This window comes from Echiichthys vipera (genome assembly GCF_963691815.1).
Source record: "Echiichthys vipera genome assembly, chromosome: 12".
Taxonomy (NCBI): domain Eukaryota; kingdom Metazoa; phylum Chordata; class Actinopteri; order Perciformes; family Trachinidae; genus Echiichthys; species Echiichthys vipera.
The window spans coordinates 19,005,148-19,077,236 of record NC_139837.1 but is presented as its reverse complement, the minus strand read 5'-3'; the positions used below and the strand labels follow the sequence as shown (position 1 = coordinate 19,077,236).

Sequence of the window (72,089 nt, the reverse complement as noted above, 5' to 3'; positions counted from 1 at the left end):
GTCCCTGAGACAAATTCTCAGTGTGATTGTTATTTGCACTGATGAGGTTTTAACAGACAGATAATTCACAAAAGATACAAGCTACAGGTAAATAATTGACTCATGTTTGCCTGCTGGAAGAATAGAGGAAGATTCACCATGTTTTTTTTTTCCAACATTCAAAATAATGTAGATGTAGAAAGCTTAAAATCACAAAAATGTTATCATTCATAAAATATAAATAAGAGTTACAAACATTATTGAGCTGAAGATAATATCTAACTTAGTAATCAAACGACAAATGTATTCTAGAGCCCAACCCCTCCAGAGAGGTACAGTTTTTTGTTTGAAAGAGATGCCATATTTTGACTGATACAATGCAAAAACTATGGACTTTGTGGACCTTTAGATCAGTACTCGGACTACAAAAAGGCAACCAATGGAAACCAGAACACCTGTAAAACCCCTTTGCCTACAGCATCTTGTTAATAGAGATTATTGGTTTCCCAACATTTTGGCTTGTATCCCCTTAAAATGAAGCAATGTCGATGTGTGATTCATCGTCACTGGTTTATCATGTCAGTCGACTAGATAAACTGTTTTTCGCCTGAAGGGAAACTATCCGCTATTTCACAAGAAATTTTGAATTTGAGTAGTCACAAAAAGTAAACAGCTTTATACTTGAGAAATATACAGTATATATTTGATTATCTGCTATCACAGTAATCCTCTTGTGATCCCTCAGACTTATCTTTGGGTGATCTAGACCCCAGGTTGGAAAACATTATTATATTAAAGTGGAAACTTTATCCAAAATGACTTGACCAAACCTTAACCTCCCCAAAATGAACCAAACCTCAGAAAATAAAGCCATCCCTTTTTGATGCGTATGATATTAAAATTTCTGCCATCATAGAAAATGTACAAACTGGAGTTAATTGCTAAATTAAATTGAGATCATTTGTATTTGCAGACTTTGGAGTGCTGTGTCCCAACATTTCCCAACTGCCTCCACCGTGAGACCCCCTGACCTCAGCAACTCAAGAGGAAGAGAGAAGAGAGAGTAGAGGAACATGGGATTTGGGGCGTAATCCTGTTTGTCCTCTGGGTCACATGCTCTATAGAGTTAAGATTGTCAGCTACAGTCTGGAAGTTTATTGGAGGGACAAACAGCAGTCTAATTGTAATTCCCTCTGGAGAGCAGTCAGTGTCTCCTGCTGAATGCTGGAGAGGAGACAGGTTGCTGCAAGATGATAATTGAAAAGAAAGTGGGTGGTCCTCTTTGGCCCCTGTGGCCCTGTGGGACAGTTATATTGAGACGCCTGCGTGTTTTGGAGGGGGCAGATTACAGAATGTTACATTTGAAGAAACGATTATGTCCTTCTGGGCTTAATTTGACGGATGTAGCTATTGAGTGGCTGTTTCTGTTGTCTTTTGCCATTCATGTTGATTTGTGTGTGCATGTGTGTTTGGCTATTTGCTGTTGGATCATTGCCCCACATTAATTAGTTCTGAGAGCATTTTTACAAACATGTTTAAAATGTCCTTGAAGTTTCTAGAGCATTTTTTTACTTGTACGGTGTCTCACTCCCTTTTGTGTTTGTGTGCTGTGTTTGCAGCATGTACGCCTGTTTATCTCAAATTAAAATGCATGATTGTGTGCAGGTACATTGATGATATTTGGGAAATTGAGTATAAAAAAAGAAATTTAATAGCAAAAAGAAAACAAAGTAATACATACTCAAAGGCACACACACACACACACACACACACACACACACTCAGATAACTATGCCCTAGCCAACACACACACACACACACACACTGATCTTATCCATTGCCTACCTTCACTGAATTGCTCTTCAGCCCTGGCCCTATTAACCAGTAATCTGCAGACTGGCAGCTGGCCATTACTGTGGCAACGGTGAGCTGGGCTTGCTAGTTCAAAAGTATTGTAAAGGACAGATATGAACTGTTTTGTCCTTTAAATGTATCTTTTAATATTTCTGAATACAAAAAAAAAAAGAAATCATACTCATTCAGTTCAACTCTTTACATATCTGGGGTGACAATGAAATGTCTTTTATGCTCGCTTGATTTTTTGATTTTCTTTTTTTGTTGTGTCCAGCAGATTGAGACCCATTCCAAGGATGGAGCATAATTATGTCATGCGTGGCCCTGTCGATATAACAGAGGAGAACTACAGATGAATTTTGAATGGCTTACAGATGCTTTTCCTTCATATCATGAAAATATCGGTTAATAAAGTTTACAGTCGGCCATTACAGGACTCATTGTCCTATTGTACTTCATCGTTTCGCAAAATAGAAGGACAGATTTATAAACTCTATGCAATGACAAACATTTTTCAAAAGAAATTTACAATGAAAAAAATATGCCAGATATTTTAAAGGAAATTCTGACATGACAGCAATACAATTACTTTGAATTCCTGATGCTAATAGTATGTCTACCATGGCCTCACCTCACATATTATATAATAGACAAAATGTGTGTGAAGGTTTCATTTTGGGCTGAAAATGTAGTGATTTCAAAGGAAGGAAGGAATATACAATTGGATTGCGTGTAATGTGTTTAATGGTGCGCACAAGTACACTCTTGGGCACGCACACACACACACACACACACACACGCATCTACACAGTAAAGCACCTCCGTCTAAACACAGTGGCATCTCAGTAGGGGCTCCAAAGCCGTAATAGATTTTAGAATTGCCTAAACTAATTTTCTTAAAGAAGAGTTTGTGGGACTTAATGAGGCATAACTAATGGAGGTCCCACAATCATCAGTGCCATGCTCGAAGCACCGTGGCAGGACAGAGCAGCCATTGATTCTTGCTTCAAACCTCTTGAGTTCCTAATCAGCTTCTTTGGTTGTGCGTTTCAGGCCTGACAAACCTATTGTTGGCCCGTGTCACTGGAGGTCAGTAGTTATTAGTGGCAACTGAAAACAGTTTCTTTAACTACCTATGGGCGAATTGAATAACATGCATAGGGGGACTTGGAGGGGGGATTACTGGCAGTGCAGCAAGTCTGGCCGGCGCAGGAGAGAATGTGACATGGTTTTCTAATAAGGGATGCCCCCCCAACACTCTACACTCTACACACACATACACACACACACACACACACACACTCCTAATCAGACCCCTCCCACACACACACTCACACATACACACGCACACACACACACACACACACACATACACACACACACACACTCCTAATCAGACCCCTCCCACACACACACTCACACATACACACGTACACACACACACACACACGCACACGCACACGCACACGCACACACACACACTCACACATACACACGCACACACACACACACACACACACACACACACACACACACACACACACACACACACACACACACACACACACACACACACACACACACACACACACACACACACACACACACACACACACACACACACTCTCAAACACTCTAGTCCAGACATTTGTGAATAGTCTTGGAAAGGTTGCTTTGGCCCGTACAATGCCTCATATTACTAAAATGGTATTCATAGTAAGCAATGGAATTAGCCAGTGCAAGTCGGGGCATACGACTGGATATAAAATGTGTGAGTGCATATGCATTAAGTTCATGTTATCGTCAAACCATGGGCAACAGTAAAAATGTGGTTTCATGTATTTAATTTCATGGAAATCTATTAGAGTGAGAATTGCTTTCAGAGTCCTATGACCTTCTTGAAATGTTTTTTCTTTTTTTACTCTGCAGGAAGATGATTATGTGCAGGCTATTTTTTCCATTTGAAAATGACAGGAATTAGGGAACTTTTTGCTTCCTGGGGCAAAGACTTTGCAGACTTGCAGTGACTCATTCTTTGGTAGCCAAACAAATCCAGCAGGCGCAGGTTTGTCTCTCCTCGGCAGGATGTGAGGGCAATACACTAATTAAAAAATTCGCTCTGTGTCTCACAGAACTTGCCAATTCAATGCATTCATTCGCGCAGTGAAATGAAAAGCAGACCTCGGCTCTCCTAATCATTTCACATGGAGCTAGATTTGGGGACTAATTCTGGGGAAGGAAGGAGAGAGGGGGTGGCTGAATTAGTGGGACTAAACTTTATATATTACTTATGACTTAATTTCTATTAATAATATCTATTTATATCGCATGTATGTATTTACATTGCAATACAAAATACCATAATTAATATTAACCCCCCCTGTTGTACCAGCAAAAGTAAGAAAACAGTGTATGATGAGGGTTATATGTTTGGCCTATGTTTCTGTGTAAACTATGCAGCCAATAATGTTAAGCCCTTGCCAATTAGCGCTCCCCAGGTTGCTAGGTCGCCATGGTCAATTGGGGAACACATCAATAGGACTTGAAAAGGTTTCTCTGTGATCAGACCTTCTGACATATTAAGTAGAATAATGGGGAGGAAGGGAGTGGGGTGGGGGGTGGGGGGTCTTAAGCAAGGCTTCCTTCTCCATTCACATTATGCTGTGCAACCTGCAATTACCTGAGAAGAATAGTCTAAAAATGATTTACATCAGGGAAATGAACTATTCCCTCCTTCGCGCTGTATGCTAACAGGGCATGACAATGAGGTAGGGACTCCTTCCAGCTCTTATGGAAATATGTGCTTTGTGTACAAGAGACATTTCTTATATAATGCATGACTGGCTTTATTTGCGGATGAGAATTGTGAGCTGCATGCACATGGACATCCGTTTGTATACATGTGCACATGTGTGTGGGTGTGGAGGTTCTGCAGCTGTAAACATTTGGAAGTAACACCACACAGTAGCGGCTGCAGCCTCACAAACTTTCCAGACAGAAATGGTGATGTCAGCACCAATTACAGTGCCCAGCCTGTCTCATATATCCTTACAAAGAGAGGTACCCCCCACCCCAATAAACTGAGAGAAGCAACAGGCACAATAGCCAGTGATTACCAAGCATAGCCTATTAGTGCGCCATATTGAAAAAAGAAAAGAATGGCTTCACCTCCACTTTCATTTCATGTAGTAGACCATCAAAATCATTCCTGCCCTCAATTTAGAGGAAAAAATCTATCAGGAACACCTTGCAGCATCAAAGTGTATATTGTGGAATGCATTCCTCTTTTTAATGCTCTTATCAAACTCCCTTCTGATGGAGTTGCCGCGCTCAATTCCAAATGTCAGGTGCATATTGGCTCTGATGCTTCCTTCAAGTGTAGGGATGATAGCGCATATACATACAGCTGCCAGGTATGTGAAGGGGTTGGAAATGGGGGCTCTCCAAGGTCTCCATTGAGACACACTGATAGCCATCATCATCACTGGGTGTCATCAGCAAGGGGATTGAGAAGTAATTTCCAAACGTGTTTAAATGACCACAGGAAATGAAATGTTAGATCCTATTATCAGCCACTGTAAAAAAAGGTTTTGGAGGACAGAGGCAAAGGGGAACCGACACTGATGCTAAGTGATGACCTTAAACACTTTGGAGTTTGTTTTCACAAATCATCTTCTAAAGAGATTGATCAGAATGAGGCTTGTGTGTGTGTGTGTGTGTGTGTGTGTGTGTGTGTGTGTGTGTGTGTGTGTGTGTGTGTGTGTGTGTGTGTGTGTGGTTGTGTGTGTGTGTGTGTGTGTGTGTGTGGTGAATGGAAAAAACTGTGGCTATGTGCTGGGTATTTTGAACATTTGTTTCCAGTTCCTTCCACATGAAGAATATAATATGGGTATCATTGTAATTTCAAATTCAAAATAAAACTAAACATATAAAGAACTTTAGAGGGCATTCTTGGAAAATATTTAGATAGTATTAAAATTGTAATGATGTCTGTGATACATTCTGTCAAACAATGAGCTTATAAAAATAAATAGGTTTTAGATTTGGACTTTGAATTGGACATTTGAAGTTTCAATTAATTTAGTTAAAAGTTGCTTATTCTCATTCATCAGTATTCCCAAAAAACCTGCTACATTATTCCAACCAGCTTAATGCTCAAACTCACTCTCAAAATAAAAAACAAGTAATTTGAATTGTATGTCTAAAATCATTTCAAATAGTTTAAAATTAAGAAGCATATTTTTTTCATTATTCAGATGCGATTTTTGTAAAGATTTTAGAAACCTTTATTTTGCCTGTATTTTTGGCCTGTACATAATAATAACAATAATAATAATAATAATAATAACAATAGCAATAATCTACCATATGATGATAGAGTTTAATTATCTTTAATGCAGCATCATAATAATACGAGGCATGTCCTCCATTCCTTTAGATAATGTATTCGTTCTTACAATAATTGGTAGCCACTGTGTATTTTATAGAAGTTCGCATTCACAGTAAAACTACCTAATTACATTGTGGCAAAACGAATGTCTGGGCCTATTAAACAAAGTTAGATCAATACGTTTGGGGGGATTGTTAAGAAACGAGTTATATTAATGCATACATTTATATCACTGCAGGAAGGTGTTAGTGATTTTTAATAGGGTGATTTCCCGGTCTGAGACTACTGCAGACATCCTCAATGAAAGACAGCCCTCCAAAATGTCACCTGAACAATACTCACTCCCTCATCGACCTTGCTTTCCTGCTCAATTTGGTCTCAATCACAACATAATGAAAATGCACTCCAAAACAGATCCCTTTAAAAAATTACTTCTCCAGGAATAGCTCTCACACTTCAAGTTATTTATTGTTAACGTTCACTTGGTTTTGAAACATATACAGCAGCCATCACGCATTTGTTCCTTTTTAACTTACAAAAGAATAAAGAAAACATAAAAGTGGACGCAATAACGATTATTATACAGTTAAACGCATTCTTGTGTGTTAGCCAAATATACAAGTCCCTACTTTATTTAATAAGTCTAAATGAATACATTAGTTTACAATATTAATATGATAAAATATCAGGTTATCACCGTAAATAAGGAGTGGTGGCTTAGTGTACTTCAAACCTGATCCCACCTTTCCCCCCAGTCCGAACTCAAGTGAAGCAGCATTCCTTTTTGTTTCAACAACATAGACTACGTTTCAAACATCATGAGGAAGGTCCAAAACATGGATTACAAAAGGTCCAGAAACGACATAATTGCTTTCAAGGGCAGCCATTTCTGTAATGTTCAAAAATAGACTCCCCTCTCAGAGATGTCAAGAAAATGTGCCCTGATCAGCTGGTGCGCCTCAGTGCGCTTAGTGTCCCCTCCAACACCAAAGGGCCCCCTTATATATATATATATATATGTATATATATATACATATATATATATATATATATATATATATATATATATATATATATATATATGTGTGTGTGTGTGTGTGTGTGTGTGTGTGTGTGTGTGTGTAAATATATTGTTTTGCTCTTGCATGGGCTCATCCGCAGGTTCACATAGAAAAAGTGGAAAGTGACAGTACTGTATGAAGTCCTACCACGTTCTGCCGTAGAGGAGGTTTGAGCTGACCATGTTACTGGTGTAATCTACAGCAGATGTGTCTATCTGGGCCATGTTAAGATGGCTGTGCAGTGAGGGGGGGCTGGGCGACATCTCCTCCAGCTCCAAAGCGTTCACCTGCTGCTGGCTTTGGTGCTGGGTGAGGCTGCTGTTCGGGGATGCGAGCACAACTCCGGCTCCGTTCTGTTGTTGGCTCTGTTGTTGGCTCTGTTGTACCTGTTGCTGGTTCGGCGTCGGCGTGTTGGAGCCGTTCTGGCACGGTTTACCGTCCTTCACCAGAACCGGCACGGCAACGCGCCTCGGGGACTGCGCCTGCTGTTGGCACAGGTTACCGTCCTGTTGCTGCTGCTGCAGCTGCTGCGTTGCCTTGTCCTTGGCCTGGCGCTTCATCTTGTACCGGTGGTTCTGAAACCAGATCTTCACCTGGGTCGGCGTCAGGTGGATCATGCTGGCCAGGTGCTCCCTCTCGGGCGCCGACAGGTATTTCTGCTGCTTAAACCTCCTCTCCAGCTCGTAGACCTGAGCCTGCGAAAACAGGACCCGCCGTTTCCTCCTGGGCGCAGCGTGGAGAACAGGCATGGATTTGGCCTCCGCCATTCCTGAGAGACTCCCCATGCCGGTCATGTTCATACCTGTGGAAGGTCCCATGAATCTAGAAACTTAAAAATATACATACATATACATTCGTTCAATAAACAAAAGAGGAGAACACTGTTTCGCCTGAAGTAGTCTTTATTGATTATTTGCTGTTAAATGCGATATTAACTGAAGCTGGAAAGCGTTAACTTAAAAAACAATAATAACAATCATAGTTATAATAATATTAATAATTATAATAATAATAATAATTATAATAGAGATCTAGCTTTTAAATATTTGCTCATGTCAAAGATAAAAAAGTCGAGTCAGACTTGAAAGAATGATCTCCTTTTCCGTTCAAAAGCCTGAAACAATCATTCTGAATAAAAGATGTCTTTAAATAATGTACAACATTTACATGCACTTCTTATCGTTAACCCCAAATATAAAGTAAACAATACTAAAAATGCGATACATATTTAGTATTGTGCGTTTCTCTCTCTCATTCCTGAAATACTCATTTAAATGTTTATATTTGCGATCAAATAAAATGAGAAAAGTGTATAAATGGAGGAAATTTAAACTTACTTGTGGAGTATCTTGGATCAGGGTTGGCGCTGTACCACCCTGTTGCTGCTGCACTATTCCGCATGCTTTCCTGATACGACGGGAGGTCTCCCATGTTGCCAATGCCTCCATTGCAGTATCCCCCCATTGCGCTGTGGGAGAACTGGGAGACGGTGTGCGGCATGTGGTATGTGGTGGCCACGGTGGCGTTATGGCCCATGGAGTGTTGTTGCATGCCGGTCTGAGACACCTGAGGCTGTCGGTAGGCTCCCAGTGGAGAGGATAGGTTCCCTGCGCCGTCCATAGTACTAAACTTCTTGTAGGTCTCCTCGATTGGACTCAAAATATCTGTCACTGAAAAAGGCGTAGTGTGCTTTGGGCTCAACGACATGATTCAGAAAGCAGGTAGGTTTTTGTGTTTGAGCAGATCAACCGTGTTGTTGTATCGGCTCTCTCCTTGGTGGATGTCTACGTAAGAGAGTGCTTGTAGAGCGCCTGAGATCCTATTGATCGCCTTGGAGAAGGAGGCGAGCCCAGGGCGCTCTTAGCCCGGGTTTATTGGAGCCAGGAGCCAGGTTTACGACAAACACAGGGGGCGGAGCAAAACTCCTAAAGCAGCAAACAATAGTCATTGACATTTTAGGGAAATAATTCATGAAAGTACACTTTGATTTATAGTTATAAGTTGTATATGTGAATAAAACGACGCCGCGTATTTATTATGATTCGTCCTTTTGTGATAATTATATACAGGTGAGAATAAGCCATTATCTTCTGCACATCAGCTGATCTGACCACATATGACTATTTTGCGTCAGTAGGGAATTCCACTCTTTCTAGAAACTTTGAGAGCACTTTGAACAGACATAAGGGCCACCGAGTATCATCAAAGAGGCACAATGAAGTTGTATGACCGGCTCATTTATGCTTCTTAAGCATCATTTTACCCCACCAGAAAGGGACACGTCCAAATAAGCTCAAAGTGACAAAATACTGAAAGAGAGCGACAAAAGGGATCCAACCCGTGAGTATATCACTAACATTCATGATTAGGCGTGAGGTATTATACAAAGGATTTATAGATTATATTTGGTCATACAGATGTAGATTTCCTCACACCAATCCCTCCTACTCATGGAAATAATTTAGGAGGAATCTTAGTTTTATATACCTCTTAGAAAAAGCAAAACAAAAATCTTATTCTTCATCCGACTTGATGCAATTTGGAGACAATATTGTATGCCTCAAACCCTCAAGTCTGGTCACCAGGCACTAATGACACTTTGCAGTCTTGACCTGACGTTGTAATCTCTGAGTAAACTGACTGGCGCCAGGGGAAGAATCAGGGGAAGGGAGACACAACGAGGGGGTCAAAAGAGAAAAGCGCTACTACAAATTGCAATAATGAACACCAGTTAATGCAGCGTCCCATTATAGCCCTAACCTGTGTCCTTTATGGATCTGTAACGCATTATTGAGCCTATGGCTCGTAACCATCCAATAATTGAGAGGGATAGCTGTTATGCTGCTCATAAACGCTTATAATCATAATACTTTATCACCTTACAGCAGGCAACAGCAGGAGCAGGTGTTTTTATTTTCCAGACGTGAAATGTGTTCACATCTTCCTTTCATTGGAGGAAGGAAACACTCGTCTCCATGAAGCCACTAATGTAATTTAGCATGGCATGGCAGCAAGTAGCTACCTACACTAATTGAGCAATTGAAGACGTGACATGGTCAGCCATCAATTATAGCGACATATCAAGAACAGCAATCTCCGGTTAACTTGATAGCCTAGTTATAATAAACCATTGTTCTTATGCATATTTCTGTATCCAAATGTCTTCTCCTGTTTGTCTCCCCCACAGATCCCTGGAGCGGATTTAAAGTGAAGTGGTTGGACTTTATTGTTGTTGAGGTAAACCAAACAATGCATGCATATTCCAGTCAGCTGGAGTTGTCAGAAAAAAGCTGAAGTAGAAACTAACTAAAATGCGTTTGACAAAAGGGGGTAGCAGGTGTAAACCAAATGCTATGAGCACAAAAAAAATTCTATCAGACTATCACTATAAGGAAAATAACACATTTCTTCAAGCAATATTTTATACCTGCAAATATTCCAATACGTGTCCAGACTTCTGTGCGCCTTTTCCACTCTTTTAGCAGCGGCAGCATGGTGTCTTTTCAGGGCGAAAAGAAAGGTAGGCCTCGGCCCAGACCTCTAACATTATGTAAATTAGGCAAAGCTCTCAACCTTGTGGATTACTGAGTCAGAGAGCAGGACCCTGGTCCCCAGGCTCTCCACATTAGGATCCCATAAAAATCTGGAGCTGGTTGGCGGCATACAACGCTTATGAGAGCTTATTGTCCACATTAATATAGTTTTAAATCTAAGTAAACTTTTTACATCCTGTGAATATTATGTGGCCAAGGCAGTGGGAAACGGGATAAACGGACGCACCAAGGAGCCGCGAAGAAGGCCCAGCAAAGGTTCGTCAATAAATCTGACACATTTATAGAGCAAATCATTTTAACTGCTGAACCTTTTTGCAGCTGTTTATGTGTTAAGTTAGAGTTTTTTGCCGTGTGTGTACAGGATACAAGCAGCGTGCGTGATCCATGCTGACAAATATCCATTTTCCTTTGAAGTAGCCTACACTGACCCTTTAGACCCAATGGGGATGAATAAAACCTTGCTGGTTGCATGGCGACGAAAAGTATATTTTATTCCCATAAATACGCACAGGACGGGTTGATGCTTTGCGTTGGAACTGTTTGGATTTCCCCCTGCAAATGCACGCGATTACAATCCTACTCTTTCACTCTCTACGTGAATGTCAAACTGTTTCCATAATTTATCTTAGAAAATATTTGATACGCTTTTAATTTGACTTTCTAACATAGAAATTCTGTAATAAAAGAATGACAGCTAAGTAACTGATTATTCTATAGGGAGTTGTGTGCCAAGTATTGCTTGCCACCGGTGACTAAATCCTCTGGTATTGTGTGCATTATTGATAAGACTTATTGGCGCAAAATCGCCCTGTTCAAATCGAGCGCATACTTTATATGGAAATGTTAACCAATTTTCTTCGGACCATTTAAGTTTTGTTAACTAGAACCTAATAACCAGACATTTATGTTTAAATCATATAGACAACCTTTTCCCGATAGCTTCACCCCCTCAGCTCAGCACAGCAGATGGACCAAAGCGCCTTACTGAAGTGCTTTTCTTCATCTCGTCGTTGCTGGTTCAATACCCCGAGAGATGTGGAGAGATGGCTGAAGGGGCAAGGTCCTGACCTGCAACCTCACCGACCGAACACAAAGTGCAGAAAACACTGGGAGTTATTTAGGCCTTAAATTTCTAACTTAACTTTTAACTTTTTCTCTCTATAATGCGATACAAACAAATACCAAAACGGTTCAGAGGTTTCCAGTGTTTTATACATTTTTCTCTTTGTGTAGTTTATATCATTTATGACAAGCGAGTATTGAAAAAAACACCTTGCGAAGATAAGATGATAAATGTCAGAAGACTACTATCGAAAGCCAACATCCTGGTAACATTTTTCGTGCGTAATTTACGCACAACCTTGGCACATTATTTTTCCTTTTTCCTGTTCCATAGATTCCTAGGTATTTGTTATCAATACACAAGTCACGAATTCAATAGAACAACAAGAAAATGTGCGTTTTGGGTATGGTTCATATAAGAAAGAGGTAGAGTTACAAAGTTATGTGCTTCGTAAAGGTGTGATCACGTACTAAACCGCATCCTTTAGGACTCTAAATTTGAGGAGATCCATAAATATATTAAATTAGAAATAATGAAAAACTATGCGAAGTCTTCCATTCTGAATTATTTCATTTCTGGCAACATGAAAGGCGAAATAATTCCCTCCTAATCATTATTATTATTTTAATCAAACAATAAGCATATTACTAGTGATATCAATATAAGTTGATGACAGATCTATTGACCGTGATTGGCGTTTTCTTTTCAAGGTATTGAACGATATTTTTTTCGGGGCATTATGAAGCACGAAATATAATAAGCCTATTTTCATTCGGTGAAGCAGAAACCCCATTTTGGACTTCAAAATACTGACACTGAATCTTTGCAACACCACATAGGATTTGTCTTCCTCTCTACAAACTTCGGATTCAAACCACATCTGTATCGTGGCCGGCCCAACTGGCGTGGACATTTGCGGAGAAAATTCCACACCTGCAAGTCAGTGTAGTACCATTTAGATCAAATACTTTCTCTCCTCTTAAATCTCCGAGCAGTGTGAGAGTAAAAAGCGGGCAGGTGCATATCTTTCAGCTGCACTACTTGAAACGGTGCGGTTCCTCAGCTAAGTAGGTTAAAGGTCCTCCCAAGTGGAGAAAGTATGTGACAGGCCTCTTGAAGACCGTATTCTTCTGCAGGAGTTTGCATTCATTCACAATTAATGTCGCTTGATGGACGAAATGATGCTAATAGGGCGCCAAAAACATAATATGGAACTTTTATGGGGATGCTGACCATAATCTGACTGCTGGGGAAAATTCAAATTTTAATAGGATTAGTTCCTAATAATTCAATGTGTAATGTTCAGCACTTAATTTGCTAGATTAAGATACAGCTAAGGTTATAATCAGACACTGGGAACTGCACTGGCTGTTGGTGGAAGCCTATAACTGGTCATGTTGCATGCTGCATCACATTGCTTTTTTCCCTGGAAACTACTGGAGGTTTACTGTAAAACAAACTTGTTTAATTGCTGGAAGCAAATTGTTAAATTGTGTTAAATTTCTATCTGTGGTGCCTAAAAAGAAACATGTTCCACTAACCCAAGGCCATGAAACCCCAAAGAAAAAGACACAGAGCACGAGGCAAAACCGTTAATGATGGAAACCAATTATTTTCTCCTTGTGTAAGAGATAATACCACACAAAATATAACTTGAATGATATTATATTACTTTAGAAATATTAATCCCCTCCTTGCTGTCAATTTTTCTTGCTTTAAAAATGTTTAGACCATACCGAACTGATCAGCTGTCCCTGCAATCACAAGACTAGTGCTCATCAAGAAAACTCCAATCATTCGGGCTATGAGGTACAGCCATTATGCTTATGATCTTTCATTTTGTTTATTGTAATTTCAATTTGAATGATAAGCAGAGACCTATAAAGAAAAACCCGCCTACAATTTTGCTCAACTTGTATCTCAGCAAGTTCTCCGTTTCTTTGATAAACATTGTTTTTTAAAGAAAGTTTACATCAAATAGATGAATAAATAACTTGCTTGAGATTTGGAGCCAGCAAATCCCACCTTTCTGGGTCTGAAACAGATTTAGCCTCCTGAGATGTTTGGCACTCAGGGTTCCGTGGGTTCCGCAGTCCTCTGCCTTGTTTTAAGTGGCAATAGTTTAGCATAGCTGCTCTCTTTTATAACAACAATTAAAAAGACACAGCATCAACAGATCAATGCAGATTACCAAGGTTCCAAGGGTACCTGGCTTGTCCACTTCTCTACTGCATTAATTGTGGCAGCAGTGAGGGCAGATAAACAAAGCTGTTAGAGAGTATGGTTGTGACTCAACCACGGCTCACTCTAGCTTTGTCACCCAGTTACTCATGAGGCAAAATGTCTCTGCCAATCTTTCTCTGCGTCTCGTTGCCCTTGGCAGCCAATTGTTGTGATAAGATGAGGCCTGTATGATGACTTGTCCTGACATTTATATACAAAAATTTGGTTCACTTTAGTGCACAAAGCACACTTGTGTTCAAGTGCTAGAATTATAGATTTAGGTATGAAATGATTTCCTTGTCATCAAAGTGCAGCCAGTGCAATGACGTTAGATTGGGTTTGATAGTTTGTGTGTCTTGCCACTAGTTTTTGTTTTTTTAAGCTAAATTTGCATCATAATAAAATCAGATTGAGTATACAGTTGTCTTTGATGGGTGTTGTGCAGGTTTATATCAATTCTAAAAACATACGTTGTAAAGCAGGTTACAAGGCAAACGGCCCTTTTTTATTTTCGCCAAGAATTTTAATGCGGCAGAAATAGTTTCACTGCATACTATGCAAGCTGTAGATGTTTCCTCACCATCGTGTGTGGTAAAATAAATCATAAAATTACTAATCAAATGCAGTTTTAAACCTGAAATGCATGCAAATAGCTGCAATCTGTATCAAGTGTTTCCTCATGCCCATTTATGGCCTGGATTCATTTATCCGGCTTGTTTTCACGTAACAGTCAAGAGATGCACCTTCTACTCAAAAGTTCCAAATCACTTTGAGTGCTGAATGTGGAGACAGAAACTTTTTTTGAAATGGCTCCACAACTCAATAATGGAAATCTGAAAAGAATCTGTAAATCAATGTAGTACTTTTTACCTGGCTGTTTATCCCCACTTTGGGATGCTTTTATTCAGTATGCCACCATTATTTAGATGAATCCACATAAACACATCACAAAACTACTTAAAATTCTGAATGTATTGATCCTGACAGATACAAGCACTTACTACATGCTGCAATTTAGAATATGAAGTCAAAGCCTGTTTTACTCCACTGTGTGAAAAGATCCACATTTATCTTGTTTTCTATCCAGAAAATGAACAATGCCTGAAATCAACAGCTAGGGGAATGCCAGCTCTGAGAGTAAAATATTAAAATAGGGATATAAAATAAAAATATTATTGATATTGCAAATTGATTTAACAGCATATTGAATAGTATCAATATAGTATACTGTATATATATATATTCTGATAATCAATATCATAATTATCTTTGCCACCTAATTTATATCTTGTAAAGTGTGAATTCATGTTTGCCCCTGTCAATAAACAAACAAAGAAAACTAACAAACAGCAGCAACAAAATATTCTAATTCATCTTTATTCCTTAGATCCTAGTTATTAACCTAAATTATATATATATATAGTACAACAAAGGAGTAATTGTGGGACATTTTTTGTTTAATGCCTTTCATAAAGTCATTCCCATGTTGACAGTCAGAACAGAATCAAAGGATTGTTGCTTCAGTTTTCACTTATCAGCCTGCATTTGCATTTCACTAAGAGACACAATGAAAAATATGTGAATTTACCCCAAAGTTGGAAAATACTGCTGTATGCCTTATATGAGTTGTTAATGCAGTTATCCTGTGTAAAATGTTCATACCTAAGTCAAAATATAAAGCTGTTATATGTGTTCCTCCAATACCAACATCCATATGTACCATGTATAAAATCATTCACATAATTTATGAAAAATATCCTGCTAACTGATTTCAGTAATTCAGTGGTTCATTTAGTGGCCATCAGAGGAACTACATCCGTAAAAAAAAAAAAAGAAGGTCAATGCCTTTATAATAACCACACTGCATGTAAATAGTGTTTTTTTTGATGGAGAACATGTATCAGAGTGAAATGCATAAGAATGAGCGTGCAAAGGGGTTTTAAACAAAAAGGAGAGCTGCAATTCAATTTAAGTTGTAAATGTAGCAGTAGTATTGATCTAGTGTAAACTATACCAAATGATGGTTGCTTGAATAACATTAAAATACAAATATAAACCAATATAAGATGACATTGTCTGAAATCCAATTCTATGTATTGCTATGAATCCAACTCAACTTCTTCTTAAATTTGTCACATGTGCATCTATTTATCTTTTTTTATAGCCATTATAAAACAAAACCATGTATATACAGACTATGGTTACAGACTATGCTTCTACCTTTGTTTTCTTTTCTTCTTGCTGAGTATTTAAACATAATAGCCTCACAGCACTGGTTGGAGAGGGGATTTAGCTCAAAGGCGCGTGTGTAAATGACACCTACCAGCTCATATAAATGGTGTGTTTTAATAGAATAGATCATAAACTTAAAAAGATCAAATTAAATATTAGACTTTGTTTTAAAAAGCCCAAGGTTAGTGTTGAATAAATTCTCCAAAGTGTTATTCATTTCAGTCAGTATCTTGACTCGGCATGACTGCACTGCCAACTTCCTGATCATCATGTATATGTAATTATTTCATTGTTTAAGACCGGCATTTTTTAAGTGTGAGGAGAATAAAATATTATAAAATATAACGATTATCACACAGTCTTCACTCTCCTCTGCATGCATATTCATTATTACACTGTAAAATGAGTGCACAATGCACAAATCCTTTTCGGTTTTGAAATAAATCATTTAGAATAACAGTCAAGCCCTGAAGGTGGAACCGCACAGCTATATTCAATATAAATATATATTCACATAGTTTGGTATTTACCATCAGATCTATGATGATATATTTGCATTCAAATGTGTATTATTATTTATTGTATGACACACACACTTTTACACATCCTACAATTCCCACAATTCCACTTCTTCTTAAGACTCAAGGAAGGGAGTGTGTAAATGTAAATGTTAGCTCCCATCGCTGTCGACCGATGGAGCTCAAAACATAATATTCCTATTTGTTCTGTTGTTACTGACTCATGTAAAGAAAAGCAAAAGCTAACACTAAAATCACACACAGGGTGACATGTTTTATTATTTTTCTTAAGTGTTAAAATCTCTTTGTCTCCTGCGAGTGTCTGACTTTCTGCTGCTGTACAGTAATAACAAGTCTGCCTGGGCTAATGGCTCTCTTGTTTGTTGGTTTTGTCTCGTCGTGTTTCAGTGGTTCTTTCTCCCTGGAAGGATGTCAGCTCTCTGTGCCTGGCCATCCCTGAGGACGCTTGATGTCATCTTGTCTACCTGATCATTACACTACCTGCTCTCCTCTACAATGCTGGCCTCTTGCTGCTCCACCACTTGAAATACTTGGCTGGTCTCTTCTCTGAAACCATCATGAAATTGTGTGCTAAAACGCTGCAGACTGTTCCTCCTCTCTCTTCCCTCCAGCCATGCGTGCAGAGGAGCCAGAAAAAGATTCCTCAACTCGGACGACTGCTGTTCAGTCAAAGGGAAAAACACACAAAACATTCTTCATTCACCTGCCATTGCTCACCTCTCTCCCAGCTTTCATTTGATTTATTGATGTTTGTAGTGTGGATTTTACAGCAGTATACAAGTACATTTGAAGGATGCATACCAAATCTTTTCTTTTAGTAGATTTCTTGATTTATATGACCAGTGCCACGTGTAACAATAGGAAAAGCACAGGTGTCAGCAATAAAATTAATGATGGCGGATTTTTGCTGCTTCAGTTTCAGGATCCTGGTATTGTGCATGCTGGCTCACTGTCAATACGTCTGCTATGAAATGTACAATGTAGAGTTCATAGGACAATGGCAGCACTAGAAAGCAGAGGTCATTGCTAAAATAGCCCAAGAACACTGATAATGCCAATTGGTCCATCCTAACCGAACAAAATATTCATCATTTTATTATTATTCATGAAAATACTGATGGATAAAAATATTCCTTAACTTAAACAAACACACTGTGAGTGACTGCGGTTGTCTCATTAACCATCTCGGCCATTTCTATGTAAATTATCCAGATAATAAAGGAATAAACAACAAAGGTAAAAATGATGTACTGCATATTAAAAAATTGGTTAATATAAGCTTCAGATAAACTTGATAAAATGAGGACTGTGGATTTTATCTCCCATCACTTCCATTGTAAGCGCATTTGGAGAAGATCTCCTGGCGGGCCTGTATAAAGGAGGAATGATTATAGCAAGCCAAACCTTTGTCAATGTCCACATGAGCACCTGAATATTGTTTTAAGACATACTTGAACAATTTTGAACCAGTCCTTTAATGTACACAATATTCCTTCTATATCCTATTTATCATATTATACACTTTTTCTATCAATTATTGTAACTCTTAATAAATCAAATATATTGTCATTTTAAAGGTCCCATACTGTAAAAGGTGAGATTACATGTCTTTTTTTTATTTTAAAGCAGGTCGAGGTGCTTTATAAATACTGTGAAAGTATCAAAATGCTCAATCCACAGAAAAATGCACAGAGCCCGTATTCAGAAACTATGTCTTTAAATGAGCCGTCAGGACTTCTGTACGGTTGTAATGTCACAACTGTACTATACACTGAAGATCAAAATCAGAGACAAATTATTAATTCTTGATTTATTCTGAAATATTGTTGTTTTTTATTGTTCAGAATTTGAATGAATATCCACTGTGACTATACCAGTGCTGTACTAGCATGTTTTAGTGAGCAGTATTAGATCACAGTAACCACTGTGTCAGAAGAGAAAATTTAAACAATGTTTTCTTAGGACTATAATGATTCAAAAATGAACAGGAAGTGTAGAGGCCCTTGGTTAGAAGAACTTCAGCACATCTGCATCCACAGGACATCACTAGTGTCTCACACTACTCTGGTTTGATCATCTTGGTCCATTCTTCTTTAGTCTCATCCACAGTTAACTAACTGTAGTGGGTTTCTTAGACATTACTTTGTTGCCAAGGGTTTTCCAGAGATTCTCTATGGGGTTTACATCTGGACTCTGCCACTTCCTGCTCCAAATATAACTGACTTCCCAAGTTTGGGGGATGTTTTCTGCAGCAGGAGTTGGGCCTCTTGTACAGCTACATGGCAGGGTGAATGTAAATGTTTATGTGAACCTCCTTCTTAAAAATGCAATACCTTCACTGCAATTGTCTTTTAATCAGCACGCAATTTTCATGCAAGAAAGGTTAAGCAGTTTCTCTGAGTCTCAGTTTACACAGTTCCTTGAAGCTAAGAATATTGAAGCAATGAAATGGCAAACCCAGAGTCATGATTAAAACCCAATAGAGAATCTCTGGAAAATCCTTGGTGACAAAGTAATGTCTAAAAAGCCCACTACAGTTACTGAACTGTGGAAGAGACTAAGGAAGAACGGACCAAGATCAAACCAGAGCAGTTTGAGAAACTAGTGATGTCCCGTGGGCGCAGATGTGCTGAAGTCATTCAAAGAAAGGGCCTCCAGCCTTCCTGTTCATTTTTAATCCTATAGCTCTTAGAAAACTCTGATTGAAGCACTGACCAATAGGGATCACCTCGTTAACTGGCATCCGATCTATATCTGATCTTTCAGTGTTGCTTTATGCAGTTGTGCTGGGACAACAGTCTGCTAACATACGCTGCTACAGTTGCAGAGAAGAAGCCACTGGCTGGACACTGGAAGATGCTGGCATAGCGTAAGATGTGAAGGCACAATGTAAGAGATTAAAGGATGCTGTGCGAAATGTCGGTTGTGTGGGAGTTCTGCAATGTGTCAGAGAAAGACATAGACCGCCACCAGCAGGACGGCGTCCTTGATAACCACAGCATTTGAGAAAGGGTGAAAATTCCCTATGGACAGCACCAAAACTAAAGAGATTACTACCAGATGATGGAGTTCTTTAGACGACCAGCCTTTCTCTGTTGTGGAGGGCTTGTTGTGTTTCGAAGTGTACATTCTGCCCCTGAAATCTACCACGTCATGGCCACACACAGTCATGAGCTAATGTTACTGGAGTGGATATACAGTATATTGAGTTTGGATGCTAGCCCTGTGAGTACGCTAAGCTGCACAGTGGACTGACAACATCTTTAACTCGATAAAAGCAGTGTTACACTGTTAGGATAGTATATTAATATTGCATTGCACTTAATGGATTTTATTTTTTATTTAGGTTTCACAAAACGTTTTTGTTCGGCTGTCTGGGATCAGCTTGTTAGATTCACAACTGTCACAACGTAAAGGCATTCATTCTGAATTACAACAACAACAACAACAACAACAACAACAACAACAACAACAGCAACAACAGCAAAACATCAGTATCGGCAAAAATGATCATTTTAAACATTGGTATTATTGGCCCATTTCACAGTCAGTGCAGTGCAGTGCCCTGCTAAACTATCAGAGCAGAATGGGCTTTTTCTGGAGGAAAAGATAGGTACTAAAACAGAGCGTTTCAGACAGGTATGGTCAAACAAACAGTATGAAAAAAATATATGTTTTTTAAGATTGAATCAGAAAATGAGCATGATATGTCCACTTTAAAATATATTTTTTAACATTTGAAGGCATTAATGCTAGGTTGTCTGAATATGGCTGCAGTGGCTCATATCCGTACCGTGGAGAGGTAACACACACACACACACACACACACACACACACACACACACACACACACACACACACACACACACACACACACACACACACACACACACACACACACACACACAAACACACACAGTAGTCAGTGCTGTTGGACATTAAGCAGTGGATGGTGAAGTGTCTTGCTCAAGAGCACCTCCATTTACAGAGGAAGGGAACTCCTCTAACAAGAGTATTTATTCTCCCAGGTGTTCACAGCTCATCCAGGAATTTGAACCACTCAAATTTGTGCTTCTGTTCGGGATGGCTGGCCCAGTCCAGTTGCATGTTTCAAAATAAAAGTCCTGAAATATCCGTGTACAGTAACATGCCTGTTGTATTTGCTAATGGTTTTACATTAGAGATTATATAGGCTAGTAAGAAACTGTTTCCAACATCACTGGAACCCCTTTATTCATCCTGCAGTGACTGATTTAAAGTATCAAAGTTGAGCAATATCTTGTTTGCTTATGACATTTGTGCACCTCAGGTATTTCAAATGGAAAAAATGTATCAGCCCTTTAGGAGACAATACTAAGAGTAGGACTAAGACCATGAACACCCTTCTCTTCATTATAATTCAACATCCCATCTGCTTTTATTCATCTTCTTACTGCACTATGATACACTAATTCACTCACCACAATGTAAAAAAAACTTCATATGTTACTTACAGTAAATACAAGCTGTTAGACTGAGTGTCACAAGAAAAGGCATTCATTCTGAATAAAATGTAAGTGTGTTTCAGAGATGATTTTGTGTTCCTGTCTTTAACTGCTGCATATTCCGCTCAGTGGTTTAAAAATGTAAATGAGTTAATAAGTAAATAATTAAAGTGGAACAAAATGTTCAGTAATTCCCCTGAAATAGAGAAGTAAAAGTAAGTCTCAGTTGTAAGTAATTATGTAGATAGTTATATACAGTTTGAATGACATACAGTATATACCGTATATATAGTATATATACGGTATATATATATGGTATATATATATATATATGTATAGTATACATTGTATAAATACAACCAGAATCTCTGTTATTTGTGTAACATGACGTTAAAATTATTGTATTAAGTTTTCTAGAATAATCCGTCATCAAGCTGCGATTTAAACTTCCTAGCTGTATGCTTTCATAGCCCCCTAAAATAGAAAAAATAGAAAAGTATTATAATGGTGTTATTTATTTTATTGAACAAGTCTAGTCAATTTGTACATTTTAAAACAACAAACTGCTGTACATATAACTTAAAAATACATTTAGATCATTTCAAATAACAAAATAAATACATTGTAAAAATAAATAAATAAATTCAAAACACATGATGTAAAATAGAATATAAACAATCATATATTGATGTTTAAGGTACTGAAGACTCAAAAACTAAAGTAAAAACACAAAAAGTTGGTTTTACGTAAAGATAGCGTATAGCAGTGGAAGACCATTGCAGTTTCACATAAACTGCACAATCTGGGCAACAATGGAAAATGCTCGAGCACTTCAAAGGATTGTGAGGGGCAATGGACAGAGGATCTAAGGGGCCTGGAGGTCGAGTGGGGCCCTGCAACAGAGTGGGGTTTTGTGCCTTGCTCAGGTGTATTTTAGCGATGGCTGCCATGAATGTTTTCTAACTGACGCAGGGGTACCCGTCTGTGTTGGCCAGCTGATCAGACAGTGAAACAAGTACGCACATCAGTGGGTATTTTGTGGGGATTGTGATTTCATTTCATACGTGCTGATTTTTATCCCCTCAGAGCAAAGGACAGCGGGCTGATGGGAAGTTGTTTGTGCTACTGTGTCGCCTTTGTATGGATGATAATAGAAGACAAATAAGTTGAAGGTTATTGCTTCCATCTCACACATCACGAGGAGCGTAAAGACTGAATGTGATACATGAAGTCAGACAGTTCATTGTTCGCTCGTTCGTGTTGAAATATTGCACCTATTCAGTAAAGTAAGTCCACAAAAAAAAAAAATATCACGGAGAAGCTTATTTTTAAAATTTACTTTCTATTCAGCGAAGTTCAGAACACATTATAAATTCACCACAGGGTACAAGTGCACAAACACATGATGGGCATAACTTGCTACACATATTTTACATCCTCTTTAAACAGGAAGTTAATTGAGCAACTTGAATTGGTAAAACGCATTTCTGCCACATTGTTGCTCTTTGATCATCACACATGCTGATTGAAGCATGTCTGAAACAGATGATGGCTGGTTGTTATGAGGCTCAAAGCCCCAGGATCCATTTGCAGTGCTGGCATCTCAAGCACCTCATGTTCATCCTCTGAAGAAGGTGAGACAATCCATTATGTGAAAGGCATAAACACTCAACTCTGGGAACCTGATTGTTGGCGCTGTCCCCCATCCAGCAGCGCATCTGACTGCAGCGGACTGTGGGTTTTATACAAGACAATTCAAGTCCTAAGATGGAACATTGAGAAAGAGAAGACAAAGGGAAATAAGACCATATGGCAATTTGCATATTATAACATACAGCAGCACAACTCACATATTTAAGAGACCGAGCACTTTGAGATGACGCTCCAAATACGAATTATTATGCATTGTTGGTTACATTAACCTGCAAGAAATAGCCATCGATTTAAACTTACCACATTATCTATATCATCAAAGCTTTAAATTTTAGAATTACATTTCAGCACATGACATGTTTGTCATATGTATTTTGTTATTCTTCTTTGAGCAACCCACCAAAAACCAAGTGCAGTAATGAGAATAACATTATTATCTCGGATCTTGTACATAAATTGGGATGAAAGCACACGTTTGTTAGTGAGTTTTCCGCAAAATGACATTAAGACGTAGCAATTTTTAGCAAGTGACAACTCTACATCAGGTCTAAAACACCACAAATGTCAAATTGAGAAAAAAGCAGATGAATGACCATGTTTCATAAATGCAACAATCAAAACAGTGTCATGAACACATCACAGGATCTTTGATTATTATGACTTTTATGTTTACTAAAAGTCACCAGGTGTAATATTCAGTTCTTTGTATGACCACTGAACAATGTCAGTGTGTTAGCCAACCAGAATTTGTGGAAAACATAACAGACACTGCAACATAGAACTGTATTGGCTTTTTTCTTACCTAAAGTTTCTTTCAGGAAGGTTTTAAAATCACTTTACATTTATCATATATTTATACCGCAGCATGCAAACTCAGTGTAACTGAACTGTTACACACTTTATTAGAATAACAGATTAACTTTTCAAAATGTAAAAATAAGGAGCAAATCAAGTATTAACATTCCAGATCATGGCATAAAACTAATGATTGGTCACTACATTTGTTCTACCTTCTCCTTTTGTAGATTAATAATCACCCATGATATATGAATACTCATAGGCTACATTTATTTTTCCAGTTATGTACCACAGTTTGCACACAAGTGAAAGCAGGAGGACATTAAATGAGACAATCCTGCTTGGAATACATTTAGTTACTAATAGCTTCAGAGTCATTGATTGTTGTTGACTCTCAGAGAAATAGATGGCGTACCCACTGTTAGAATATGAGTGAACGATGCATACTGAATACACCTGGTGAGATTTTACACCACCTAAAGGCCTACTGATTGATTGATTTATATAGTGTATGCTATACTTTCAAATGTTAACAATGACCCTTCTATACATTATAAACCCACTCTTTAGAAAAATGTGACCAGAATAAAAAGCCAGTAGGGTTTTCTGTAGTCCTTTATTTCATGATATGTTTACATGGCTGCAGTCATGGAGTACAGGTGGAGAAAGGTACCTGAGAAGGGGTAAAAAAACCCTGCTCTGACTGAGCACTCTACCAGATCGGATCATGACAGAGGGAGTGTTCTCTGCAGCCTCTGCTGTTTTCCTAATCTCAACATTCAGCAAAGTCAAGAACCTTGACGCTCACTGCTTTTCCCACAAAGATGACCGTAGACTGGCTGCTGCAATTTAAGATCTGCACTATCAGCGTCTCCAACAGCAAAACACTGTAACATGTTTTGTCTTGTCCAAAGAGGCAAGCAATGAAGCTTATGTGTATTTTCGTGTGAGCCACTTATAAGATCTTGCTCTTAAATATAGTATTCAGAAAAATATGACAATTGAAGAACGCTTTATCAGTTTTCAGTCTGATTCCAGACACGAAATGAGCTAAAAAATATAAAAAAAATAAATCCACTACATGTACTTACACTTGAAGTTTGTTAAAATGACCTTACATGGAGACAAGGACACTTCAGCAAATGGGTTCCGCATTTTCTTTTAGCCGTGTTTTAACTGCATGTGAAAGAGCAACATTGTACACAGCTGATGAGGAAAAGGAGCTAAAAGCAAGTGTCATGACACCTCAGAGTAAGTAGCAGGAGAGTGAAGTGTAAAAGCAATTAAACAATATTGTCAGGATGTTTATTTACTGGATACATGCAAATTATTTAAATGATGCATGTCATACAGATGTAGAACCTGATGTAAAGAATTCTGCTTGACGCAATACTTTTAGCATCATAGGGATAGAGTAAATTCTTCCCCTATCAGTTCCACACACTAAATGTTGTCTCCTGATTTACATGCATACTCCTGCTCAATTCAAACTACATTTACATTAATCTCCTATGGACCCTAACAGACAAGGGCATGAATTGTACAATAACCAGATGGATTAGGGGTTAAGTATTCCATAAATTAAATATACTAAATAAGCCATCTACTAATTGTAAATTAATTTGAATGTGCACAATGCAAAACTGATTATTTAACTCCTCATTTGTAATGACATGCAGACTGTTGAAGGTAGACTGTATTGGATTTGGTTCTATATTAACCATATATAATACAAATGACTATTCTCTGCTTTCAAAAAAAATCCCACTTTTATTCATGTTATAGATGAACAAAGCATGATAGAAGTTGGAGATGTTCAAAGATGCTTCCTCTCTTTCCTCAAACTTCACAGAAAATATGTCATCAAGCTGCAGCTCTTCTGTTTCTTCCTTGTTTAACCGGCAGATACCGCTGTGTTCAGCAGCTTCTTCTCACGCAGACAGGAGGCTGATTTGAACAATGCTCAGCAGACGCTCTGCTCCACTGAGTAAACTTGTGGATTTGCTGTGTGCGTTCGCTCTGGATCACACAGCAGCGCAGTGCGCTCTAATCACTCCTGAGATATTTTAATGAAATTTTGAGATGTCCATCTCTGTTTTCCCACAAAATAAAACATTAATCAGAAGAAATCCCAGACCAGATTTTGAAATATAAGTACCTTTAAATTTTGCTGTCCTGTGCAGATTTGTTGTAAGCTATTTGTATTCTCTCTATGTATTTTTTCTCTCCACACCAGCCTCATTAAAGTGATCAAAACTCTTGCAGATTTAACATTTTCTTTCTTCCTTTCTCACTCCTCTCTTCCATCATGTCAGCATCCCTCCACCCCATGCTGGTGCCTCTTTCTAGCCCAATGAGGCCCCCTACAGGTGCAAGCTCACTGATGCTGAACTGAGCAGGTGCATAAAGATGGTAGCCTTTTATTTGGTCATTTGACCCATTTTGCAGTGCTTTGCATACTTTTTCTCTGCATGAGGAGAAGACGGTGCTCAGGCACTTTGCAGCCTGGGAAGTAAGTAATTCTACATAACATGCAGGACGTGATATACATAATATAGATATAAATAGTGAGTACAGTCTAGGTACCAATATGTTTATAGGATTAAAAGTATGTTTTGTTCCATTTTTAAAAGAGCCATCAGAATCCACTGATCTTCTGTTTCACTTTGATACTGCACTTTGATAAGTGCCTGGAGATTATATTTATTTATTGCCATGCTTTGTTATATGATGCCTTTTAGAAAAGAAAAGAAATAACCGTTTTTCATATTGCTGATGACATCTGACTCAAAGTGTGCTTTGTTGTGAAGGACACTGATTGAGCTGAGACTTTCCTTGGAGAACCTCACTTCAGCTCCATTGTTCACTTTCACTGAAGTGAATTAATCTGCACCATATTTGTTCCCCTATCCTATTGCGCCACACCGTGGAAATACCCAGTCTGTCTCGTTCTCTCTCTCTCTGTCTCTGAAATGGAAACAGTGCAGCTAATTGTCTCTGGACTGTTTACGTTGAGTCTAGTTTGTTTTCGAGAGCGATATGATTATGCTCTTAAGATCCATAACAATGTCATAAACCGCAATCATGCACTTAAAATGACAGTCAAGTTTGCTGGGATGTGTGTTCATTAAAAAAGAAGCCTGATTTCAGCGGTTGTAGTGTCATGTTGCAGTACTTTGCAGTGCTGGAATCAGATGAAGTTGGACTGTTAACATGTGCAGGTAAACGCTGCATGACGCCAACGAAAGACCTCTGCTTCCATCTTGTGGCCGGCTGGCGCAACTTTTCCTCCCCTGCCTATCCCTCCCTCCATCACTCCCCCTCTCTCTTTAATATCGGCACTGTGCCGAATCTAATCTGGATCTCCGTTAAGGCAATAAAACCCAGATAGCTTCCTTTAAATGAAAAGCACCGCTTATTACAGCTTTGAAATCCTCGTTTATTTGGCGATGTGCATGATAGAAAAATGATTCATGTCGAGGTTCAAATGGGCAGGATGACGAAGATCCACGGTGTCCCAAGTGCATATTTCCTCAAGTATTGTATTCCAAGGTATATAATAGTGTTATCCACGCAGGTTGAACTATGCTGCACGCCAAGATGCTTGTTTTAATGTCGCCTGTGCTTTATCCCTTCAAGCAGCCAAAAGCAATTTCCGATAAATCTGACCCTATTGCTGAGCCGTTTGAGGGGTGGTGTAATTTTCTGGTGCGTTAATGACAAAACATGGGTGCAAAGCGAATGTTGTTCACCGTAAAAGTTATCATAAAGGCTCTTACACAGCTGATATGTTTTATTTTTGCTTCGGTTTGGGAGCAAGCAGAACAAAAGCGTGACTTGATGCACAATTTTTCTTTTTGGTCTCTCTTGGTTGACCTTAAAATGTGCTGAAATCTGCCAAATATTTGGGGATAAATAAGCTCAGCGTTCTTCTCAGCAGATTAGGGGGGTTGCTAAAATATATATTTATAGATATAAAATGCATTATAAAATGCAAACCGTAGAAATAGAAGTGCGCCAAAAAATATGATATTTAGAAATAAAAGAGCCCTTTTCCAAACGGCACTACGTTTTGGCGCATTAGTTCACTAAACACCTGCCAATGTCTCGAGGTTTTGTTCCCATGGAAAAACCTCTGCATCGTACACCATCACATCCAAATCATCGGATTCACAATAAAGAATGCAAATGGAAGCATCAACATTTTCTCTTTGATGAATCGATATTAGATTAATCAACTATTTCTATATATAACTATATGTCTGTAATTGCTACCAGTATGAAAAACGCCTTCACGCACAGTACAGTCCAAGTAAGGCTATGTGAAATCTTGAATTGAAACAGAATATCAACTCAGTTTTACACCTGCTGCGGAGATCCTTAAAACGGAGTAACGGGGCCAAATTGTGTCAAATCTTTTTTTTTCTCCATGAGTCTATTTTAGAAACAGGCCTACGCATACCAGAGGGACTTAAAGCAAATAAGGAGGGACACTGTCTGGTATTAAAAATAGTAAACATGTAGCGCTGTGACGCTCGACTTTTAAGGACAGACAATAATCAGCCTTTCACTCTGGAGGACGGGGGAGAGAGGGGAAAGAGAAATGAGAAGGCTGTTGTTGGCATAGCTCTATCAAGGAAGAAGGACTCCCTGTTATCTGTGAATGGGGCTTCTTTTTTTGACCAGAATAGATATAGCACGAATTTTTAATTCGTTTTTCTTTGAGAGACAACAATGCTTTATTTGAAAGCTTGATACAATTTGGGGTTTGTGAGAGATCCTTTTCTCCTTGTCCGAGCCCAGCTGCCCATATGGGATACAACGTGTGCAGCAAAGATCACAATGGCACCAAGTGACAGGCAGGACAAAAAGCCCAAGGATACATCTCCCTGACTCTGAACAGCACCAAGAAACTCTGTCAGTCTCTCTATCTGCACTGTCTGCAGGCAGCCCCACTCCTGCTGCTGCTGCTGCTCGTTAACATGCACGCCTCTAACATCCAGCAAAACCAGGCCTGGGCTTTTGTCTCTAGTGTTGTGTGATGTACTGTATTATGTGATGATAGAGTCAGAAAACTGCCTCAGCGCGGAGACTAAATCTGTGGAAAAGGAGCACACAAAGGCCTATACATGTTCTTTTACTTTTAAATATTGTTTTTCAGACATGTCTCATTTGTTGTTTTTAAATATGCCAGAATATCAGATGGAGTTCATTAAAATCCAATCACACCCAATTTCTTTATCACCGCAATTCACTTCATAATTCTCGTCTCACAACATTATATTTCTCCTCACACTTCGTGAGCGATATTTTGAACGCCATAAGCAACACTGCGTAGTGTCTTGTTTTCCACAAAAACACCAAAAAACGAAAAACTATGAGCTAAATGTTGATTTATTTGACCTACAAGCTCAACCAGTGGTGAAACAAAACCTTTTCTGTGCGGGACAAATTGAGTCTGTGTCGCCTACAAAAGCAGTAGCCCCTTGAGACTCAATTCTGTAAATAATTAGCAAATCTGCCCAATTTGGCTGTTTGTTCAGTGATGATAGGGGCGACACGAACATCTGTTGTGGGATTTTTGTCCCGGGACAAACACGATGCATAGATTTTTCTACTAGGTTATCATATTTACCCAAGATATTGACTGGGAGTCTGATAATCCGCAGTGCGCTACGGATCACTGGGGGAGCCATTTGTGCTCGTTTTGGTTGCACCTTAAAGAAGACGGTGACTAATAGAGCAAAGTAATGTGGATATTGATGCTAACACGTTATGTGATCATATAAAAAATAACTTTATTAGGCGGTTAAAGCCCCTCTGAGTCGTGCGTATTTTAGTTGACCGTGGGCCGTGGTTAAACAAAGAACCCTGGTGACTCATTGATTATTCCTGCTCTATTTGCAGTTTAGCGCTTAACAAGATAACAACAACATTTATTGCATTAAACGATTTTCCCCCCACACAGTCTACCACTTTACACCCAAGGCCGGGAGTGGTTTGGGGATGCTGACAAAAAGGAGAGCTTTTGACTCAAAAGCTTCTTATGTGGAGAAGCCCTCTTATATTAAGTGAGTGGATTCTAGTCCCATTTCACAAGTGACTTTAGGCTCTTTATTAGTGAGGTGTTCGGATTGAAAATAAATATTCTCGGGATTAAATCTGCCTTAAAAGGAAGGACTGAAGTGCGCTGGAGATCTATTCCCAGAGTCAAGCTCCATTCTGTGCCACAATATAGCTCCTGCCTTTCATTGTGATGTTTAGCGATGTCTTTTCAGAGGTGATCAAATCGAATAGGACACTTATATAAACCAACCCTCATTTCAGAAACACAGCATTTTATTTTAAAATCCTTATAAAAAAATGGGATGTTTAGCCATCAACGCGCAGCTACACTGTTATTTACATATGTGATCTGACACGGCAGTCGTAACGTTTTGCCAAAAAGCACTCCCTCGTTGCCTTTAGAATGTGTAAATATACACATTTAACATATTATATATATATTTATATATATATTTGCCGATCTTCAGCTTTACACTCTCGAAAGATCTCTAGGTTGCAAACATTTGCCACAAAATATTTACAGGAAATAAAAACAAAAGGAAAATAGCTGCAAAGTTGCCAGTGTTTATTCATGGCCATAAATATTTTTCGGTCCATAAAAGAAGCAAGAAATTAAAATTTCTATAATTATAAAGTGGTTCGTACGTGCTGATAATAACACGAGGGACAAAAGGAAAAAAAGAGGAAAACATCTCTACAACCAACACACAACATACTTTACAAAAAAATTCACAAGAAGAGCATTGACATTCTTAATAAAATCTATAAGGGAGAGGTTCGGACCCAGTTCTCTTAACGAAAACATGTAAACACGGCGCACACATGAGCCCCGAATAAAAATGGTAGTATATATATGAGTCAAGCTGCAAAAATGAAAAGTCTTTTGTTTTTTGCGTTTTATTTTTTTCTTTGCTTTGTGGTGAAACTCCCTATCGTGCCTCCAAGCCAAGTCTCTATAATTTCTCTCACCAAGTCCACTGTTGCGTTTGCACCAAGTGATGTGCTGGGAACTGTGGCGTGGCCGCGGCGCTGTACTGCGCGTTATACTGCATGTGTTGGAGTGACTGGGCACTATAAGCCGAGAAGGGGATCCCGGCCTGAAAAGTGGCCGCCAAGTCCTGAGCTTTAAGAGTGTGACAAGGCTTTCCATCCCTGACTAAGACGGGCACGGCCACCCGTCTGGGAGAAGGGAGATGGGTCACTTCCATACCTTTCTCGGCCCGGGCTCTCTTCATCTTATACCGGTGGTTCTGGAACCAGATCTTCACTTGGGTCGGGGTGAGGCGGATCAGGCTGGCCAGGTGCTCCCTCTCCGGGGCGGACAGGTACCTCTGCTGCCTGAAGCGGCGCTCCAGCTCGTAGGTTTGCGCCTTGGAAAACAACACCCTCCTTTTCCGTTTCTTGCCGGAGTCGCTGCCGCCGCTGCTGGAAGTTTCCTTATCGTTGTCCGGCGATTCGTCGTCCGCGGACGGCTCCGGGGACTTGGCCGAGTCCTGAGAGCTGGCGGATAGACCGTGCACTGCGGCAAGAAACGGGAAAAACACTGTCAAAATGTTATGTTGTAAAGTTCCCAGAGACATGTATCATAAGTACAAGCCACATAATCACCAATCAAAACTTTGGGTGCGTTGGGAATTAAGTGTGCTTCTGCGTAACAAGAAACCATAAACCATAAACATGGCAGAATAATAAACACTGGGGCATTTTGGCTGATTTGAACTATTTGGTGTAATTTTGAAGTGGCAAAGCACACAAGAAAATATTCTTCAGCCCAAATCTCCACAAGCACAGCGAGTCAGTGAAGCATTAAAATGTGCATTGTCTGCCTGTAAATCCCCACAGAATGCAGTCTTATATTTCACACCGTGCTTACTCACAGCCTTCCTTGTTTTTTCCACGGTGCTTTATCTATCACATTCTTACAATGCAAAGTGCGTTGAGCCTAAACACTGCATGCATTTGTTGAGCTGTAAACGCCTCAAGATGAGCGTAGCAGTGCACGATGCATAAAGATGAATGCTGCACGCCACCCAAGGGCATCGTTAGGGTGGAATAGGAAGCTGCATGCCAATAATTATGGCTTAATAGAGCTTAAAAATATCACAGAAGTCATTATCAAGCAGATCAACAAGGATTCTCAGACTCTACTTACATGAATATTGAATACTGTCCGTAGTAGCAAGCCATCGTGTGTAAGGATTGTCACTACTGTCATAAAAGGGGTTCTTTAAAGGCAGATTTTGAACGTTTTCTAGAGGACTTTGCACCAAAACTCCAGTGTTTTTTGTCGTGGATGTGGTCTCCGATCCCTCCGTGTCTTCCTCCGCTCCGGTGATAGATCCTTCTTCGTCATTTGTGTCAGGAAGGTCCAAAATGTCCTTTACAGAAAAGCCCGTCTTTGTGTTGGTCAACGACATATTCTGGTGGGGGGGAAATATGCAGGGAAAAGTTGCTGCGCCCGCTTTTCGGACAATCCGCTGTTCAGAAAGAAAAAAAAGCAGAGGCGATGTTTCAGGAAAAATAGGATGAGTAAGAGTCGCTCTACGATGAAGTACAGTCAAAGCAGCCACTGTGAATAACCATTGCCTAAGCAAGTAGCAGTGGATTCGGTGCCTGTAAGTCCAGGAAGAATGCCAAAGTGGCTGAAGTGCTATATGTGGCTCATGGATACTGTGCTACTGCTGGGTGCTAGAGGGAAATAAGCCATTACCTTGTCCGATCAGTCCATATAAGGTTGGTCTCAACACATGAACCTGCAGTGAAAAAGCATTAAAACACGCGAAAGGTTGGCCACGTGTGGGCGGGTCTTAGGAGTCAAGTGGATGAAGACAGTGTTTGCAGATGTGAAATTGTGGGTTTTGGGGAGATCCGAGCCTCTACCATTGGTGCTTCAGAGCATGATGAGTGGTATAACGTGTCAATTAATTACAAAGACGGGGAGGGCCTTTTTACACCCTATTTACATACAAAGAACCTCCAAGTAGCTTTATACTCACAATACTTAAAAAGACCGTTTTAACAAATTGCTCCCACTGAAGCTTTTGCCTTTTCACTTTCTTCATCAATAAATTCATACATTAAAAACTACATTTTTGGTTTTTTTTTTTTAATGTTTTTTTATTTTAATTTCTAGCGATGGGGACCTCGGGGATGAGCGGCTATTGTTCAAATATTCGGGGATAATTTATGTAAAACTTTTGTGTCAATATTTTTGCCAGGGCTTAAGGACAAGAGGCTGTGTTGAAACTGAAGCAGGACTGTTTGTTTGAAAACGCTAAGCAAGTATTTAAGACAGTAGGCCTATCCAAGTGTGATACTGATAATGAGGACTATTAAGTCAATAATAACAACACCAGTAACAGCTATACCATCAATAATATTATGATCAATAATAATAATAATAATAATAATAATAATAACTATAATAGGCCTAATTATATTTATTAGGATGATCTTTGGGATAATAACATATATCTATAGCAGACATGTGCAGGCTTATAATAAAAATAAACAGTGCCTAAATCAGTATTTTCCACGTTTATGTATACATATTTCTGCATGCTTTATCATGCAATTATACTATTAAAAATGACTTATTTTCCTCAATAAATCTCCTCAGTTTCATCATGGCAGCGCATCCTAATATTTGTTTTCTGCGTGTGTGGAGCCCCCTCTAAAGTGCTCCATCTTGCTTTTTCTGTGGAAATCCGAGTACCATTGTTGGTTACTTTATTTTCCTCCCCTTCAAGACTTTCCCTTTCGTTCTCCTCCCTCTGCCTCCTATCCAGTATGTGATGTGGGTGACAATGTTTCACGTTTTTTAGCAAGTCCTCTGCGCATCCTGGGTGGTCGGACCCGGGCAAACACAAATACAAACCGATTGCTAAGCTGCAGACAATGGGGGAAATGTAGACAAATGTCCGGCTCCTGTTGGAAGCTTTTGTCCGGCCGCAGTTTTTGCATTTATTTCAGGAGCGAAATAATAGATGATTGACGCCCAGCGCACAATGCTTTCTAACTGTTTGGAATAAATCTGAGGTTGTTCCTAGTTGTCATGGTATTCAAATGCTTTCAATGGACTATCTCTTCATTCAATTCCTGGATCCTTCCACAATATTAAGGAAAGTCCTTCATCTCAGCGCACACGCACACACACACACACGCACACACACACACACACACACACACACACACACACACACACACACACACACACACACACACACACACACACACACACACACACACACACACACACACACTGTAGTCTGGCTCCTTCTTGAAGGAGAGCCAGGAACTATTGTGTCTTTTGGTTTCTTATAGTTCCACTCATTTTTTTAATTAGAATTAAATTGATTGTAGTACTTTCTCAATAAACTTCATTATTCTTATTATATATAATGATAGTTCTTATTATTATGATTATTATGATTATTATCAATATTATTATTAGTCTATCACATTATTATTATCGTTATTGGTTATTGTTAGGGGATTATTATACTACAGTGTGTATTATGTTGCTTCCATTATTTTGTACGGATCCAATTTGATATTAAACATAATTATCAATACTAGCATTTTAACATTAACACATTATCTCTAGGACACAATTTCTAGGGTTTCTGGCCCATATACAAGTGCACCTGACATACAGTCCCGAGGTAAATATTTCACCAGACTGGCAGAATTAATCACAAGTCTCAACATCCCACAAAGGCTCCATTGAGCTGAACGGGCTATATGGACAAACTGGAGCAGCGCCTTAGCCTCTACAAGGGAGAGCGAGGTTACTGACCTGATCCACCAAGTAATGCTGCACAGCTAAATCCGACATGTGAAGGAACATTCAGCCCCGCAGCAGACACCCAAAGAGCTTTACGCACGACGGAGGACTGTCCGAGGCTGTAGCCCCTCTATGCGCACCTCATCAGGAAACTCACTTGGCCCACGCAGGACATTATTTCACTGAGAATTATTTAGTCCCTCAAAAGTGTGTGGAGCTAAATTAGGGCTTGTTAGAGCACGCATGCTTATCACCCGTGGCATTCTGCTGTGCTTTTTTGCTGCGCGTGGCACAGTGACAAGGGGGAAGTCACAGTAGGTTTGGTGACGGTGCATGGGAGCGCACTGGGCTGCAGACTGTGGCCAGTTGCTGGGGATGTACTATTTGATCAATTGAGCCGAGGGTTTTCGGCAAGAAGAGGTAAATGTGCACAGGCTAAGTGGACGTACTCCACTTGGAGAGCCTATCGCTCTGTGTTTACCTGTTTACTTTCACAGGTAGTTCAAACAGGCCGCTTGCCTTTTCACTCTGATAGTGGCCAGTGTGCAGACTGTTTTTGCGGGACGCGTTAACGGGACCAACACCGGGAAATGTTCACAGTCCAGTGAATCTGCTCACAATGCTTTTGGGCTGCAGCTATGTGCAGTCATGCAATATTAATTCAGTGTCAAAATACATGCAGATTCTGAATCTTTGGTATTTTCTTTACAGGATGTGGATCGTATTATTAAAATATTCCCCTTTATTGACAGTGATATTGTTGTCATTATATTTATGTATCATTATTTTATTTATTTGTCATTATCAGCTCATTATTAGTCTTCTTTTTGTAATAATTTAATCATAATTAAGACAAATAATGATCCCGTTTTTAACAAACTTAGAAAGTTGAAATATTGTTGCACATGTTTCCACTGCGTGTCCCTCTCTGTGGGTAAATCACCCTAAATCCTCAGCTAGGACTATGTGTGCGTGCGTGTGCGTGCGTGTGTGCGTGTGCGTGTGCGTGTGCGTGTGTGTGTGTGTGTGTGTGTGTGTGTGTGTGTGTGTGTGTGTGTGTGTGTTGGGGGGGGGGGGTAAAGAAGGGCCTCTGAGCTGCAGATGCATCAGGATTTAAAGGACAATGCGGGGCGCAGGGCTGGAGCTTCCCATCACCCGCGAGTTCAGTTGACACTAAATCTTCAGATCTGACTCGAAAAACGATGAGTTACAATAATATTTCTCATCTAACTTTTTTGCGTAAAACTGCACTATGCGTAGCATGCACAACCTTTTTATGTGATCATTGCTGCCATAATTATGCTATCACCAGTTTCGCCAGTGCTCCCATTTTAATATTATAAGCAACAGAGCTGACTGGCTCATTATTAGAGCTTGTTACATTTTCTTCTGATCCCAGCTTTGCAATCAAACGTACGGCAGAATGGACTCATCCAAAAACAATTAATTTTTCGGATGAACCCCAAAAAACGGGCCCCGTCTGATTAATTATAATTCCCTCCTAAAAATTCATGCCCACGATTGTTCCCAAATACGTGAAGAAAGAGCTTTTTATATTCTTGATTAAATAAATCTTTCGATTGAATGCACAAATAAGAATGCCGCAGGAGAATCCATAATAATGTTGATCATTCCCTCCTTTTAATCGCTGAATTTCAGCGTGTTCCGATGCCCCGGGCAGGGAGTTAGGCTTTGATAAAGGTAACCCCTTCTGCCTCAGGGTGCCCGTGATAAATGTACAGAGTGACAAGACCGATTTCCTCCCTCTATGATTAAAAGCCTATATATGATATGCAGGTAAAGCGGGTCCGGTTTATTTATTATGGGGGCTAAGCCATGGCCCGGGGAGACTTGGCTTCAGGGTAGAAATCATTTTGGAGCCCGTTTGGTTTTTTTCTTTTTACAGAAATTCAGCCACCTTTCCCTCCCGGGCAAAAGTCTTTATTCGTCTCCTTTCCTCTAATGATTAAACATGTCACGGCGAGATTATAGCAGTGCGCCCATGCCCCGAGGAGATGCCTTCATTTGTTAAACCACCAGTTTATTTGTAACGGTGAATTTCATGCCACGCTGTGCCATTCGCCTTAATCTTTTTTTTCTGTGTAAGACGAATTGCTAAAAAGGGTTTATTATTTTTTAATCACTTCCCATTTCAGTATCGCACTGACATTGGTAGAGAGGAGGGAGTATATGACTGGAGTCTCTGAGACTTCTTCAGATAAATAAAAAAGGAGGGGGGGGTATTCGTAAAGAACATTTGTAATATTTGAATGAATCAATAAAAAAAACAAATAAATATATAAATAAACAATCCTTTCCAGGAGAAGCTGATCTGCCCCCCGCTCTAGATGACACAAGTACAGACAACTTGTCCTCCTTGTTGGGCAGCCTGTGTGTGAGTGCAGTAATAACATTAACAGCTGTTGACATCTGTAGAGCTCTAGCGGTCTCTACCGGCGCATTTAAGAAACAACAGGGGGTGCTTATTGTCTGCACCTAATTAGACAAACATAGATTAGCCAATAATGTTACGAAGACAAGCAGTGGAATCAGACACGTGTTAATATATAAGGAATAGTGAGTATGTTTGATCCTTCATCTGCAGGCATCGTCTTCACCCATGCCATCTTGCATTAAAATACACAGATGTTCCCCAGTAAAATAGGGATGTAAACATTTAAGGGAGCTGTGTATTATCTACAATGGGATTTGGTTTTGGAGAAGACAGGTGAATCTTCTGAAAACACCTTCCCAGATCAAACATCATTTACAATTATTTGACATATTTCCAAATAATACGCACTTTCATTCCCAGAATTGAGCTCGGACGTGAAATTACAGGCCCCACTCACACGTATACAAGCAGCCCATGTGAGTGTGTAATGATCACCAACTACTATAGGCTAAAAACACACAGGCCTACGCTCTGAATAAGCACCCTGTTTTAAACAGTTAAAAAGATCAGGGTCGTATAACACCTTAGAACTAAAATGCGCACCGATGCGCGTAAAAAAGCATCAAAAGAAAATAAGCAGTGTCTTTTTGGCTGTTTAAAAAAAACACAAAGCAGAACATACTGTATGCAAAGTGACTGGAACATCCAGTGCGCTTACCTAGACTGGAGGGGGGCTGAATGTGTTGCCAGCGTTTAGTCAGCGCGTAGAGTTAATGAAATATCTCCAAATGGGAGTCAGGAGTGCGTGCAGAGATAAGCCTGATGTGGTTTATATACCCAGAAAGCAAGTGCTCTTCTTCTCATATTGTCCAAGAGCGTTTGCATAGCTGGCCAAGTGGTTCTGCTCTTGCTGACTGGCTAACATTGCATGGTGTTTGTTTTCCCCCTTGCTATGACGTGAGACAAAATATTGGCCATATGTTCATCGGCAATAAATTGTTCTTGAGCGCAAACACAGCTCCCTGCGGACGGTGCTTTTAACCCCACACAGCTAGTTTTCTCTCTTTAGGAGGTTTTTGAGAAACGAAACTATCTGCCGTATAGTGCAGATGAGTGACAATGTTACAACAACCTGTTTAAGAGATAATTGTACGCATGAGTACAAGAGTTGAGCTGGTGATCTTTATACTGCGACATTATTCCTCACTCTCTAATAAATCGCTTGGTAACCAAGAAGCAGCGCTGTCCAAAGAGCAGATGTGGCATGTTATCCACGCCACAGTTGCGTTTACATTAGATACCCTGATACAATGATTGATAACCAAGGTCACGGTAATTCACAATGATTCGAGACCCGGGCTTCTCCCATGAGGCAGACTATAATACATGATGTTTGTTACATAGATCCACACGTGTCGACACGGGAAACACCCGCAACTGTGTGAGTTGGGTCCAAAAGGGAACATGTCATTAGTTACGCAGAGGGAGAGTCAGAAAATAACAGCGATGGATTACAAAATATTTGCTCAGAACTTCTTTAAAAAGGCTCAAAAACACAAACAGTAGTAATAATAATAATAATAATAATAATAATAATAAGTATAATAATAATAATAAGTATAATAATAATAATAATAATAATAATAATTTTAGATTTTGATCCGTCTTAAAGCCACACAAAACATTTTACTCGTCTGCTTTATGATACTAACTACCACGTAATAAACTTCTAAACATAATGTAAAATAGAGTAGAATAATAATAAAAATAATAATAATAATAATAATAATCACACACTGACTAAAACGATAGTTACTACTACTTGCTAATTAATAACTGGATCATCTTAATTCAGTATTTCTATGTGTGTGTGTGTGTGTGTGTGTGTGTGTGTGTGTGTGTGTGTGTGTGTGTGTGTGTGTTTGTGTATGTGTGTATGCGTGTGTGTCTCTGTGTGTGCCTGTGTCTCCGTGTGTGTGTCTCTGTGTGTGTAGTGTGAGTGTAAAAAAATAAAATGTCTTCTTTGCCACTTCTGCTTTTCCTCCAACGAAACTACACACAAAATAACAATTTTAATTGGATTTCATAGCTGTTTTCTTTATAAAACTGTCTTTATTCTCTTTGCATTATTTTGCACCTGTTGCACGTTTGACAACACGTCTTTGTATATAACACCCCCCACCCCCCCTGTCCCGTATCAAAGGTTGTGAGAATATCTGGTTGGTGTAAAGATGATGACAGTAATTGTTAAGGAAGAAAGCAATATGAGGCAAACACCAGTTGTGCTATTATGACACCTTGGGGGGGGGGGGGGGGGGGGGGTAACTTAAATCAAGACAATGATTTTATTGTGGGCAGTCTGGAATCTATGCATGATAATAATAGCGTTGCCTAGTAGTGCAGGAGCGACCATCAATCAATAGCGAATACATTACTGATGGGTTTTTGTGCAGGGCCACTTTGCTGATGAAAGACAGAGATTATCCTAGCTGCCATCGCTGTGTTCAAGAGTATCACTAAGACGCTAAGAATACAAATAAATAAATTGGCCTCATACCTCGTTTGAAATTCCACATTAAGGCGAAGTAGTTAGTTAGAGTTGGAATGTATTCATGAGGTGCAGACGAATGAGAGAAAGCTTTCCACTCAGCCACTCTGTGAATACCCTTGTGCTGTTTGAGATTTGCCACAAGTGCTTTGGGTGCTAAATACAAGGTCTCCTGAAAAAGGATGGGTAAGATAGGCCCTGCCGGTCAAGCTATTATCAATCCCTGGCCTAAAGCTTGATGACTAAGATACTTCAGATGTAGTTAACAGCGGCGTAAGGACACTGGTGGCACGCATTCTGAAATCAATCAGTTCAAGTTTTAATGTATCAACCACTCGAGGAGAACGGAGAGAGGGAGAGCTTCTCGACACACAAATGCCACAGAGACTGGGTTGATTTTCATGGACGATACACTTAAAAAAAGTTTGATTAAACCTAAGGGCTCACTAGTGCTGGTTGAGTCTCATGCATGATGATAGCCAGTCCTATCAATGTGAAAGGCTTAGCAATTTTTCTTCACAAATACATGCACTTAGAGGGGTTTAGCATTTGATCACCAAGCCCTTAGTGTTAAGGCAAGTGAATAGGTGTTTTTAGCCCTTTAAGAGATGTGAGCAAAGTAGAGGAGATGAGTTGTTTCCCAACAAAGTGCCCAATTCTACTACACACCGGCGAATATTACCATTTCTTAAATGACAACAGTGCATTGTGAATTTGAGGAGGTCTGGAGTGTAGGGCGATCGGTCTTAACATTTTTTGCCCTGTTATGTTACCTATTGGAGAGGAAGAGAAGGGAGGGAACAAATAGTGTGAACATGGTAAGTTGTGTCAAAGTGTAAGCTGAATGAAAGAAAAAAGTTCCTTCATAGAGCGCTTGTGAAATGTCTGGTATTTCCAACGGAATATAAGATTCATGGGTTGCATGGATGGATTTTGAGGGCATTACTTGACATGAATAACTTTAGGTGCAAATACCTCTTTTCCAGTGCTAGGCATCTGGCTACTTTCTTGTTTTGTAGCCGTATAGATGAAAGGAGCATTATATAGGGATGTCTGAGTAATGAAAAACCTGACAGGATCTGTTCCACCACTGTGGACAAAAGCCACCATCCAAGGTTAAATCAGAGGAGTGGTATCAAATCACATGACATTTCAAAGCACTTTCTCCATTGGAGAGGTCTTTGAAACAGGTGGAGAACCAAATTATGTGGTAAAGAAAACCTAAGTAAAAAGCAGGACGAATGGCTGCAATAGTCTCTCAAGGTAGCAAGCAAGAACAGTATTGATTCCAGAGTGTATTTATAAAGGGAGAACTCGAGAAATGCAGAGGTTGCTCAAGTCTTTCAAGACCTATTCCATCTTTGAAACAATACATTGTTGCATGAGTCAAGGACAGATCATTGCAAGATGGGCGAGCTCGTCCTTGCCTTCACTCCCGCTGCACAGAGCATCTTTGGAGCAAAGATTCAAAAGCTTTGCAAGGATATCGACTGTTGCCTTCAGCAGGTCCATAGTGAAGTAGAGAAGGAAGAATATAACTCTCGTAGGTGAATAGTACTGCATGGACAAAAACACGTTGAATTAGAAGAGGGATGTCTCAAGGCCTTTTTTTTTTCTTCAAATGTTTCTTGCTGATAAATACCTACTGCTACCTACTACTCTATTCAGGATTCCTAATCAGGGGGACCAAATGAGACAATATTATTGTTAATGTGATGTGTTAATCCCTTCTTTAGACACTCAGCAGACAGTAATCTCAATATACTCATATTAGATACAAGTGACAGACATAACAAGCAGGAATTGTGAGGTTTAGACATGTTAAGCTGTTTAGCCACTTTACCTTGAGGACCTGTATGACAGAGGGACTGAATAACATGTGGGCATAAAGTACATGCGCACTTTAAACCTGCTTTCTCTGCAGCACTGTAATCTGCTTCAATGCAGCATCAAGGTTGCGTCCAAGAACTTTACTTTGTAGGCTTTTGATCAACAATGGTCTGCGACAGATTTAAATACTTTTTGTGAACTCTGGACTCAAAATATAGAGTATGCAATGCTGTATCATTCCAAAGCCCCCACTGAGAAATTGTCACTTGCAGGGAGAACTGAAGAAAGCCATTAAACGTTGATGTGTGAATTATCTTTGAAATAATTCCCATGCATCAATCTGGGGCCTTGAAATCAATTCTCAGTACCTACTGAGAATGCAATTTCACTAAGCAAGGCCACACCAACAAAGATATGGGTTAGGAATATTTCAATGCATATAGTAGATGGAGAGCCACACCACTGATGTAGGAGGGATGGGTTAAGGGTTTGGAGGGAGGGATGAAGGGATGTGGGGTAAGTGATGAGGGATAGAGGGATGAATGGATGATGGGATGAGGGGGTGAAGGGATGAGGGTCAAGGGATGAAGGGATAAATCCAGGTCGTGGACAGATGGATGAAGGCGGGAAGACGGGACCGAGGGAGTCAAGACTGAGTGGGGGAGCGGCCTATTCATGCACTTATGAAACTGCCCTCAGTGGTTCCTATATTCAAATAAAAGAGAGAGAAGAGAGACATAAATGGTAAAAGGGGGTTTGGGGGGGGGGGGGGGGGTAGACCACAAGGAAGGGAATGGATGAGGTGTGTTTAAATACTTTTGTGTGGAATTGGGATGCGTTTCGGAGCATGGTCTTTGTTCCCGATCCTAGTTATAAAACTTCATTAGATGTAGGAGATATGAATTTTGGCTTTCATTGAAGATAAACATTTATTACCTGTGAATAATGCACTGTCAACATGAGACATGCAGAAGATGGAGCAGGTAATGAATCTCAATACACCTAAAATCAAACACCTCACTGCGTCCAGAAGTTTTTCATTTTTGGTTGATATTTTGGGAGCAAAAGAGCTAGATGTTATTACAATAAAGGTGCTGTGAGAACCATTGAAACAGGTGGAGGAATTTAGTTTTTTATCCAAATATATGTTGAAGAACTAATCATTTGCAACATCTTCCACATGTGCTCAGTCTCTTGAAAACTGGTCCAACTCACTTTGAAAATATTTAATCATACTTACTCACTAATGAAACTGGATATCCAACAAAATGTTGTTATCGAAGTGAGATTAATTATCATCAATTTCTGAGGGCATTTGGGACCAAGGCTATGATGATGATAAATCATTTTATATGAAAGATAACAAGTCATGGCAGAGCTTTAAAACACAATGTGAATGTCTTTTAACCAACATTTAGTGATTCTCAACTATGTTGCTTCATGAAAGCAAAGAGGTTAAGGTTTTCTTCTTAGCACATACTGTGTAGCTCTTTGAAGTTTAAAATTTCCACATTATATATTGTAGAGCAGGAATGCATTTTCTTCGCTCCAAATCACACTAAAATAAGTAATTACATTAATAATGACCAGTCATTACACAGTGAAGGCCAAGCTTTGCTGTGAGTAGGTGTGTGCTGTATGTAGAGCAGTGTTCGTGTGCGTGCATGTTAGTGTGTGTGTCCGCATGTGTGCAAAGAAAGTCCCTATTGGAGTACGGTGAGCATCCCATCAGGATATGGAACCTAAACAGCACAATAGAGAGAAACAGAAGGGCTTGGGGGCATGAAACACTCACCTTGAACCAGGCTGCTCCGTGCAGACACAAGGCTTACCCATCTGCACATTTTTGAAGCCTTTTGATTAACAATGTGTCTAAAATGAAAGACGAAAAGGAGAAAACACAATTTAGTAATTTCAATGGCTGTCTGCAGATGGGTTGCCAACATATTTGGATAATTAACGTGTAGATATTTTCTTTATACTGGGCCCGTGATGGCAATTAACATGTTTTGTGGGGAGGTGAAAACTTTTTTCGAGGCAGTGAAGATGGATGGAAATGCATTAGAGGAGGTCATGAAAATGGGCTTCTATTCTTTGCGCTAAAAGGATGCTTTTATAAGGTGATAGCAATTGAGGAATAAAACCCCAAGGGCAAATAAATGATAAAGAACTCATCCTTAATTGGCAATCTTTTTAGTTCATATAAATACCACTCCAAATTTCCAATCCACATTTCCATTGACTGCATGGCAAGTCTCTCTTGAACTAGAATTATGAAAGGCAAAAGAAGCCACAATGCCGAGCAAAAAGGACAACTCTATCTCTCAGCCAGCCAAAGGTTTACAAATTGCCCACTCTCTGTTCACCATGATACTATGCAATTTAATGAGAACAGTAATTGCCCGAAAATAGTTTAAAAAGATACATACAGTAGTTTTAGAGAAACCTTCACTCTGGGAGCTGAATGAATGCTCTGACGCCTATTTGAATAAATTTGAATTGAAACATGAATAAGTGCCTCCTGACTCAAAAAGGACAAGCTGTGATAATTTCTAAACTCAACACCTAGTTGGAAATTCGCAATACACAATGTGATTGCCGTAAATCTTGCCAATATGTTGGAGTTTCAACTAGATTTCCATGGGTGCCTTTTCAGGCATGTACCTCTATACTCAATTTGGCAGTTGTGGTGATGTTTGTGTGTAAGCCATGGCCAGGGCCTTCTCCCCATGAGCCTCTCTCTGTCGCCACCTAATGGCAGGAGTGTGTGTTCATTCTGAGCCCTGGAGCCCAGCTGAGGAAAAGTGTGCACCAACACATCCTCCCTCTTTCAGGTAATTATGTCTTTTATGTAGGAGACACATACAGCTACTTTAACATTGGATATCCAGCCGTCCTAATGGCCCATTATTCAAATAAATGGGGGAAACACTGTGAGGTTGGTGACCTCCTCTGTGCGACAGGGCCCTCCATCCTGTCACACCTGCTGAGACAAGGTAACGTTTATCACTGACACCTTCGCAGGACAGAAACAAAATGGCAGGCGGGTCAGCGGTGAGGAGCACACCGGGCATGTCCTACTGCAAACATATCCATTTGGTACGGCTCGACTCTTGTGGTTGCCAGGCTACTGCCTAATATATGGTGACAGAGTGTGCGTCAGGAAAACAGAAGTAAGATGTTGACTTTGAGATAAGTACCTCTTCAAATTAAACAGCACCATCACATTGCATTCAAAATAACATTTCCAAAGGTCAACTTTAAATGGTCCCCATTTGGCAAAAAAAGAAAAAAAAATCCGGTGTTCTTCAGCTCACTAAATCGTCAAATTTGCATAACAGTTATGTTAGTTAGTGGCATTTAATTATTTATGTTTTAATTACACGGAATGAAGGGGATAATATCACTGTACGGTAGTTTTGTGGTGTGTGTGTGCCCCCTCTGAACACTCGGATGTCTCCTTATTAAAGTACACAAAAAGATAATTATGTCCAGCTCTGTCTAAACATTGCCATGGTGCGGCACTAGAGAATCATCACTGAATTGGACACAGGAGAGGTTTAGACCTCTTATGATTAATGTGCTTGGTCACACGCACTCAGAATTGGTAAAGGCATGTCAACTCCCTCTCTCTCCTGCTCTCCTCCAGAGTCAAGGGTCGGCAAAATTGTTTTGATGGCAATGATTGTCACATGCACCAGACTTATCATGCAGTGAGCTCACCTATGGGCTCCAGAGTGCTGAGCCTGGAGCTGAGGAAGACACACCCTCTTCCCAAAAACCACACAAGTGTATCATTTGGGAATTAACAAAGGCACAGAGGGTTGTAGAAAAACGCACATATATGGACAGATATTGTATGTTGCTATATGTAATGGTTGGTGTATGGAGACAGAGAGTAGGTATAGTATATAACCCTAACCCTTTATACAAGGACAGGGTCAGTGATGGAAAGAACTGAGGTGGGTCTACATTTACAAGGCTCATTCCCACCGACTCTCCCACGAAACACCCATCACCTGGAAAGGCCTTGTTGAATAGAGTTGCTGATGTCATTGGAGAGATGGTATTGATTGACCAAGGGGCAGCAAAGGCCAATGCAATTAAGAGACAAGAAAACATACAGCGTTAAAGACTGTGTAAATAAAGGGACTCTGCAGTAGGGCGAGACAAAGGCCAGTACAGGGCCCATTCAGGAGCCCCTTGTTCACCGTTGGCCTGGGTCTTCTCCAAGGACTGACGGTCTGGGTGGGAGGCCTGGGGGAGGTGGCAAAGAAGAGAGAGGCAGTGTGTGGCTGTCCGGAGGGATAAGGATAGGAGGTGTTGCTAGGCTGTCTCTGCGAGGTCGATGAGAGCTTAGCCCTCCCTGTGTCCGGAACTATCAGGTGATCACGGATGATCTGCATCTAAAGGAGGGGGCTGTTGAGAGGAAGAGCTGTATTTTTATAGGCCTGGTTTGTTTTGCTGTCCTTATTACTCACATCCTTCCACTTTCTGTATCATCCCTATCCAAGTGCATAGTGCAGAGTGAATGATTTATAGAAAATTAGACACTTTGATTTTGGATCTGATGCAAGATTGAGTCAATCCTTTTCTTCTGTTATTTGCTGTTTAGCAAGCTAAATTGTCTGTAGGTGCAAAATCATCACTGTTGTGTTTCTAAATTGTTGGAAGGTTTTATGGGGTAATCTAATAGTTTGGTTATAACATCTTACAATTGGATTCAGAAACATGGGTCCAAAAAGAATTTGCCCAGCTTTTATCACTGTTACACCTTTAACAGTAGAGATGGCATCCTATCCCCCCAAAAAGGTCAAGAAATAACAAGGGGCTAAGAATCCACAGACATCTTAATCTGTGGATTCTTAGCCCTCATTAATCTGTCAGGATTAGCTCAATGCTAATGTCAACGTTTCAACATGCACACACTGACAATGCTAACATAGCAATGTTTAGCCTGTATAATATTTATCATAGTCACCATCAAAGTTTAGCATGCTAGCCTCGTACAGACTGGGTGGTGACAAACCGTATGAATAACAAAGTACAACTGAGGCTGATGGGAATGTCTTTAGTAGCAGTTATTTGGTCAGAAGCAAAGTACTGGACAACTTAAAAATGCTGACCTGATTCTGACAGATGTCTGTTCCAGTCCATCTAGTAGATGCTGAGATATTTCACAGGATAAGTGAAAACTTTCACCTGCTGGTAGTGCTAAAGAAAAAGTTAGAGGATCATTGTGATTTATTCGACTGACTAACAGACACACCAGCAGAGCCATGATGCTAGTGTGGGTAAAACTGCCTTCCTCATAGTGTCTGGTATAGTGTCAGTGGTATTTCCATTAGCTGTTACTAGGGAACTTAGATATTAAGTGCGAATCATGACCACATGGGGGAAAAAAACAGATTCTGGAACACATAAGTGACACTTTGCATCCCACTGCCTCCTATATTATGGGACTGAAGCTTATACAAATGACACACATGCCAGAACCATTAGTATTGTCCTAAATGGTACTTTATACAATATTCATTAGTAAGTGCGTGGTCTGGGTCACACCACAACAGAGCGCTCAGCCCCACTGTTTGATCCAGCTCTTCGTATGGAAACAATCTAGGGGGGTCACCAATCCTGATGTGCTTCCTCTCACCGTCCTCTGCCCCCGCTGTTTCTGCATTGAACAAAAACAATGGTCTCTACTTCATCTGTCTCCCAGGTGTCAGCAAGAACATGATCCTGGGATAATTTACCTTGCTCCTCATTTTTTGTTCATCAAATGGAGGCTAGTGTCTGCCCTTTCCTTAGTCTCATTTACATTTTCTCATTAGCTCCCCACTTTTATGATTCAAATTTGTATGTTGATGGAGGTTGGATGGGAGATGTTGTCCCCTTGCTCTCCATGTGCATCAACCTGAGCAACAAAGAGACAATGGGTTGTGTTTGAGAATCTATATGTGCATCATAAGCCACCTAAAGGTGGGGACAGCTGGTCCCCGAGGCTGCAGGTAAGAAATTGTATATTCTTTGTACCACTGCATTGTTTTTAAACCTTTTGGCTATATCACATTTACAGTGCTTCACATGACAAATAAATAGGATGACTATGACCTTCTTTTCAATAGCAATGATACAAAACAGCTGTTGAACCCTTTTCTGGAAAGCACTGGTAACATCAGAGTAATGTGCCAATGTATAGAAATTGTGACAGATATTGTATGAGATAAATTCAATGTCCTATCTCTCAGAGAAAAGAGCCTTACAGATATTACACATTCTCTAGTCCACTACCAGCATATAGACTCTAGTCCTTGAGGTTTTTTTTTTTTCAAGGGCACTTGACCATGGGTTTTCATCACATTCAGCAACAGGGAATGCACATTAGTCCTTTCCTTTGAACGATATGTGTATATTGTATGTTTTGACCTCTGCAATTCAAGGATGGTGCAACAGTAAGAAATCAACCATATTCATTTTGCAAAATAAATTACTCCTTGCACAATGAGCCTCACTGATGTACAACATAGTTGGTAATTTAGCTTTGTTGTAGCTGTCAGTGTGTTATGGGTTTAAATTTCAGCAGTCTAGTCCAAACAGCAGCATGAACGATGCCGCCAGTCCCTTCAGAGAACAAGCTGGTAATATATGTTGTAGAAGAAATCATATACGTGCACTAAATCAAGCAAGTTACAGACAGCGAAATACACAGAGAGTCAGCAGTGATGGAGAGGGAAAACTGAGGATTTGATAGGTTCAATCTACAGAGATGGGGAGCGATTAGATTGGGTAAGGGTGGGTGTCTGGAGACATGGGGGCAATATTCCCAGACGTCTTTCTACAATAAATATATTTTTAATTTGTGCTCTTTTATTAACCAGCAAAATCACTTCAAAATGAATAGCACATTATTAAGTCTTCTAGTGGCTCTTACTGTTCTTTATCATGAGTTTGTATCACTGTGCAATTCATCTCCAGCCATTCTTCACACTAAATATGTTTTATATGAGCCTTCATTTATCATGGCCTGTCAGCTCTTAACTGTATCATTATTCAGTCTAGAGTTATAAATTGGAATCATTAAACGGTTTTTCATATAATCTGATGCAATAACTGCTCCCCCTTTATTGGCTTGTGAAAAGAAAATAGTAAATACAATTGTCTGTCAAGATCTTTGGAGATAGCCGTCTCTCTCAGGCTGAAATGAAATTAGGCTAGCCTAGGAGACAGGATCAATGTCAGCAGATTTGTTCGACTTTCATCGTGGAGGGGACGGGGTTGAGCGGATGAAGGATGGAGAGAAAAGGAAGCTGACACTGCTGAACCCGATGAGGAATGTTGGCTTAGCTGTCAATATATTTTTTTCATACAGTGTCACATCAATCAGAGGTGTCTTTTCAACTTCTCAGTGCAGTTCCGCATAGACATTCGTAATGGAGATATTACATTCCCTGAACTCAGCTAAATGTGTGGTCTCAGTAGCTTTTTGTCCAGCATCTGAGACATTTTCATGAAAGGAGGTGAAGTGATTAACAATGACAATGTGGGGTCAGATTTTTCATCTCTTGAATCATATTCTAATCAGAAGAGGACCTTGGCAGCATGAACCATCTCTGACTGCCACATAGCAAATTGTAGCAAGAAGTTCAACCAAAATGTTGTAGAACGAAAAGGTTTGTAATGTTAACAGGCCTTGTAGTTAATTATATATATATATATATATATATATATATATATATCACCAAAATGTTGTTTATTGACAACACAAACATTGCATTGCATTTCCAGAAAATAGCATAAACATACGGTTTATCAAAAATACAATCTGATTGTGAAAAAAACTGGTAATTAACACAATACCAAAATAATTTCTATTAAAAAAGGGAGAATATTACAGCTTTGCTCTCGGGAGAAGATGTCTGCTGTTTTGAGTCATTGTTTTCTCCTTTCTCATCCCATAAAGAGATGGTGATAAAAGATGTTAAACCCACCCTGTAAAGATGGGTAAAGACTGCCACCCTCTGGCAACCTAACAGACTGAGTGAATGAGCGCCCCACTTTTTTGTTTTATTCATGGTCTGGGGGTTACATACCACATTTTAAATCCAATATTTGAGAAAATTACAAAAACAAGTATTTTTAAAAAGGTGTGAATATACTTAGACATTAGTTAAATGATAAAAAGAGGGGAATGCATTGAAGAAGAAGACTCTTATCTTACAGAACAAATGCACACAATGTTCTATGAGCCTATGCTGCCATCTACTGGATGATACACTGAAATAATGCTGTGTAATATGAGATGAAGCAACTGGGCAGCATTCAACTTCTCTGCTCTGAATTTGAACAGTAAGGAACAACATGATTGTTATGTGCAGCTAACTCAAGCTTTTACCAATAATATCACCTTATGACAAATCCCCCTCATTTCCCAATGCCAGAAAAACAACTGCTACTAGAATAACTGCTTTTGGATCACCAAATCAAAAGATGAATGTCCATTCAACCTTTCAGACTAAACATATTCTAATTATCTGCTGCATGAGAGACAAACTCTCACCATGTGGGTGTCAGCATTTGGAGAAAGGAGCAACTTCCATCTAAGCCCAGACGATGGCGTGTTTGTACCAGGTAGCGCAGAAATGTAGGAATGTGAGGTAGGCTTGTATGCAAATGCTGGAATTGACAGCAAACAAACAGACATGACCTGTTTGACCTGGGTGAGCTTCTTCTGTAGCCCTTCGTCACTGACATGGAGCAAGTGTCAATCAATTTCTGAAGAAAGTAAAAGAAGTCAATTTTATTAGAGTGTGTTGTTGTGTTGAAAAGTAAATACTTTAGATGTCCATTTCTGATCTGATCATCTAAAGGTAATCACTTTTCCATCAGGTCTGTCACCAATAAAGACCGAAAGGTTGTTTTTTTTCACTAAAGAGCTTTCAAGTCCAAGTTTATCTGAAAAATTCCATTGTTTGCAATATGCCCAGTACTCCAGACCAGGACTATTTGTTTACCCCCACTGGCCCGTATTTCCACCTGCATGTTGAAGGTGTTTATATGTAAACTCCCCCAAAAGAGAGGCAGTTCACTCCGAGGTCTCAGTTCTGTCAATCAGGCGATAAAGCTCGGGTCATGCTCCCCCCACCCCCCTCTGTGTTTAATACTTCACTACCTGGGTGCTCTGAGTGAAGGTGCTGGGACGTTCTGGAAAATGACAACAAATTGCTCATGGTTCACTGCATGGGACGAACAAGCTAATAGGCTAATCTGTTGCAAATGTTTTCTAAAGAAACATATCAAATCTGTAAAACTTCCACAGTTGAAATGGCAAACTTAAATTATCATGATAATATGGGAGCACTGATGTTACTGAAAAATGTCTAATTATCCTGCTTTCTGTAAACTCTACAGGACGGTATGTTTAAACATGATGGATGATCAAGTAACTATTGGTAATAGTTCATGTCTTGCCATAGGCATTTCTGACAGGCAGCAGCTGTTGAGTAGTTACGTTTATTACGAATGGATTGAGCTAAAGAGGGTTTTATGGCATGCAAGGTATCCCAGCGGGATGTTAAAGAGGCAAAGAAGGAACCTTGAAATAACAAATATGGGGAGCAGTGATTTTTATTTTCCCTAACCTTGAGATTCTCAATCTTGAAAGGTCTGCTAGATACGTAGCTCCACTACAAAGCTACGTAGTTTGACCTTAAAGGCCCAACTTGGGAAAGAAATACACTCAATTTCTGTCCAATATCATTGATGTTCCCAGGAAAACGTTGGTTCTTTGGATTCATCTGTTGAGGTTTAATTCTGTCAGTGGCATTTGTTCAGTACAGCTCTGCCTCCAATACTTCAGTCTGCATTTTGTCGTTTTCACAAGAGGAAAACATGAAACTAAGTCTCGACAATGCTTAACGATGATGACGCGACCGTTCTCAGTCACCCGTGACAGAGGCCTCGTAAGTCAGGCTGATTCTGCAAATGTGTCATCACTTTGCACCATCTTGTCAACGCTATCGCAGCTATCTGCATTCTCCCTGAGAACTTGATATGACCCAGAGTGCTATGAAGAGAAGAAAAAAGTGGCGGGAATGCCTATAAGTTTTTCAAGTTGCAAAGAATTAAGGGCACAGGGCCTTCACGGCGTACAACCACCCAGTAAAAGTCATAGGTCACTGTGTTAAATGTGCCCCAGCTCATTAAATTCAGGCCTATTCCATTGTGTGCTAACTAAAATGATTGTAAATAAAATTGCAAAACAACATTGTGAAAAAAACATGTCACTTAAATTTCCAAAAGCCATTTATGCTGTCATTGATCCTCAATTCAGCTGTAAAAACTGGTGTCTTTCTTTCCCTGATGTGTGTGTAGTGAAAAGAAAACTATTAAAAGTAGCCCATCAAACCTATCCTCTGGGACAGGGACTTGCTTGCACTTGTCTTGGCTCAAGTTTGGAAAAAGAGAAAGAGGGCAGAGAATGGCTCAGAATGAATCATCTAAAGACAAGGAGACAGTGACAAATCCACTTTTAGCTTCAACTCAAACATTTTAGCTCCAGAATGCTAATAACGTCTCGCTTGGTTTAGTCAAACAGTCTCTGAAGAGTGAGTATCACTTTCAGAGGTTTTCCCTCTTTGTTGACAGGTCACCGCTCTGCTGAAGAAATACCACTGACACCGACTTAACTCCCCCCAGCATTAACACTTCATACAGTGGTGTACAGTTATGATACAGGAGCTGAACGTGGATTACGTGCTTCAAAAAAAAGGGTCAGATGGTGATCGCATTTTTGAATATCAATCAAATTTTCATCCATGACGAGATGCCTGGCAACAATCTCTAACTTATTGAAAAAAAAATCACACATTGACTAAAACGATAGTTACTACTACTTGCTAATTAATAACTGGATCATCTTAATTCAGTATTTCTATGTGTGTGTGTGTGTGTGTGTGTGTGTGTGTGTGTGTGTGTGTGTGTGTGTGTGTGTGTGTGTGTGTGTGTGTGTCAGTGTTTGTAAAGGTCTGGGTTGGTGATTAAACAAATAAATATTCAAATAAATAAAGAAGTCAGATATGGACTAACACATTGCTGGCTTTGTGTTTTACATAAGATTAGTTCAAAATAAGAAAAATGTTGTCAGGCTTATGCTTTTGCACATCTATAGTGCATTATGAGGGAATTCATAGTGAATTATTATGCATTCATAATGCTTTATGACTACACTAAAAACACATGATGCCTTCTGATGCACAGTATCATAACATATTATAGCTGTGACTTATATGTATACGTTCTCTAGTAGTTATGAACTACAGGTTGGCTGATAATACATTAGGCCTCACCTATACTCACCTTTACACATCTCAACCATCAGCTGTGGTGAGGACTCATAGTGTGCTATCATATCCATGCAGTATCATACAACAACAATTAATACATCCATTTTGAATGTGATGCCAGCAACCTGTTTCAATAAAGTTGGGACAGTTCCACTAAAAGACTGGAAAAACTGTGAAATGCTAAAAGAAAACACCTGGGGGAACATCTCACAATTAATTAGATTAACTGACATACAGTAGATTATAGCATACTGGGAGTGCAAGATGCAGTCAAAAACATTACAGGTTTGGAATTGAAATCAAAATGAAGGTAGAGTTTAAATATGGATGTGGTCCGAGCAAGGGCGCCGGAAGTAGGGGGTATAGGGAGGCAGCCATTGTCCCACCACTTTATGTCCCCAGCTCGAAAATTGGTGTCATGACTGTGATCTCATCTCAACATAGTCTCTAGTTTATGACTGTTGATATAGTGTTTACGAGTGACTGCATTATAGTTCAGCAGGAATGCCCTCGTAATGCAAAATAGATGCAGTCTTCAAAGAAAGTGTTACCAAATAATCTTGTATTTTCCTTCTTTAGGCTGATTGTTCACTATAACCCATATTTCCATCAGAAATGCAACGATTTAGCTAAGATGTGATATCACTAATCTGGCAAGAAAAACAAAAAAATACAATACTCTCCGCAGATTTTATTTAATTTCCAAAAAGCAGGGAAAACAGAATGTATGTATCATCATCATTACAGCAATCATTATCATTACAGTGACAAAGAACAGGAATGCCTAGCTTTTCAGTCCACAACTGGCTCCATCCTCCTATCCTTGGGTAAGTATCCTGCGCACTGTCATGAGGAAAGCCTTGCCATGTCTTTGAGTGAAGGAGGCTCTCAGCCAGTATCACTGCTCACTGCCAAGGAAAGACTCAACCCCTCTGATCCTGGGAAGTGCGCCACACTCTTTCTATTTGATGTTGTAATTGTTTCTTTGTCTCGGACAGGAGGTCTGGGACATGTTTTTGTGTAGGGGGAAACACTTGAGCACGGAGTTCCATCTCTGTAGATGTTTTGGAGATGTGACAACAGGTTGTGGTCTGCAGCATATGGGCTCACTTTAAAACCGCCACAAAAGCTTCTCCTTTGAGATAATTGTACCATGAATTAGACCAGGGATGCTTTGATTTATCAACACAGTTGTTGACAACAAGTTTCCACCCCTTCAGACTTTCCATTGACAAATCTGCTATGATAACCCAAGCCTGTTAACATAACACTAAACAGCATAAAATGACACTTAATTCATCATCTTGGACAAATTGCCTTCGGTAATGAGTTAATGAAAGGATAGTCGTCGCAAGGTGGTGGCAGAATAATTTCCTCATGTTGCAAATTTCAGCAGAGGCTCTGAATGTCCTCTAATTACAACAGATGAAGGTAAGCTCTCCTTGACATCTTATAACACTCTTCTTCTACGAAGCTCGCTGAGACCTTTGACCAAACCTATAATTAGTTGTAATATGGGTGTACACAATTCTGATATGGTTACATCAACACTGACATTGAGGAATCATGGTTTTTCATTTTCCAAAGCTGTTCCAAGGAATAACATCATCACATGTGGGCTCCACCGCATACACCATCATTATTACAACAACTCATTTCAACAATATCTGACAAGAGCTGTGATCTTGCTTGTAACTTAAACCACAAATAATTAAGAGTGCAGCCACATCCTAGACAACCAAAACACAACACTCAAGGAAATAAAGAAACACATAGATAAATTGGTACTTTTGAATATACTCATGTTTGGAGAATAGACCTTATTGTTAAATGGCTAGTGAAAGTTACTACCACTGAAGTGTCATACTTTACTCGTTCCTTAATTACATTTATTAAACAGCTATAGTTACTTTCCAGACTAAAATACATGATAAGATTATAAAATGCAACACATCGTTATAGATTAAACCTGTGATGTACAACCTTTTTGGCTTGGCTCACATTTCTGATGTCCATATGAGTTGGTTGTAATTCCATGAAATGGTGATTTAATGGTTCAGGGGCAAAGTTATCCAAATGTCATGAGGCCAATTAAAAGAAATGTGTGTATCAGAACTCTTCTTCCGTCTTCAACATCTCATGGCCCCTCAGATGTATCTTCTGACCCCGACTACGTTAGAAACCACTGGTCTAAACTACCTAACTGTATAAAAAGTTCAATAATTAGTTCAAACCAGCTCCACCACAACCAGCAACGACTGGAACTATTCTACTTACACATTAATGCATCAGTATTAACATTCTAATAATGCCATATACAATGATATACCTATCTAGACTTTTACTTACTTCGAATCCCGGCTGGGGCCCTTCTGTGTGGAGTTTGCATGTTCTCCCCGTGTCTGTATGGGTTTTCTCCGGGTTCTCCGGCTTCCTCCCACAGTTCAAAGACATGAATGAACGTGTTAAGGTTAACTGATGACTCTAAATTGCCCGTAGGTGTGAATGGTTGTCTGTCTCTGTTTGTCTCTATGTGCTCTGCGATAGACTGGCGTCCTGTCCAGGGTGTACCCCGCCTCACAACCGATGTCCGCTGGGATCGGCTCCAGCCACCCTGTGACCCCGATAGGGACAAGCGGTTAAAGATGGATGGATGGATGGATGGACTTTTACTTTGACACTACATATAGCTGCTCTGCACTTTTACTGCTGTGGAACTTTTCATACAATCTGAATATTTCATCCACCACTGGAGCAAACATTTCCTGAGCTGCATTCAAGAAAACCAGATTAAAAACAAAATGGTCAAAAAGGGCAAAACATCATATATCAAAAAAGAGTTCATACACTGTTTTATTCTACCTTTAATCCAGTCTCTCTGTATTATCATACTGTGTACGGTATTGTCATGTGCTTTTAATTTGACCCTAGTTCACCTCGCCTGCTCGTTCACTCCCACTGCTTTCATCTCTCAATTGTAAACACAATGCATTTTCTCCCAGCTGGTTTCTATTCTGTTCACACATACCAACTTCCATATACTAAAGACAGCAAACAAACAACAGACAGTAAAAGTCAATTTACACACAGTAGTTACATATTTTCACACACTTGCCCATTACTGTAAACCCAGTGACTGAGTATGTGAGGTTAGGCAGTGCATTCATTCAGGAAGGGGCATGCTAAGGAAAATGGGGGAGCTATGAGGGGCTTTTTCTTGGCCAGCAAGTCCAGGCTTGGTTGCAGGCCTGTCTGTCCCTACTCAGCGCAAACATGTCAGACATTTCACCACCAGTATGAGTGAGCTAAGGTCCCCCATTCCTTTGCTGTAGGTTGAAGTGATCTCCAGCTCGCACTGTAAGCCTGAATTGTACTCAACAGGGTTAATTTGTCAATGCTACATAATTAGCTTCTATGCTTATTCTTTCTAAATATGGAAAGCTGATGAGAGACATGGAGGGTTCCTGAAATGTCTGCAAACTGGAAAACACATGCATATTTTAAAAGCTGAAAGGCAATGTGTCCAGATGTGACCAAAAAATAATCATGTGGGTTGAGTTTCTGACATTGGTCGACGCAGGCTTAACTACTCACTTAACCAGAGTCTGGAGTCAGTTTTCACGTTTACACTCTTGAATGTGCACTCGCACAGTGCTGCACTACAATTCACGGAGGATAGACGTCCAGTTGATTAATCCACGGGTGTCGGGACAAACAAGTCTCCATTATACAGACACTGGACTCGAGTTATGCAGCTTTCAACATGATCACCACCATGACAGACGACCACAAGCAGGAATACATATGCATTTCAGGAAGTTAGCACAGCTCTCTTGTGAGAAAAGTGAAAGCGCGGCTCTGGCTGGAATATACTGAGAACACCCAAAACAAACCCACTTCCCGGCCCAACTGGCATCCACACTAGGGTAGAAATAAGGGAATGTATTTATGAGCATCTGGCTGTGGTTCAGTGAGGTCAGTGCACTGATAGAGCACAAGGATATATCCCTGCTCCTCTACATATTCCAGATATATTCAAGAAAGTGGCTTCTAGATTGTGTGGTTTTTTGCCTTATTACTAAATCCATGAACTTACATTCTTTAAAAAAAAGAAGAGAGCAGCATCGCATTCATTAGTTGGTATGTGTTTTGTCCCAGAAGTTAGAAATCAAATCCAGTATGGCTACCAGCCCCCTTCATCTTCTGCATGCACATATACACACACAAGACACATATTTTGATTCTCCTGTGTTGTGGCATCAATATTCAATCTGTCTTTGGGATTTCTTTGTCAGGACGGCACGATCATGCTGGTAACATTGACTGATATCGAGCTTGGCTTTTGGAAGAAGACACACGGTTTTCATAAGCCCATTAATCTTAAAAGAAGCAACTGTCAGAAAACATACAGCACCCCTATCCCTGACATAAAAAAGGCCCGTCCAAGGCCTTGATTTCTGGTTTGTCGGAAAACGATATCACACTGCCTCCAATAGAAGGCCTTGAATGTCTCTCTGCAGACTTTTCCATTATGGATCTGGCATTCTTAAGTTTGGAAGTAGAGAATTACACCACAACTGCAATTCATGACACACGACTGGATTTACAGCTCAAAGAGGGTCATTTGAGGCATCACTGCTTATTGTTATTACAGGTGTCTCAGGGCTTTAATCTTAGTACAGAAACTAATTTAAGGCTAAGTAAGAGAGAGACAACACAATGAGCGAAATGAAAAGTACTAAAGTTAAAGTCAAAAGTTAATAATAAACATTACAGCAGAATCGTGAATTGAAAATGAAACATTGATGTCAATTTGCACATGTGACCCGGGTTTTTTGGACCCTCTGGGCTGATTTCCAAGTGGAGCAGGCATGAATCAGCAGCAGCCGTGGATGGAGTCTGAAGTGCTCCAAAAGTAATTAAGGTTCTTTTTCTTAATTGACAACAGATCCAGCCGAGCCAAGCTCCAAACAACAACCATGTGAGTATAAAAAGGTGCATGTAATAATGACCAGCTTTTTGGCTGAACAGACTGGATAGGGAGTGTTAATGATGAAGTAACAAAACGAATGAGTAGTTATGCAGCTCTGTCATAAACCAAATTAAAATTCTTGTCAATATTTCACATGGTTTATGTGATTCAGTCCCTTCTGCAGGTGTTTCTGTCTGTTGTTGTCCATCTACAACAATGTTTTAACCCCCCCACCGCGAGTAAAACATTTTTACAACCTTCTTGACCCATGGGTGCTCCTTTAGTTTGTTCTGTTTAAAATTATAACATCAGTCTGCAACAGAACATTTACCTTTACCCCTTCTGGCTCCAAGTTTCACTATTTCAACATGCTGGACTATTGTGCTTGTGGCCATAGAGGGAGCTCTTCATCCTTCTTTACACTGATTATCATGCAGCACTGGGGAAGACCATGGTCTTCTATTCATTGCCCATAGACTATATATAAAGATGGATGGCAGGTCTCCACTTTCTCCCACTGTATAAAAATGAAACCAAAAGATTGCAGACGTGGGCACTGCCATCTTGCGATGGTGACGTCATTTGGAGCCACAGTCTGCGCAATAGTAATGAAGGTACCGCCCATACTCCTGCTGGACTCAATCGCAAATGAATCATGATGTTTCACGCCCTTTTTATAGCATCAAATAACTAGCCTGATTTTTTTGAAAAAATAACCCCTGAACCAACATTAGTGTGTTAAGAACTACCAAAATGACAGAAACCATCTTTGGTCCCCTCAGCTAATATGGAGGGGGCGGGGTTTTTACCTATGCTGAAAACCAGCCATGAGAAGTGATGAGATTTTCTGGATTCCCTTTTGGGGAGCTGTCATGTCATCCATCTTTTGTCTGTGGGCAGGACCAAGACCATGGTCTTCCCCAGTGCTGCATGATATGCCTCATTTTCACTGCATGGTTCGGCTCGACTAGACTCAACTTGACACACTTTTGGTTTCAGGTACTTTTCCCTAGTACCACCTCGGTGTAGGATTCTCAGATGGTCGCCATAGCAACGCTGCATGAAATTGTTGCGACATCATCGTCAACACCAGACTCGCAAAATCCTTTCATCTGTACTTCTACTACTACTACTTACTTTTATGACATAGTGTGTGGCACAGTGTAAGGTGTAGTTTGTGGGCTGCCGATTTTTTTTAAATTTGGGTCAAGTGAAAAAAAGAATTTGTGGATGCCATTTTTTGAAGCTTTGCTATTTAAAAATGGCAGGTTCGTGCAGGATGTCTAGTGTCATGCTAATGGTGACTCTTTATGACCAGTGGTCTGCAGTGTTTTAACTCCATCTACAGTATCGGCTCAGTTTGCTTGGAACCTCAACTGAGGTAGTACCAAAACATATAGCAGGTGCTATCCACAACATTTGCTAATGGAAAAACAAAAAAAACAGTGAATGGTCCCCCAGAGGGAACTGGTTTAAAACATGGCAACACGTTCAGCATTTAAAAACATACAGAAAGAAAAACAAGCATATGATAACTTGGCACAATTTATAATGCTTAAATTTTCAATTAGTCAATGTGTGGATACCCTTTGGAAATGCAGACCAGAAAAGGTAGGAGGCAGGGGGGGGAATCTTTACAAAGAACGATACAGTTCACGTTGAAATAATTTAGCTTGGAATCAATAAATCTGACATAATAACCTTTAGAGATTTATAGGAAGTAATATAGCCTATCATCATTTTTCAATTCAGTGTGCATCACTTTTTTGATCTTCATCTAGATTGTGATAGTGAATTAGAGCGAGGTCTGATAAAGAGGTCACACCTTGAGTCTTTATAATGTTGACTTCACTCTGATAACAAATGCTTAACATGTGTGTGTACTTATCACAAATACTTGGGAGTTAGTTATCTTTTCCATGTCCAGAAAAAGATCATAATCTTCCTGAATTTATGGTTACCGCTTCTTTTTAGAAGCCATACTTGTATCTTAATGAAGTGCATCATGATAAGTGCAGGCTCTTTGTTCAGATTGCTACTGTGCATTAAACTACAATGATCCAGAACAAAGAGCTGCCGGAATGCAGGAGTGGAAGGCTTCGTATGATCTTACGTTCTGGATACTCACTTATGCTGCACTTGGTATGATGCTAAAACTGATCTGACACAAAACTAAAATAATGCTCATATCATTTCCAAATATAGCTTAAAAACTCACTTGATTCTGCAGCCAAAGAAGAGGTACAGGAGGCATATGAAATCAAATATACCAATTCTTCCTCGTCTCAGCATGTTTTAAAACACATTTCACTCAATTATTTGATGATGCAAAGTGTAAAATGCAAACAAGCACAAACTGTGTGTTAATTCTGTGTGCCAGAATTCCTAATTTCAGATCTGAGAGTGGTTTGTAAATGCTCATATTCATGTCTGTTCATATTTTTTGAGATCTTTTTAATCACAACAATAAAGAGAGAAAAAAAGTCCTTTGTATTTCCTAGTATGTTTCCACTTTAAGTGAAAACCAGATGTGTCAAACACAAAACAAAGTTGTCATGATTTTCCAAGGATAGCCGGTGATATCATATTAAAACAAACTGAAACCAACCATTTCTCCCGCAGCGGCTTTTTTAGGTGGTGTATTTTCAATAATGGTTCCAGTAAATAACAGGGAAAATGGCTGGTTAAGTAAACTATTTGGTAGGCTTAATATTATATTGTCTTTGAAATGTGATAACTGCAGGTTTGTGTAAAAGTAAAGAAGGGGTGCGCAAATCATTTTCTTTACATACAAAAAACAAACAAATTGACTGACCAACCCCCTAAAGATTAAGAAGGGGATATGTCGACGTCTCCCCACAAAATACTCAAAGTACATGCATGATCCTCAGGCATCTACCTCAATGTAACAATTAGAAGTACACTCAGAAAATGAAGACACATGAGACGTGCTTAGTGAAGGTCACAAGCAATTACCCAGCCTGGTAAAAGCTGGCATGTCTCACATGGCACCGCTGCACGCCCTCATTAGGCGTGTTCTGCAGCTCAGAGTGGGTCTTGTGGCTATAAAAGAACTGAGCTCGCTGCCTTCCAAGACTCCTTTTAGCAGAACCTCACCAGCAGGAGCACAAAGAAACTACACATCACCATCTCTGGATCAGATAGGAGGGGACTTTTTTTGGAGAGGAGGAGAAGGGGGGGCTACTTCACCAAGGAATAGGTGTGTTTCTTTACAGGTTGGGCTTGGTTGGCATTCAACAGGATCAACACTGATTCTCCCTCCTGCGTAATAATGAGCAAAGAGGGATTATTACCTTTAAGACGAAGTGTGAAACTTTAGGTTAGGGATTTTAACATTTCAAAAACATTACACATAGTCGGGGGCCACAACAGCTGCTGCAAATGTCTCCACTTGTTTTCACCAGAACAAGCACCAGACACAGAGCAGCCTCAGAAGCAAATACATGTCGTTGGCTACTGACACACTTTGTTTCAAACTCACAGCCTCATATTGGTCCTGGTGCACACAATCTGGACCCTGTTTAATAATTTCCATACTGAGCACTGAGAACACTAAATCAAAAACGTAGGCACAAAAAAAACACTTTTCAATAAAACACCATGGTTCATCCAGTTGTGGAAAGAAAATAAGAAAATTGAAAACCATGACAAAAAATACACTGATTCTCTCTCTCTCTCTCTGGTTCTATCTCTGTCTCTGTCTCTCTCTCTCTCTCCCTCTCTCTCTCTCTCACACTCACACACACACACACACACACACACACACACACACACACACACACACACACACACACACACACACACACACACACACACACACACACACACACACACACACACACACACACACACCAAGCACTTTATGAAGTAACTGTCATTGCACCTGAAAGATCACCAAAATAACACACACCTCCAGACTCACACACACACGCTCGCACTACCGACAATGATTAATGCAACTTTAAATTCGCCTTAAATCTTTAAAGACAAAGCACACTCGAGGAAGTGAATCCTTTGAAGACACTTAAAACCAACATCAATATTTGCCGACGGGGGTCGTCGCACTTTGCGGGCGTCAGGTGTCGATCGGATGAGTTAACTCGTGTCTGTTCTGAAAGCGATTTGGAAGGAAATCTCACACTTTGAAGACCGACGTCTGTTTGTGGGCTATTAATAATCTCACTGAACTGAACAAACAATATAAATTAGCATTAAACCATTACAAATAACAATAAATAATATATAGCTATTTGAGAACATATAAGGTGATCTGACCTTAACAAGACACAGGCCAAAGCGATCTAAGGAGCCTATTAGGCCTATTTTCTGGGCGTCAGACTGACAGCGGCTGACTTACTTGAGCATTAGTAAATATTAATGCAATATTTTATATGCGAGAAAACATTAAAATATGATTTGTGACATAGTCTTTAGTGTAGGCTACTAACCCCTGACTGTGAATCAGTCCTCATCTATTTGGGAAAACTCTCATTCATATTTAAAATAGGGCATGCTTAAATCTAAAGTAATATTCAAGCAGCAACTAGCGCATAAAGGTGTGGAAATGTGACATTGGTCGGTCATCATTGGACAAATAACCACCATTTTAAAGACTAATCTGATGGGGAAATGAATAGGGTTTTCAAAACATTGAAATGTCCTCACATCACTTCCCTATTTTGCTGGGATGTGCACGATGATTTTACTTCACAGGTCTGGAGAGATGTCGTGTAAAGACACACGTGTGGGAGGGCAGTGTTAAGATTGTGTTTAGTTTGAACACCTCTAATGAAATGGTTCTGGATGCTCGGTGGAAGGGGAATCTGGTAACGGCTCGCCAGTCTGTGGTGTAGATATAGCCTAGAATAATTAGGCGTCATGCACCATTACATTTCCGATGGAATATTAAGAAACTGCGCATGGTGTCTGTGTTTATGCTGCTGTATTTATGTGGGCATATACTGTATTTGTATGAATACAGCTTGAATCCTGGGAAATGAGGGGAACCGTTTAAGATTGTTTTTGTTTTGTCACACACGACAAACAGACGGTTGCAAATCCATACACAAGATAGCCAATAGTGTATTATTTATTAATACTTGTTTCAAATGTCCTTTAATTTGGAATAAATGTTTTTACCTTTCAACGTCTACGGACCAATTAAAACAGGTTTTTGAGACAGTCATTTAGCAGAATATTATATTCCAGTAATAAAACCAGACCATCGACCTCGCAGTGGATATATTTTGTACGGATCTCTTCTGTTTATTTAACCTACATAGCCTGAATTTACACTGGAGAGAATCTGCTGCATTTTGGCCTTTGATATTTTTCAAACCATCTGAACTTCAGAATTATAGATCTGAACAATTTATCAGTCAGAATAACTTTCATCATCTGAGACTATGCGCATTTAACCCATCAGCCGTGTAAACGCGAGTAAAGAAATAAATGAAGTAATGCACATTTAATTGCACTGGCACGATATAAACTGCATTCATTTGTGCATGTAGACCCTCCGCACTCCAGTATTCCAAGGACAATTTAGGTCTAAAAACCGACAGATCGTTCGTTGAATGCAATTGCATTATTAGAAAACGCTTGCAGCCTCGTGATGCATGCAATAACACGGTAAAAACAATGCCAAACAAAACACGTAATAAGATGTAGCGGTCTAATACAAGACAAATTATCAAATTAAGTTAAGTTAATAAAGCGGACTAGTTAAAGAAAATTGAACTCAAAGTATATGAGGCGTAAATTAACGCTCCTCCGTGTTGATCTATATTAAATACACAGTTGATTTCTGTTGAAACATTTAGAAAGAAGTTTACCTAACCCCAAACTAGCGCACGTCAAAGTAGTAAGACTGTGCTGATAAAAACTTTGCAATTCCTACATTGTCCAGATGAGGGGAGTCCTGCCAACCAAGCCATGGAGAAAAGACAGGAAGGACAGGGAGTGCGTGAGAGACAGCAGTGACACAGACATGAGACCTTGAGGACCACGTATTATTAAAACAATAATTAGTACTTATCAGCAGCCGATGAGCTCTCACCACTCTGCAACGTGCATGCATATATGAGATATGAATTATCTTCATATCCAGACGTCCACGTTGAACACATTTAAAGAGTGCCCATCACCAACTGTAAGACGATCTTCTCCAGCACCCAGCTCCTCTGACCCAACCTGATGCTTTTCATGCGTCCTGGATGGTGAAGTGGCCATAAGACAGAGAGGAGGGAGGTGGAGGTGGGGGTGTAAGGACACTGCACCTTGTTACCATTGGGTCGACTGTTAAGTTTTACAAGTAACGTTTTGCGAGCTTATAAACGATACCTTCTAAACCTGCACAGGAAACTCCGAAAACATGCTGTGATAATGTCTCTGGCCTCCAGTCGATATCCCATAGTCTGGGAGCGCTGCGATCTACAGAGCTATCGATTACATGAGTCCCTTACCATGTTTGATGCTTCAACACTGCCTTATAAAACGACTCAGGCTGCTTGTGTGGAACTTTGCCTTTTTCTCTGATGGTCAAATGATTTGATTGGTTCAGTTTGTCCAAAGCTGTTGGGTCGATGTATGAACCAATATGCAGAACAGTTCAAATTTTAAAAATGTACATTTCATAGTATTTATGGCTATACAATTATTTAGTTCCAAATAGCCACAAATGGAAAATATACAAACAGTTGCATATAAACTAACGATATGCCAGTTGGATGATTACAGGTGTACTGCTGATATGTTTCACATCGAACATATACTCCTCCCTGTGATGCACACTAAAAAAAAACATACGTTTCCAATATAAGACATTGGTAAGCAGCCCAGGAAGGGTTACCCTCCCCTGTCATCCCAGTGTATGTGTGTATCTCTTATGATGTTTAAGTCCTTACCAGAAGGCTGCCTGTTGGATGAAACGTTTCCCTTTCTACCACTTCCCCAAAATATTCAAGGAGGCTGCACGGCTCCAACCGGATGGGGTTTGCATTGGCTGACAGCGTTCCTAGCGCAGGACGACCAATGAAACCAAAGCAGAGGCAAGGCATATAACAGTGAAGATTGACGTGGAGGACGCGTCAAATTAATTCCAGCAAACGCCGGACTCCCCGGGATAAGTTCAATTTGCTTTTATCGGAAGAAGATCACTTTGGTGCCATTGTACCTTGCAGTCACTTGTTTCCAAAAAAAGAAGGGGGCGCGCTGCACGCTGAGGAGATTTTAAGAGGTCCCTTTTCTTCTGGGGCTCATTCCTCCCGTTTCCCTTCCTTCTCTGTCTTCGCTCGGACGCATTCAGCCATTTGAAGGGGCACCTATATTTCCCCGCATCTCGGAACATATAGGCAAATGGGTAAGCCCGCGTTGCCATCTGCATGCTTCACTGGCAGGGAGCTTATGGGAGCGTATCCAGGCTCACTACGCCTGCGTAAAGACAATAAATAAGCATTGTTCTTTTTTTCCTCCAAGTTCAGATAATGTGCAAAATGAAGAGTCTTTTGGCTCAAGTGTGCCAGGTTTATTCAATGGTGGATTTCTTCAAGCTCTTTTCAGGAGGCATTGTTACTTTAAAGCTTTAAATCTTAAATGGAAACACACCACCAATTATCCCATGAAAAGTGTGTCTTTGAAGAGCTCTCGAGTGTCAATTCCTCAAGCTCGCCATTTTTAATGTTGCTTTTTGTTGTGTGATGGCGGAGTGGAAACTCAGCCAAAAATAGTTTACACTCTTTTGTAAAGTTGCAAAGCAGCGGTTAGTAACCAGAGGTTAGTGTATCTGTGTAGGCTGAGACATGTTAGACAACTTTGTAACCGCAATTTATGCAGGAGCTGTGTCAAGCTGATGCAGGGGACACTAGACAACTGTCTCATAAAAGTAAATACACATACGGATTTTATGAAATTTAAAATGTTTTTGTGGCAGTGCGTAACAATGATAAAAAGGACACTTTATTTACCATAGAGAGAAATGCATGTGCACTTCACGCAGTGTAAATATGTGACTTGTGTATGTGTGTATTCTCTTGCAGAGCAAAACTATGGAGAGGTGAACCAGTTAGGCGGCGTGTTCGTCAATGGTCGACCCCTGCCTAATGCCATACGGTTAAGAATAGTGGAGCTGGCACAACTCGGGATCAGACCCTGCGATATAAGCCGGCAACTCAGAGTCTCCCACGGCTGCGTGAGCAAGATTTTGGCGAGGTACAACGAGACGGGCTCCATCTTACCCGGTGCCATCGGTGGAAGCAAACCACGGGTCACGACGCCTAACGTGGTGAAAAATATCAGGGAATACAAACAAGGCGACCCCGGGATCTTTGCCTGGGAGATCCGGGACAGGCTTTTGGCAGATGGAGTTTGTGACAAATACAATGTCCCGTCAGTAAGCTCGATTAGCAGGATTTTACGCAACAAGATTGGAAATCTCTCCCAGCCCAACCAGTATGAGAGCAGTAAGCAAGCCTCCGCGCAGGCCGGGATCTCCTACAACCACATTTACCCTTATTCCTACCCCAACACCATGTCGCCTACTGGCACTAAAATGGGCAGCCCTCCTGGTGTACCGATGACGGCTGGACATATGAGCATATCAAGGGCCTGGCCTTCTGCACACACCGTCAGCAACATCCTCGGTATAAGAGCCTTCATGGATCCCTCAGGTGAGGAAAACGTGCATTTCTGCTCTGTGAGAAATCTAAGGCCTTTAGCTCTCACTCTTCTGACATCAGTGTTTAATAACCCGTGCAGTTGGTTATTATTGTGTTATTCAGCATGATGAACTGCCACATCGCTCCTTGTAACTTGTTCTGACAGCAGGCAGAACAATGTGTCCATTAGAATATGTACAGGCCTCCGTTTCACCATTGAGCCAGAAAGCCTTAAGGCCACTTTCAATAGGCCTTTTCATTGGATGATGCATCTGCAAACACCTTGCTCACCTGCTATATCCCCCTTAATCCCTCAAGTAGTCATTACAGGCATTTTTTTCTTTGCCTTTCTGGTCCTTTAGTCGAGGTTTTCATCCAGACTTAAGTCGCCTGGCCCAGTGTTTTTTGTACCATAATGTCCAGTTAAAATTAAACAAAATGTGTGCAATTATTTAGAATGATTTATTTTTCAATATTGTTTTTTTCTGATTAAATAGATTGACTAACTCGATCTGATTAAATACATCGACGCTGTAAGTCTACTTATAAGAAATTGTCTTTTACGCAGACATATGATCAAATGTAGGGCTTTATTGGGTACAATACACCTAACAGGCTTTAATATAAATTATTAAATGAGGGGAGAATGCCTATAATTATACGGAATGATATGCTGTTTAATTTCAACTTCATTGTTTTTTGTATGTTTTTTTATTTGTCTTGAACATTAAATTAAAACTCAGGCCTAATTGCTTATTACACACTATTGCGCAGTATATTCATAATTATAATTATTTTGATATCCAATTATATAAGTGTTTGATTAACTATTGACTTCAAAACCATTTTTAGGCAGGCCTGCTGTTTTTGAAAATGAAATGTGTTTTATAACCCAGATTGGCTCACGCGTAAAGCATTTTAAAACATGTCTATAATTTACACCATTAATTATAAAGCTATATGGGACTGCACTTTTTGTGTAGCAGTTCTACCTTTTATACATGTTTGATATGAAGTTACTGTTTCTAAATCAGCCATTGCTGGGACGGAGGGATATCCACCAAAAATGGAGGAGTGGAGTAGCGTCAACAGAGCAGCTTTCCCCGCGGCTCACACGGTCAACGGGATTGACAAATCAGCCATTGACGCCGACATAAAATACGCACAGGTAAATACATATATGTACAGACTGTGCCTTTCTACATCTAGTGTGTACATACTGTATTGCTATAATTGTGTCATTTTATTTTCAAAAATAGGAACTAGTCCAAATGTTTAGTGACAAAATGGCTACAGGCCTTTAGATAAGTAGTGCTCTCTCCAAAGACCTGTGGCAGAGTTTCCACATCAGAGACCATTAATAGTCTCATAAGACCAGGGGCTTCTAACTGATTAAATATTTTACTTCTGAGATCTTATGATTAAATGTTCTCTTTTAGGAGCGAGACAGACAGACGGAACCCATCTGTGTACACAGAGGCCTACTCTAATTAGTCTTATTTATGGTGAATTAAATTGTAGTGAATGTAATGTTTTCCTCTATTTGCTTCCCCTTTCCTCTGAACTACTCAGTCTTTGCTAACTGCTGGAGGCCACATGTCATTGTCACATACAGTTAAGAGCGCTGTGCGTTTGTGGGTTTGTTGTGATTATTGTGTCTTATATGTTTTGCCTGCAGCCCTCGCCGACACTGTCCGGTTATGTCTCAGCGTGTGCGTATTCTCCCACCAACCAGTACGGGGTGTACAGCGGCCCGGCAGGCGGCTACGTGGCCCCGGGTCACCACCACTGGCAGGCGCAGAGCCAGGCCCTGTCCCACCCAGGCGGCGGGATGAGCATGCACGCAGGGGAGATCCACTCGCCGATGACCTTCAAGCATCAGGCCCGAGAAGGTACGGAACGTGAAGATAGAGTGGGTCCTGATAGCGCAGTGTGATGTGGAAACTGCGTCAAATCCTTAATCTCTCTGGAGAGCAGTTGTTTTATATTAAAATATATTTTATATGGATATCAGACCATTATTATTTAAAAAAAAATATTACTATTGACTTAATTTACCATATGAACTTCGGCATAGGACAGTGCAATTTCTCTCCCTCTCTGTGCCTTTCTCACGCGCACTGACTTTCCCAATAAGCAACGACCGCAACGAGTGTAAACATTTACCAAATCCCAAATGATGCCTAATTATATTTCAATTATAAATATTGACCTTCCAGACTCGGCCTGCCAGGTGGTCCGAGGACTTTTCACACACACAAACACACACACACACACACACACACACACACACACACACACACACACACACACACACACACACACACACACACACACACACACACACACACACACACACACACACACACACACACAATGTTCTGTTAGAGCAGATCTGTAATAGATGATACTTTAACATGAAGTTGCATGTAACGGTTAACTGTATTTCTTATTTGTGTTGTGCAGGAGACAGAAAACCACCCACTCCCCTGAGCAAGCAACAACAGCAACAGCAGCAACAGCAACAACATGACGACTTGAACAGTGTGCATGGACTCAGTCTCCCTACCTCATCATCATAACTGGGACTTATACCACCTTAATAACCAGACTCATTAAATTGAACTCATTTCAACAACTCCTACAGTAAGTCTGAACACTAACGGCTTGTTTCCCCCGAGTGTTTGCAGCTTACAGTCAAAAACAGGCCTATTCACATGCATTATGAGTATAGCTTTATCGGCCTTCATGGCCATATGAATGTAAGCTTGCATGGATGTATCGGTGTTTCCCCTTAAATGTTTTCTCCATTGAAATATTCCATGTTACTATACTGTGTATTCTCTTATGGAGACTGCAGGATTTTTAAAAAAATACATTTTTTGTCAGTCCAGATGTTTTATTATAAAAAAACAACCAGGCAACCATACATCCAACCATATATTATCCTATCTTAATTAGTGGCCATGATCTCGATTCTACAGTGACTCAAGATGTGAACAAAGAAATAAATTGTCTAAATGTAAAATATTTGCCAAAGCTTTAATTATATATTTTTATAATTTCACTGTAAATATTAGAAATAAAAATAAAGGCTCTCTTAAATGCCATATAAGTGTATTGTTTTGTTCATCCCATTGGTTAATGCCTAAGTCATGGAAGTTTGGTGTTGAATAGTTTATCAGTTTATAGACAGAAAATACAGGACATTGGAGTTTCCCTGTGTCCTACAGTCTCTGTTACTCTACGACTATTTAAAAAAGGGACATTTCCAAAGAGGTGACAGAAAGATGATGTTCTCTGAATTGAAGTTTGGTCTTCACAGTGACATTTTGCTTTTGAGGCTTTAAATGGCATAACATGTTAACAATTAACCATATAATAATTGAATAATCAAACTGTTGGGCATTCCATTTTAAGGGAATTGAAATAAATTGGATCATCACGCCACTACTGGGAAAAGCAATTTCTAGACTCAGGTGTAACCGGCGCCTCTGCTGATGCTATCTCACTTGTAAATGATACCTGCCATGATGGAAATCAGAGACCTGATCATGCACGCTAATGAACGATGTGTACAGGAGAGCAGCTGACACGCCTGATCCACCCACATGCAGCCTCAGGGAAATGTTTTTCCAGTATACAAATTACAACAATTTTCCCATACAGGCCTACAGGCTCTGCACACTCTCTCACTGTTCATTCCTGTGGCCTGTTTGCTCTAACGAAAAATAAGAGACTGAACTGTTGGCTATATGTTTGGCTAATTTCGATGATAATGTATTTTGTGGTGGTCAACTGACCCTAACTTAATCTATTTCACAATGTTTTCACGGTAATTATTGTATTTTTGATAATGATAATAGTATACATCATTAAGAGTTTTGTGAGATGCAGCGATGTTTTCATATAAGGTATTACGGCATTATTAGTTTGCCGTTTTTTTCACTTTTTGCATCCCTTGAGTAGAAAATCTCCATATTGTGTTATGGATCTAATCAGCAAATTAAACTTAAGTCTATTTATAAAATGATTACATTTTTAGACTCAATAGTTGATTTGTGTTGAGCAGTTTTGGAATTAAGTTTACTACTAACAACGAATAAATACTTTAACTGATTTTCTTCTAATTAAAATCATCAGTCTAATTTGTCCTGAATCTGAATTTGCAGTTCACTTTTAATATTTTATTTCTTTTCTTATTAACCAAAAATACCTTGGAGCAAATAAATACACGTTTTGTACATTTTAATATGTTTTATTGTAGTTTATGTGTTTGTCTAGACAGCTTTCAACTCTTAAAACTTAAATTGACTTTTGTGATTAAACCGTCACAATATGGTGAGGTCGGAGGGAATGTGCCCATTTCTGTGGTTAACAGCAGCTTCACTGCGAACGCAATGAGGAAGTACAAAATATTTAATGATGGCATTTTCATGCCTTTGAGAGACACAATGATGTGTTATTCAGCATAGTGTTCTTCCCTTTTTGGTTTCAGTAGGTCTCTATGAATTCAATATGTTATCCTAAAAACACACTTTCATAGTTTCAAGAGGCCCACTGACCACTTTGACTGGCTTTCCACTGAGCTGAGACATGGCTCATTCAATGAGATTATTGATTGTATCTGTTTATTGTAAAAACTGATAAATCTGATCTGCTTCAAGGTTATTAACATTAAAAACAAAAGGTGCCGGTTGACTGACTGATGTTAACATGAGTGGCACTAGCAACACCTAAGCCATCTAACACTGGAGGTAGCACTAAAACCAAGTTATTAAACGCCTGTGTTTATCATACAGATGGATATTAAATCCAGTTACACTATGTGCTACTGTCTGGATATATTTGATTGCAGTTCTAACAACACTTCATCCCAAACAAAATGAGCAGAACTTTTCAGGCTATTTTAACGTACTTTGTGGATTTACAGATATATCTTTGGATTCGTTTTTTTTTTTTTTTTTGGTTATGGCAGACAGTCAAGCTGTACCACCTTAGAACAAATAAATATTGTTTATAAAAAAAAAGACATGACAGTATTATTTCAAAATATGGGTTATTTCCAAACTAGAAATAACAAAGTGCTTTATGTTGTTGGGCTTTAAAAATATATTCTTAATTGTCTTGTCCTAAAATTGTAACTTAAATTTAAATGGATTTTATCTGCCATGTCCACACGCAAGCATGGTGTTAAATGTACGGCAAAAATCAACGTCACTATTGGTCAGCAGTAACATTTTGATTGATAGTTTAGTGTTATAACCTTACAGACAAAAGACAAAGCACTGTCGTGTCATACTGATCAGTTTTAATAACGGGTTTTAGTATACACCCTTGAATTCGGGTGCCCCCTGTGCTCTATTTAGCAGTCGTTGATTCCTTTCCCCTTTTTGTTGCAAAATCCCAAATGACTCGGTATATCCAAACATTAACATGGCCTATGAGTGCACACGCTCGCTGACTGGAGTTGCTCTGTTTTCCCGGATACCACTTGGGGTTCAGAAAATACTCCTTCACGGTGGCGGGGTTATTTCCTGCGGGACCTATGGTCATCAATCAGGGCAGCAAGTGATACCCCCCACTGAGACTTCTGCAGACCCTCTGTGTTGGAGGGGCAGCAGGTGGGCTAGTTTTAGATGGTT

At 39.8% G+C, this 72,089-nt stretch overlaps 3 protein-coding genes across 4 annotated transcripts; 1 reads left to right on the top strand and 2 right to left on the bottom strand.

Moving 5' to 3' along the window:
* Window positions 1–7,427: 7,427 nt before the first annotated feature.
* nkx2.4a (NK2 homeobox 4a) lies at window positions 7,428–10,778 on the bottom strand (the record flags this gene model as incomplete). Its single annotated transcript, XM_083924320.1, has 3 exons — window positions 7,428–8,113; window positions 8,622–8,954; window positions 10,712–10,778. The coding sequence occupies 3 exons, from the start codon at window positions 10,776–10,778 to the stop codon at window positions 7,428–7,430; spliced, it is 1,086 nt and encodes a 361-aa protein (XP_083780446.1).
* A 20,083-nt stretch (window positions 10,779–30,861) lies between these two features.
* Window positions 30,862–32,342, bottom strand: nkx2.2a (NK2 homeobox 2a; the record flags this gene model as incomplete). 2 transcript variants are annotated; one of them, XM_083924757.1, is made up of 2 exons in its annotated part: window positions 30,862–31,439; window positions 32,049–32,342. In XM_083924757.1, the coding sequence occupies 2 exons, from the start codon at window positions 32,311–32,313 to the stop codon at window positions 30,862–30,864; spliced, it is 843 nt and encodes a 280-aa protein (XP_083780883.1). The 2 variants fall into 2 exon arrangements, with proteins under 2 accessions (XP_083780883.1, XP_083780882.1); XM_083924756.1 differs by having other exon boundaries at window positions 30,862–31,415; window positions 32,049–32,313.
* Window positions 32,343–41,032: 8,690 nt separating this feature from the next.
* On the top strand, window positions 41,033–69,272 carry pax1a (paired box 1a; the record flags this gene model as incomplete). Its single annotated transcript, XM_083924610.1, is given in 7 exon segments — window positions 41,033–41,168; window positions 65,026–65,121; window positions 65,124–65,150; window positions 65,827–66,456; window positions 67,479–67,612; window positions 68,123–68,336; window positions 68,911–69,272. Coding segments are annotated over 7 exon segments (1,353 nt in total). The 3' UTR covers window positions 69,027–69,272.
* Window positions 69,273–72,089: the final 2,817 nt, after the last annotated feature.